The 71,557-nt window shown below is 44.7% G+C and overlaps 2 protein-coding genes and 1 pseudogene across 4 annotated transcripts; 2 read left to right on the forward strand and 1 right to left on the reverse strand.

Moving 5' to 3' along the window:
* Window positions 1-15,148: 15,148 nt before the first annotated feature.
* LOC107652291 (N-formyl peptide receptor 2-like) lies at window positions 15,149-18,026 on the forward strand (annotated as a pseudogene).
* On the reverse strand, window positions 16,143-59,037 carry LOC100028805 (serine/threonine-protein phosphatase 2A 65 kDa regulatory subunit A alpha isoform). 3 transcript variants are annotated; one of them, XM_056796966.1, is made up of 15 exons: window positions 58,401-58,826; window positions 53,578-53,668; window positions 50,270-50,370; window positions 48,281-48,513; window positions 46,226-46,373; window positions 45,530-45,685; window positions 35,217-35,331; window positions 35,017-35,087; window positions 34,285-34,419; window positions 33,630-33,803; window positions 32,186-32,246; window positions 30,943-31,097; window positions 30,626-30,768; window positions 30,085-30,176; window positions 16,143-19,060 (listed from the first exon to the last, which is right to left on the reverse strand). In XM_056796966.1, the coding sequence occupies exons 1-15, from the start codon at window positions 58,476-58,478 to the stop codon at window positions 19,041-19,043; spliced, it is 1,773 nt and encodes a 590-aa protein (XP_056652944.1). In that variant the 5' UTR covers window positions 58,479-58,826; the 3' UTR covers window positions 16,143-19,040. The 3 variants fall into 3 exon arrangements, with proteins under 3 accessions (XP_056652944.1, XP_056652945.1, XP_056652943.1); XM_056796967.1 differs by lacking the exon at window positions 16,143-19,060 and adding an exon at window positions 29,482-29,931 and having other exon boundaries at window positions 58,401-59,037; XM_056796965.1 differs by lacking the exon at window positions 16,143-19,060 and having other exon boundaries at window positions 29,482-30,176.
* On the forward strand, window positions 24,299-25,452 carry LOC100028775 (formyl peptide receptor 2-like). The gene has a single exon (XM_056796968.1). It carries the CDS (start codon window positions 24,566-24,568, stop codon window positions 25,385-25,387), a length of 822 nt encoding a protein of 273 aa, XP_056652946.1. The 5' UTR covers window positions 24,299-24,565; the 3' UTR covers window positions 25,388-25,452.
* Window positions 59,038-71,557: the final 12,520 nt, after the last annotated feature.

Genomic DNA, 71,557 nt, shown 5'->3' on the forward strand with positions numbered 1-71,557 from the left:
TTTCATTGTCTATAGTGCCTTTTATCAAGAGTTAATTTCCTTCCTTATTTCTTTTGACTAGATCAATTTTTACTTTTGCTTTGTCTGAGATTATGCTTGCCAATCCTGCTTTTTTTTTTAACTTTAGCTGAGTTATAGTAGATTCTACTACAGCCCCTTTCTTATACTCTGTGTGATTCTCCACTTTAAATGTATTTCTTGTAGATAGAATATTGTGGTATTCTGGTTTTTATTCCACTCTGCTATCTTTTCCTTTGGGTAAATTCATCCCATTCACATTCAGTTATGAGTATTAATTGTATGTTTCCCTCCATCTTATTTTCCCCCTGTTTAACTTTCTTTCTCTCTCCTTTTAATCTTTCCCTGTTTGCAGATTTTTTTTCAACCACTGCTTCCCTCAATTACCCCTCATTTTTGTCCATCCCCCTCCTTCACTTATTCCTGCTATCCTTCTATTTCCCTATAGGGCGAGAGTTCTATAGTTGACTAAATATGGGTGTTATTACCACTTAAAATTAATTCTGATGGGAGTTAAAGTTCAAGCATAGACTACCCTGCCCCATCTTTTTCTCCACTGCATTGACTTTTATGTCTCTTCATGAGAAATAGCTTACTGCTTTCTCTCTTTCCTTTTCTCTTCTCTCCATGTATTCCCCTTTTCTGTTCCCGTGTGTGTGTGTGTGTGTGTGTGTGTGTGTGTGTATTTTTTTTTATTTTGGGTGATATCAGCCCATCCTATACAGCTTTGTTCCTGTTTTCTATGTATATTCTTTTTTCATTGCTCTAATAAAGTCCATAAGTATCTTAAGTACTTTATATATCTTGCATATTTTAAGTATCTTTACTCTGTGTGTGTCACCCTGCCTCAAATGTGTTTCTTGTAAACAATATGTAGTAGAATTCTGGTTTTTAATCCATTCTGTTATCTGCTTCCATTTTATGAATGAGTCCATCCTATTCACATTCACAGTTTTGATTAACAACTGTGATTATGATTCACAGTTATGATTAACAACTCCATCCTATTTTCCCCCTTTGAGCCTGTTCTTTTTTCTTTCACTCTGTTCTTCCTCACTGTTTTGCTTTTTACCATCCCTCCCTTACTTCCCTTTTTCACCTATTATCACTCCCCTGCCCTTGTCTTATTCCCCTCTTACTTCTCTATAGGGTAAGGTAGAAATAACAACCAATGAGTATGGTTGTTATTCCCTCTCTGAGCCAATTACAATGGAAGTAAGGTTTAAGCATTGCCCATCACCACCCCTCCACTGAAATAACTTTTCATAATTCTTAAGAGAGATAATTTACCCCCATTCTATCTCTCTCTTCTCTTTTCTCTCATTGTAATCCTTTTTTTCATTCCCCCCTTTTTATTTGCATATCTTTTCATCCTAATCAACTTACTTCCATACTCTATGTCTACTTCTAACTGCTCTACTACTGATAAAAACTTTTTAAGAATTACCAATATACTCTTTCCAAATATTTTTATACATGTAGCATATTGAATATATAGGACTTAGTGAGTCCTTAAAATTTTCTTTTTCTTATTTACCTTTTTAGGCTTCTCTTGAGTTTTGTGTTTGGACACCAAATTTTCTGTTTATACTGGAATTCATCAGGAACACTTGGAAATCTATTTTATGAATGATCACTTCCCACCCCACCCCACCCCTGAAAGAATATACTTGGTTTTTCTGTATAGGTGATTCTGGGTTGTAAATCTGGCACTTTTGCATTCTGGAATATCATATTCCATGCTTTCCAATCCTGTAATATAGAGGTTGCAAAGTCCTGTGTAATCTTGACTGTAGTTCAATGGTATTTGAACTGTTTCTTTCTGACTACTTTCAGTATTTTCTCCTTGAATTGGAGACTCTTGAATTTAGCTTAATATTCCTAGGAGTTGTCATTTGAGGATTTATTTCTGGAGGCGATTTGTAGATTCTTTCAATTTCTATTTTACTCTCTTATGTAGAAAGCAAAGGAAGATTGCAAAAGAATTTTGCAAAATGAACTTCATTTGATTGACAGGGACATGTGACAGAATCACATGGCAACCTGGGTCAAGATTCTAAGGTCTCAACTGAAACAAACAAACAAACAAACAAACCACAGTCTCCTGGAGGAAGCTTTTGGAGATAGCTGGAATTTTCATCTTTTCTGCAAGGTTTTTGGCCCTTTGTAAGATACCAGCTTTACTGGAGAAAAAAAACTGTTTTTACTGGCTGCTGACAACTGGACAGAAGACCAAAGAAGAACCACTTCTCTGCTGGACCTACTTTGGACATTTCCTCTGGGATCTTGGCTCATTTACTGGATTCAGTTTGTGAAGTTCTGTTTGGGGAAAAACTTAACTTATTTCACCTAGATAATCTAGCCATTAGAAAATAATTAAGGAATTTAGGTTTGAGATAAGATTAAGAAATTTTCCTTCTCCCTTGTTACCCTCCTTCCTCTCCCTCTCCCATCAATAAATTTAAAAATATTTATATGTTTTTCCCTTCTCTCTTCCATAACAATACTACCATAACAGTTTGGCAGAGCCAGCTAGGTTATATTTGTTAATTATTGTTAATTCTATGTTTAAAGTATAACTTAAGTATAGTAAAGTGACCTAGAAAGTTCAGTTTAGCCAACATTCTAAAGCCTCTCTGAGCTGCCAGGAGCTGAGGGGGGAGGCCCAACAGAATTCTGTGGGCTAGGCTTGCCTAGGGGAGCCATTTTGACTGCACTACATGCTCCCAACAGCCATCTTGGAGTGGCCATTTGAGGAAAAAAAATTTTGGATTTTTAAATTTTTTAACAACGTGTTTATTATATGTATATTGGACATTGTAACAACACTCATACTGTACTTAATTATTCATTAATGGTTGATGTAAACATGTCATCACACGTGTTAAGCACAATGTTACTGTTAATATAGGAGTACATGGGGCAGCTGGATGGCTCAGTGGATTGAGACCTAGAGACCTAGAGACGGGAGATCCTAGGTTCAAATCTCGCCTCAGACACTTCCCAGCTCTGTGACCCTGGGCAAGTCACTTAACCACCATTGCCTAGCCCTTACCACTCTTTTGCCTTGGAGCCAATACACAGTATTGACTCCAAAGTGGAAGGAGTACCTGCTGTACATCCCTTATGGTATATTTGTTGGTTTCCCTACTATATGTCACCTTATATTGGAATTTGATTGCATGAAACCTATAATGGAAATTAAGTTGATTGATGTATTTGCCTATCTCATGCTCCTGTGTTTGTGTTTGGGAAATGCCTAAAGGTACTGATTGCATGGTTCAAGAAGGATTCTGATTTGAAGGTTATGGTAATCCATATGAGATAGCAACTTGATAATATGGAACCGTTTATAAACAATTTAATTATAAACCTGGGGTATGGAAACAATGCTGATAATAATAACAGCAATGCTATCAATATTAAACCATTAAACAGATTAGAGCAAGAAGAGGCAATTGGAAAAGTTAATCTATGTCCCCTTAGAGATCTACCAATAGTAACCAAGAATGGAGTACACAAAGTAAGAACACTTAAAAGATTTTCCCTAGAGGACCTCAAATCTATAAAGAGGAGAACTCCAAATTTTAGCGATGAACCCAATAAAGTTATTAAGGAGATGCGAAGGGAAATAGAACTTTATGACCTAGATTTTGATGATTTTGCACTCCTTATGAAAGAAGTACTTACAAAGAGAGAGAGAGGAATAAGTTCATTGAGGAGACTAGATCAAACCCTCTTTTGCAAACATGGCCAGAAAATTTAAAGCTTGATACAGCAGATGATGGGGTATATGAAGAACTTATTGAAGCAAGGGATGCTGAATTGGAAGTCATGGGGAGATATACAAAGAGGCCTAATGCTTGGTCCAAGTTTGAGGTTATTGAGGAAAAGGTATCAGAAGCACCTGTGGTTTAACTAGAGAGGATAATCAAGGCAGCTTAAACTCTCCTGGGAATGGATGCACTCAATGAAGGCACCATTGCCTACATTAAATGTATCTTTGTAAAGAATGCTGTGCCAAGGGTTAGGCAATTCTTTAAATCCAACTACCCAATTGGGAAGAAAGGTCACCTATTTAACTAATGACCCTAAAGACAAAAATGATGAAAGAGATTCCATTGTAGAAGATTTAAGCAGCCAAGATATAATAACAACTATAGGCCTAGTGAAAGAAGATCAGGTCCTAGGTGCTATTTCCTTTGTGACAGAATTGGTCACCTATTTAGAGGTTGCAAGTTCAGTAACCAAGTCAGAAGACAAATGAATAGGAATGGTGCTTTTAATAGACAATACAACAATAACTGGGTAACAATTATAATAACTATAATAACAACTGATGGAATAATAATAATAATCAAAACAGATATGTAAATCAATGTCAAAATACCTGCTGCCAAGGCCAACAAACATCAGATCTAGCTACTTTGCAATCATGGGTAAATTCTGGAGCTAGTCCAAAGAACAGCCAGGTAGTAAAGGATGATCAGAAAAAGGGTGTCTGTGCATTATGAAGCTATACCCAAGCTACATATGAAAATGAATCAAGAAATAACAAGTGTGTATAAATGAAAATGAGTTGAGGCTAAATAAATTTTAGTGTAATGAAAATAAGGTAGATGGTGATGCAAATGAATTAAATAATTTGAAAGATAATATAATTAGTGTAAATAATTGTACAGAGAAAGAACATTATAATATAAATTTAATAGAAATACTAATGAATATACAATAAGAGAAATTAATGAAGAATATAAACTGAATAATAATAATGAAATTGTAAATGAGAACAATGATACTAAGATGGAGAATTTAAGTACCAATGAGAGTAATAGAAAAGCTTATGATACAAAATCCTAGGAAAGTAATGTAATTCAAGCAGATATAAGTTTGGATGGACAGGAAATCACTGAGCTTTGTACTGATGTTACTGTGCTTGCACCAGTTCTTGAAACCTCCCAACCTCCAAATAGCACTGAGCCCTATGTTTCTGTAACTATAGAGGATCAGATATATGATCTTTTGGTGGATACTGGAGCCGGTAAATCAGTTTTGCAAAGTCTTCCTAAAGATTGTAAAGCTGTTGGTACTATGGAAGTGATTGGAGCTACTGGAAAACCAGAGAGTAGCAAAATTACAACCTAAGATGATAACTTTAGGTCCTTTATCTGTGGAGCATGCATTTCTTTGTATGCCAGAATGTCCAATGAACCTTCTTGGTAGGGATTTACTTTGTAAATTACAGGCAACGATTCAGTGTACTGACACTGGGGACACTGGGGAATAATCTCTGAAAGCTTTTCCATTGCTGTTCTTAGATTCAGTCAGTACAGAAAATGAGTTGGATTATATCTGTCCTATTCCTGGGGATATCCCTGAAGATTTATGGTCAAAGTTTTCCACAAATGTAGGTCTATTGAAATTAGCTACACCAGTAAGGGTGAGAACCAGGGAAGGACCAGTTCCTTGTGTTCCTCAATACCCTTTGATCTAGCAGATCTATCATTGAGTCCTTAATTCAACAAGGGATCATAATACACCTATACTTCCAATAAAAAAGCCAAAGCTAGATCAAAATGGCAAAATCGCCTACAGATTCATCCAAGATCTGAGAGCTATTAACAATCATGTAATAAAGACACATCCTATAGTACCAAGCCCGTCTGTTATAATCTCATCCATCCCAAGTAAAGCAAGATATTTCACCATGGTAGACTTATGTTCAGCATTTTTCTCGATACCAATTCACGAGGATTCTCAAAAGATCTTTGCTTTTGCATGGGAGAAAGTCCAAGTCAGTGGACTTGGACTCGTCTTCCATAAGGTTTCTGTGATCCCCCAAGTCAGTTCTCACAAATTTTGAATAGAAACCTTAAAACAATAACATTCAAGGAGAGTAAAATACTACATTTTGTTGATGATAACCTCCTAGCATCTCCATCTGCTAAAACATGTTTAAGGGATAGCAAGATTCTTTTGATTGAATTACATAAATGTGGACATAAAATCTCCAAGGCAAAACTTCAGTGGGTATTGCCTCACATTGAATATCTTGGCTTTTTGTTGTCAGAGGGTTCCAGAAGTATCACTCAGAAAAGAATAGCTTATATTCAGAAACTGAGTGCACCTAAGACCAAGAAGCAACTCAGAGCTGTTCTTGGAACAACTGGTTTCTGTAGACAATGGATACCTGGGTATAGTGAAATTACTTAATGTTTAATAGATCTTACCAGGAATACAGAACCAGAACCTCTGAAACTCAAACCTGAACATCTGCACACTTTAAGTAAGCTTAAGGAAGTGATTTTATTTGTACCACCCCTTGGAATTCCAAACTATACTAAACCTTTTCAATTGTTTGTGAATGAGACCAAAAGAATTGCATCTGGTGTACTGACACAGACTCTAGGACAAAGTTATCATCCAATTGGATGCTACAGTTGTCAGCTAGATTCAACTGCTGCTGGTACAGTTCCTTGCCTAAGGGAAGTAGCTGCTGCAGCTGTGTTAATACAAAAGTCATCAGATTTAGTTTTGGGGTATCCATTGACAGTATATTGTTTGCATCAAATAGAAGCATTAATGAGGAAATTTCATACTCAAGCTTATTCCGACCAATGAATATCTAAATATGAAATTATACTTCTAGGTGGTGAAAACATCAAGTTGAGGAGATATAATGTATTAAATGCAGTTACACTTCTTTCTGATTTGCCAAAGAATGGTGAACCATTACATAAATGTGTAGAAGTAGTAGATCTAGTAGATATGCCTAGGATAGATTTAAAAGATACTCCAATTGAAAATATAGACTTGGTTTTATTCACAGATGGTTCTTCATATTTGTAAACTGGAATTCTATGTACAGGTGCTGCAGTTGTCACAGAATTTGAGACACTGTGATATGGAGAATTACCTTCTAACCTTAGTGCTCAAGATGCAGAGTTGGTCGCTTTAAAGCAAGCATGTCTTCTGACTGATGATAAAAGTGAAAATATTTATACAGATTCCCTTTATGCTTTTTCCATGTGTCATGCTACAGAAAAGATCTGGAAACCACGAGGTTTTATTACTGCATAGCTCATGCAGAAATAATAACTGAGTTGTTGGATGCTATCCAGAAGCCTAAACAGCTAGTAAATAATCCATTGTAGAAGTCACACTTATGGTAGGGATCCAATTGCTAAAAGAAATCATAAAGCTGATGTAACTGTGAAATTTGCTGCTAAAAATGCTACAGTGTATATCATGAACTTATCAACTATAGAATCTGATGATCTAGAAAAGGCTTATGTAGACTCAGAAATACAAAAATGGAAGGAAAAGTTTGGAACAAGAAAAGAATATGGTATATGGTTAGCAGATACTGGAAAGCCGCTGTTACCAAAAGACCTGTATACCTATTTGTGTCAAGCCATTCACACAAAAGTTCATTTTGGTACTCAAGCTATAATTTACACAATAAAGAGACAATGGATTGCTACTGGAATAAGTACTGTAGCAAATAAGACATGCTCAAGCTGTTCTGTTCGCCAAAAATTTAATCAAGGGGCATTCAGACAGAAAGGTTTCAATGGTAAACCTTTAGCATATTGTCCATTTGAGAGTCTGCAGATTGATTACATCAGCATGCCAAAAGCTGGAAGATATAAATTTTGCTTGGTAATTGTTGACAGATTGACCAAATGGCCTGAAGCTTTTCCATCAAATACAAATACAGCTAGCTTTGTGGTGAAAGTGTTGATTAAGGAAACTACACCTAGATTTAGAGTACCACTAACCATACACTCTGATAAGGGATCACATTTCACCCAAGACATCCTGAAAAGAGTCTATGAGAATTTAGGAATAACACCAAAATATCATGCTCCTTATCACCCACAAAATTCAGGTCAGGTGGAGCACATAAATAGGAAACTCAAGACTATGGTGGGAAAGATCTGTGCTGAAACTCATCCAAATGGCCAGAGATTCTTCCCATAGCTTTGTTTAACCTACTTATGAGACCAAGAGCAGATTTACATATGTCATCCTATGAAATGCTCTTTGGACATGCTCCACTACAGGCAAAAATTTTTAAGACAGTCTATACATCTCTCTTAGGAAGAGGTTGTCAAATTGATTCTTACTTAAGTACTTTACAACAAAGACTAAAATAATTACATGATATGGGAGTATTAATTCAAACTGGTCCTTTGGATTATTCTCTTCATAATTACAAACCAGGAGATATGGTATGTGTCAAAAATTTTGCTAAAACATCAGCAACACAAGAGAGTTGGTTAGGGCCTTACACTGTTGTTTCTTCATCTTCAGTAAAAGTTTTGGGTAGAGATTCATGGTATCATTGTTCATATATAAAATTAGCACATGGTATTAATAATGAAAATGTACAAATCATAGAAGAAGAAAATGAAGAAGAGATTGAAGAAAGTTAGAATCAGCAGTCAAATTGAGTTTGCAATCAAAAAAATCAGTAAGGAGAGGACCATTCCTGCATAAAAGGATAGAAGTGGACAATGCAGATGAATAGGAGAATTCAGGAATTAATTGACATTTTAAAAGACTGAAAACTTATACATTTTAAAACTTTGGGAAACTTACAATGAAGAGGATTACAAGATAAATGGACTAATGAATTAATACTTTGGGGTAATGTATTATAGTACAAGATAATATAGCACTTATTCACACACAAACACAATATATTTACTACTATGGAATTGTAGAAGAATTCTTCAAGCAAGAGGAGAGGAGAGAAGAGAAGGAAAGATCCAAAGTAGTAGTAAGTATATATTGCATGCAACAGTAACATAACATTAACATAACAGTAACACTGACATTACACTAGCAAAACAACATGACATAACAAAAGTAACAACATAACAAAACAAACATGGTTAGGTTACATTGAATCACTACTTAAATGAGTGAAACAATGTGTAGTTAGGGTACTAACATTGTTATAATTAGCTATAGATAAGTTAGTTACTAACAAAATGTAGTTAGATACTTAGATTTAGTTTAAATATAGAAATGTAGTTAGAAGAATTTTGAACATAGGGATTAGTTAGGATTAAGTAGATAAGAAATGTAGATACTGACTTGCACTACATCATACATCACACAACACAAACAACATAAGATATCACATATTAAAACAAAATTATAAATAAATATGTAAATATATGTAAATAGGGTATGTAGTAGGATTGTAAATTAATTGTATTATAGTATATATGTAACATATATGTAAATGTGAAATGTATATATGTGCATATGTATAACATGCATGTATATAGTGTACGTGTATATATGTGTAAGTTGTGTACTTAGCTCACTTAGATCTATTGTTACATGTATTTGCATAAGTGAGTTTAATGTTTGTTTTGCTTTTCAGTGTAAAACTTATGCAATTTTGTGTTTTTTGTAATTTTCAAAAATTTTTCTGTAAGTTAGATGCTAATGTACTGCAATAGTAGTACAACGTTCTGTATTAGCTGATAAGAGTATTTTGAGTTTGATGTTTGCGCAGAAGTTATGTTCATCTTTTGTTTGATGTTATTTTGTGTGTTTTGCTTTTGCTTCTGTTTGACATTTATACTTGTTCATTATTTAATTCCTTTTCCTTTTTCCTTGTTAAATTCCCTAGAATTGGTTAGTATTAGTTAGATTAAGATAGTTGAGTTTAGGTTGTTTGTTATTTTGGGTAGATATCTTAGTTTAGGTAATTGGTAAGTATTTTAGGTTGTGCACAAATGCCAAAATAGTGTTTTCAATACGATTTATGCTTTGTGCAAAGGGGGGAATGTAGTAAGCAAAGGAAGATTGCAAAAGGATTTTGCAAAATGAACTTCATTTGATTGACAGGGACATGTGACAGAATCACATGGGAGCCTGGGTCAAGATTCTAAGGTCTCAACTGAAAAAAAAAAAAAACAGTCTCCTGGAGGGAGCTTTTGGAGATAGCTGGAATTTCCACATTTTCTACAAGGTTTCTGGCCCTTTGTAAGATACCAGCTTTACTGGGGAAAAAAAAAAAACTTTTTACAGGCTGCTGGCAACTGGACAGAAGACCAAAGAAAAACCACTTCTCTGCTGGACCTACTTTGGACATTTCTTCTGGGATCTTGGCTCATTTACTGGACTCAGTTTGTGAAGTTCTGTTTAGGGGAAAACTTAACTTATTTAACCTAGGTAAGTTAGCCATTAGAATATTATTAAGAAATTTAGGTTTGGGATAAGATTAAGAAATTTTCCTTCTCCCTTGTTACCCTCCTTCCTCTCCCTCTCCCATCAATAAATTTAAAAATATTTATATGTTGTTCCCTATTGTCTCTTCCCCATAACAACCACCATACCACCATAACACCATAACACTTATTCAAGAACAACCATACCACCATACCACCATAACACTTATTCAAGAACAACCGTACCACCATACCACCATAACACTTATTCAAGAACATCAGGGCAGTTTTCTTTAATAATTTCTTGTATTATAATGTCCAGGCTTTCTTTTTTTTTTTAATTTATAAAACCCTTACCTTCCGTCTTGGAGTCAGTACTGTGTATTGGCTCCAAGGCAGAAGAGTGGTAAGGGCGAGGCAATGGGGGTCAAGTGACTTGCCCAGGGTCACACAGCTGGGAAGTGTCTGAGGCTAGATTTGAACCTAGGACCTCCCATCTCTAGGCCTGGCTCTCAGTCCACTGAGCTACCCAGCTGCCCCCATACTTTCTTTTTTTAATCATGGTTTTCAGGTAGTCCAATAATTCTTAAATTGTCTCTCTTGGATATATTTTCCAGATCTGTTATTTTTTCAATGAAATATTTCATGTTTTCTTCTGTTGTTTTTATGTTTGTTTGTTTTTATTTTGTTGTGTTGTTTCTTGATGTCTTATTAAGACATTAGCTTTTAGTTGCCCAATTCGAATTTTTAAGAAATTATTTTCTTCCATGAACTTTTGAGTTTCCTTTTTCATTTAGCTCATTTCTTCTTGCATTATTTTCATTTCTCTTCCCCATTTCCCCTCTGTCTTTCTTAATTGATTTTTGAATCCAATTTTGAAATCCATTTTTGAGCTCTTCCAGAATCTAAGACCAATTCATATTTCTTCTTTAAAGCTTTGCATGTGTTTGCTTTGCTTTCATTGTTCCCTTCTGTGACAGTGCCTTGTTCTTTGTTGCCATAAACATTTTCTATGGTTAGATGTTTTTTCTTGTCTTTGTTTAGTTTCCCAGACCTTTTCTTGACTTTCACTTTTATTTTAAAGTAGGCTCTGTTCTCAGAGAGGATAGGGCACTCTCTTAGGCTTCAGTTCTTCCTTGATGCTACCCTTAACCTTATTTCTGGGTTTCTGCAAGTTTCAGTTTTCCCAAAGTGGTATGATGGCCTGTAGGTTGAAAGCTCTGAAAGCCACCCCCCACTGCTGATTCAATTACACACCCCCCCCCCACTGTTAATGGCTCAAAGTTTAGCCTCAGGCTTGGATAGGGGGTTTTCTTCACTCTGGCTTTGATCACATCAGGTACCTTGGAGACTACTTGCCCTGGCTCTGCCTTAAACTTTGGTAAGGTCTGGGTTCCCATATGCCAACACCCTGGGAACTGTCTTCACTGGGGATCCAGTGGCCTAGCTCTGCATTTACATTGACCCAGAATGCTGCACAGATTGCCTCACACTGGGATTCAGGTCCTTACTACAAGCTTTGGCTGGGGTTCTTGGCCTCACTCTAGGTTTATACAGATCAGGCACATAACACAGACTTCCTTGGGCTGGAATTCTGGACCTTTCTGCAAGTTTGCTTGGAACTTTATGGCATGTGTATTGGTTTGCACTGCTGTTGGCTTACACAGGGTCTCAGGGTCAGAACCTGGAATGGCAGATGTGTGGTAGTATGGCTCGCTGCTGGCTTGCTCCTTACTTTTTGTTGTAGCTTCCTTCTGGTTGTGCTCCCCTCTCATCCCAGTGAATCATATGTTCTCTACCTATCTTTCAAGTTATTCTCTGCATGAAAGTTGCTTCCCTCCACCTCCTTGTTGGTTCTTTCACTCCAGTATTCATTTTATGGTGTTATTTTAAGATTGGTTGGGAGGATTCTCCTAGTAGTTTCAAGTTTTCACTACTTCTTCTCCACCATCCTGGCTCTGCCTCTTCCAGATCAGACCTACCCTTTAAAAAGTTGTTCTCTTCTATTTTGTTTTGTTTTGTTTGCCTTCATTTCCATTTGGTCCATTTTATTCCTTTAGGGATATGAATTTTAGATTTACTCCACCCTGCTTAGTCTTTAGAATTTTTGCCAACAAGAATGTATACACCCCCACTTAAGGATTAAGTGTAGGGGAGGAAGGTCTATGACCCATGTGTGCTAGCAAGTGACAAATCAGAAATAATTGACTGACCCCCTGGGCCATCCAAAGCCAAGTTTAAGCCACCATTGGTACATGTAAGACACAGGAAGTGATGTAAAGAACTGCCTTTATATTTCTCATCACTTCTTGGGAAAGAGACTTGGCGGTGGAACTTGACTCTGGAGGATCTCAAGCATGAGACCTCAGATTGCTTCCCTTAGACTGTCATGTGGTGAGTGCAAGGCTTACTCCCCTTTCCTTGGCTTTTGGAGATACAAGCCTCTGGAGAGGCTAATCTCTTAGGACCTCTTTTCCCTTGGCTTTCTGGAAGCACCAGCCTCTTGAGAGGCCTCTCATCTTGGAAGAGGCCTCGTGGCTGGAAGCTGTGCTAGATTTAATCCTCTGCCTTCCCCTCCCCCCATTTGGCTGGGGCCTTTGAACTCCAGCCTGGTATCTCTCTCTCTTTTTCCTCTCTTTCTTCCTTAATATCTTCACTCTATTGTAAATAAAGCACCATAAAATTCCATTCTGACTTGAGTATTTCATTGAGATTTAGAATTTAAATGCCTGGCGACCAATTAAAAATATATTCAGTTCAACCATAACTTTTACCCCTAACAGGGATTTGTTTCCTTCAATGTATTTTATGCTTCCATTTCCTATGGGCTTGTTTTAGTTTTTAGGGAGTTGATTTCTTCAGTGAAAATTTCCCCCAACTGTTGAGTTTTTCTCTCAATTCTCTTATTATCTGATTCTTTAATTCTTTTCAAGTTCTTCCACAGGGTCTTTTAGGACCTAACATGCTTTCACACTTCCCTTTGGGGCTTCACATGTTTCCTTTTTGGCACTGTCCTCTTCTCAGTTTGCATTTTGATCTTCACTGTCACTAAGGAAACTTTTAAAAATCAGGTTTTTGAGTCAGCTGGGTAGCTCAGTGGATTGAGAACTAGGTTCAAATCTGACCTCAGATATGCCCTAGCTGTGTGACCCTGAGCAAGTCACTTAACCCCCACTGCATAGACCTTACCACTCTTCTGCCTGGGAACCAAAACATAGTATTAATTCTGAGATGGAAGGTAAAAGTTTTTTTAAAAATCAAGGTTTTTTTGCCTTTTGCTCATTTCTCTTGGGTTTCCTCCCCCCCCCCCCATCACTTTATTTATCTGCTAAGGTTCTTCTCTTCTCCTAGGGTAGAAGGAGTACTATTTTAAGCTTGAGGATACTTTTCTCTGGAACTTGGGGGTAGACCCAGCTGCCTTTGTTTCCCATGATGTGTCTGTTGAGGGGATGGCCCTGCTGCCTCCAGTATACCCCTGCTCTTGGCTCATCAGCCACACAATTCCTAGTACCTATATGGATTGGGCTGACTTGAGGTCATGGTGGTTTGTATCCCTGACACTTAACACTTAATACATATATGGTTATTGACTGACTAGTTCCTGATATGTAAGTCTGAGCACCAGCCAGACCCTAGCTGCTTCATTTGGCATCCCTGGTGGTCTTTGTTATTCATAATAAGGTAACTATCAACCCTCTAAAAGTCCCAAATGGAAGAAAAGAGACAAATAGATGACTACACCAGTCAGAAAAGTTTTTTTTTCACTTTGTATAACTTCTCCTGTCTTGTAAATAGAATATTGTGGGATTCTGGTTTTTAATCCATTCTGCTATCTTTTTCTCTTATATACAGCTGGCTTTTTCTTTCAACTATATGTAAACCCCCTGTCCTTGAAGGACAAATAGCCTGAGACTTTCCTACTCAGAGGGAGATGTGGATGTGGATGGCTAAGAGTCCTCTGAATCTTCAACCCTAAAGAGGCAGGAGGAGACTTCAAAGAAAAAGAGAGAGACAAGGTCACTGTAGAAAAACAGGTGAAAGGCAAGGTACAGTCTCCTGAATGTTGGGGAAGATAGTTCCCTCGAGTTTCAGAAATATAGTGTTCTCTGTCAGAGGAGGAGGTGATCAAGAAGATATTTGAGTCTCTGAAGAGATAGTTGCTGGGTAACTAGGGCTAGGCCTAGGACTAGGGTCCAAGATGGGTTAGGGATTGGGAAACCAATCCCAGAGCACCCTAGAAAGGTTGGCAACTTCATGGGGTTTTCTTCTCCCTCCTGACCAGGAGCAGAAGATGTCCAGCAGGATGGGAAACTGATTAGAGAAGAGAAAGTTTGTTAAGGAAACAGGAGGGACAAGGCTAGAGAGGGGCTTGAACCAGGTCCACAGACTAAGTTCTATGTTGGGAAAGAGGACAATGGAGCTTCTCAGATGCTGCTCCATGTCCTACCCTAACTCTTCCACCCACTACCTCAAACAGCACCAAAAATAGTAAATACCCAACATGGAGTTGGGCTTGGACTCTGACTCTAGTAAGCTACTTAATACCTAGGGGATTGGGGAGGAGATGAGCATTGAAATAGATTGGGCCTCAATAGTCCTCATGTTGTAGCATGAGGGGCTTAGATCAAATGATCCCTAAGCAGCTCTGGATCCTAAGACATCTTGGGATCTCTCAGTTGCACTGATCCTAGGGTCCTAGCACTTAAGGGAGGATTCTGGACAGAGAAAGTGACCAGATCCAAATGGGCAGACCAGGGAGAGCCTGGGGCTGGGTAACTGAAAGCCCTGAAGGAAATCCTTGGTCAATGCAAACCCAGTCAACAGGCATTGATGAAGGGCCTACTGTGTGCCAGGAACTGGAGATATAAAGAAAGACAAAAACCAACCCCTGCCCTCAAGCAGTGTAATGTTATTGGTATGTTCCAGGTATGAGGACGATGGAAACCTCCTCAGGGCTCTCTCCAAATCCTTCAGATACCTACTTCTGCCCAGAGTCTACACCATCTGCCATCCACCAGATCCTCTGGATCATCTCTTATCATCTACTGTTTAGCCTTTGTCCTGGGCATAACTGGAAGTGGGCTAGTGTTCTGGGTGGCAGGCTTCCAGATGACTTGCCCAGTCACCACTATCTTGTACCTCAAACTGGCCTCAGCAGACTTTACCTTCACTACCTTTCTGTCCTGCCTCATCATTAGTACTGCCCTTTAACTCCATTGGTCCTTTGGTTGGTTTCTCTAGAAACTCATTAGCTCCCTCTATGTCTTTAATATCTCTGCCAGTGTTTTCCCACTGGCACTCATCTCTCTTGACCACTAGACTTCTGTTCTCTGGCCAGTGTCTGCCAGGAATCAATGAACACCTGGGTGGGAAACCCTGGCTGCTGCAGGGGCCTAGACTTTTGCCCTAACCTTCTCTGTCCCAACTGTCATCTTCAAGACCACAAAAACAGCTAGGACCACCCATTGCTACTCTGACCTTGACCCTTGAATTGAGACAGGAGATGGTGAGGACTACTATGATGCCCTGGCTGAGAGCTACCTCTGATCCCCAGTGCTCAGCTGTTTCTTCCTCGGTTTTGTGACTCCACTAGTCTTCCTCAGTGTCTGCTATTGCCTTATAGTGGCCAGGCTCTGTAGTGGAATGAAGATAGTCAAGTTCAATAGGCCCTTTAGGGTCCTCACAGTCATGGTGGCTGCCTTCTTCCTCTGCTGGCTTCCTTGCCATATGGTTGGCATGACAGAGGTCTCTACCTACCACCATCCATACCACAAAGGTGTTTTGTCTTCCCTGAGCCCTCTTTCCTCTTCCCTGACATTTTTCAACAGTTACCTCTACACTTTGATCTATTTTATATGCCAAGACTTCAGGGAGGGACTGCTCAGATCTGTAGAGAAATATTCATTAATTAATTAAGAGTTCATTAGGAAATAGGGTTAATAAGCAAAATTTATTGATAGGTACATAAGAGAGATGAATGAGTTGGGGTTTCTTTAAATCTGAATGGAATCTCATAAGATGATTGATGTGAGAGAATTTTCCCAAGGAGCTTTGGGAAAGACAGTTGAGCCAACAACTCTCTTTGGGGCTGACCTGGTTCAAGGAAGGTTGTCCAAAGAGTGGCTCTGCAAGTTTGGAAAATCTTGGTGAATTCACATCCTGAAAAACCATCTTAACAGGTCAGAGGAGATTGTTGGGTGCAGTACCTGTGCTTGCCCCAGTAGGTGGCAGCAAAGTTTGACCTATTTGAGTGGAGAAGACAATGGAATTTCTGACCAGCTGGAAATAAATTCTGAGCAGCAAAAAAGATAACCCTGACTTAATCTTCTCTGTTTATAAGCTTATGTTTTATATTAGGATAGATAGCTAAGGATTTGGGGTTTTAGATAATTGGGAAGAGAGGATGGCCTCAACTTTGTCAAGGATGAAGCAGGTCCTCGCAGACCAGATTGGTTTGGGTGGTTATAGAAAGAAGTTTATTAGAATGGGGACCTTAAATAAACATAAGAAATACTTTTCTACTTGTCTTCCTTTTACTTTACCTTCCTGTTAATTGGCCTGGGCTGGAATTCTTTTAGACTGCCTTGAGAAGCCATGTTTCTCAACAGTCAAATACAACAGTCTGTACACTCAAGACACAGGTATTGGTAATACCCATACCGATATCAATAATTAATAAGGGTTTAAAACCCCTTACAACAGTTCCCTGCCAGCTCCTTTGGAGTGGACTCTGAATAAGGTGGTTGTTGTGCAATCATTTCAATTGAATCAGATTCTTTATGACCCCATTTAGGGTTTTCTTGGAAAAGAAAATAGAATGGTTTGCCATTTCCTTCCCAGGTTTATTTCACAGTTGAGGAAACTGAGGCACAGGATTTAGTGACTTGCCCAGTATTAAACAACTGAGTGAGGATTCTGCCCCAAAAGGAACACTCAAAGCACAGTCCCTTCTATTGATGAAGCTGAAACCCAGAGGACATCAAGGGCCCCATCTGTTCAGGCACTTTCACTTTCTGCCTTCAGGTCTCTGATCCATCTTCTGAAAGCCCTATAAGCTTAGAACATTCTTTGTTCCAAGGTCCTTCCCAGCTCTGGCATTCCATTATAGGCAGCTTGGGAGCACAGCAGATAAAGCACAGGACCCAGAGTCAGGAAGAACTGAGTTAAAATCCCACCTCAGATACTTGTCAGTTTAGGGACCATGGATAAGTCACTTAACCACTGTCTAGGACTCAGTTTACTCAACTGTAAAAGGGGAGTAATCATAGCAACTACCGCTTAGGGTTGTTGTGAAGATCAAATGAGACAATATTTCTGAAGTGCTTGGTACAGTGCCTGGCACATAGTAGGCACTTAATAAGTGCTTGATTCCTTCCTTCCATGTCCTACTTCTGACATTTTGTTTTGTGAACCTTCCCACTTCTGGCATTCTCTGTTTGGTCTCTCCCAGGTCTGGCATTCTGTGTTTTCTGAGTCATTCCTGCCTCTGAAAATCTGAGTTCGAATCTCCTTCTGGTGCTGAACACAGAAGGATGAGTCCTGTGTTGTTCAGGACCCCCAACCTCTGGCATTCCATGTTCTGTGTCTCTCAGTAGATGATAAACACATTGAGTGATCAAGGACAGAAAGTGATGACAGGTTAGATCCCAAGTGCAAAGCACACAAGCTGTCTGGCTGCCACCCTAAATCTTTTTTAGGAAGTTGCCTTCCTTTAATCCCCAGTTAAGCATCTCTGTCTCCTAAACCTGCCTTTAGACGCCCTGGCTTCGTCTTGTACAAGGTTGCTCCCGGTATGCCTTTGGGGCCCAGAAATGAACAAACCCACCATGAAATCATCAGGTTCCCCACCACAAACATTGGCCTCTGCTGCACGCTGAGTACTGCTTCCCTTTCCTTCCGGTCCTGTTTCTCCGGCCTTCCCAACAGAAGGCAGGGAAGGGGAGTGGGAGGGGAGGGTGACACACCTCTGCCGGGACTGTGAAGTGAATAGGGACTCACTCGAACACAAGAGTACCAGAGGCTCAGACTTAGAACACAGCCACAGGAGCAATGTGGGAGGGATGCTGGAAAAGTGGTGCCTATGTGGGTAGCCAGTGAAGGCACTGCAGCCTTCATAAAGGGTCTGTATCTTCACAGATATGCTAGCTAGAGACTAAAGAACACAGGGCCGGTACCTCCACTGCAGCGACATCTGGTGGCACACTCAAGTATTTCTTTCTCCTGAATCAGTTCCTTGAAGGACAATTAACCAGTGAGTGATGGTGCTACCTCCTAATAAGCTTAAGTAAGGTAGAAATGGAAATATCAGCATGTGTCACATATGGAGATACCTCTGAATTATCACAGCACTATAAAAATGGAATGACATACTTCTGCTAGTAGGATTTGCCCCTCAATGGCAGGTTTTTAGGGGAGGTTGGATGACCACTGGTAAGGTGTGTGGCCGGGGCTTGTCTAACACTGGAATTCTGCAATTCTTCCATAGTAGATGAATACAAAAATGAGCCGCTTTTTAAAGATTAGGATGTTAAATGCCAAAGATTAGAATGAGTTGGGAATGTGTTGAGGAACACCAAATTAAAACCAAATAAAAAAAGCTTTTTTTCATTGTAATAACAGAAGAAAAAGATTTTTCAAAGGACCAATACCAATGGTATACATAGATGTCAAATGGGCAGGGCAGAAAGAGATCTGGCTCCTACTCAGAGAACCCAAGTTCAACTCCTGCCTCAGAAACTTACCCATGGGCAAGTCATTTAATCTCTCCCGGCTTCAATTTCTTCATCTGTAATATGAAGGGGTTAGACTCAATGGCCACTCAAGTTCCTTCTAGCTCCAAGTCTCTGATCCTAATAAGTGAAGACAGAAAAAAGGCAGAGATGTCTATCTTTATTTGACTTCTGTATTCTCTGCCAGGAAGAATGTACTTTTAAAATGGAAAGAAAAGGGGGGGAATGATGAGAGAAATTCATAACCAAGATAAGAAGGAAGATAGTAAGAAAGCTCTAAGCTGCTTTAGATAAGTACAAGTCATTGGGCCCAGATGAACTCCATCCTTGGGGTCTGAAAGAATTAGCAAATAAGATTGATTGCCTTGCCACTGACAGTGATCTTAGAACCACTGTGGAGAATGGGAAAGGTTATTTCAGAACTGGAAGGAGCCAACTATCATCCCAATTTTTTGGGGGGAGATGAAATCAATTGATTTTCAGTTCTGAATTTCCTCCACACATCCATCCCGTCCCATTCTCATTGAGAAAACAAGAAATTCTCCATCATATATGTGAAGTCATGCAAAACATGTATCCATACTGGCCAAAAAAAAAAAGACAAGAAAAATAAAGCAGAGAATAATATTCTTCAGTCTGCATTTAAGAGTTCATCAGGTCTCTCTCTCTGGAGGTGGATGACATTTTTCATCATGAGTTCTTTGGAAATGTCATGGGTCATTGTATTGATCTGAGTAACTAAGTCTGCCTCTTTTATTTCAGTTGAAGCCTAATAGATTCTGTTCCAGCCTTCTTTTAACTCTGAATGTGCCTTTCTGGTTGGATTCTGGTTTTTAATCCATTCTGCTACACATTTCCATTTTATTGGTGAGTCCATTCCATTCACATTCATAGTTATGATTGCTAACTGTGTATTTCCCTCTAGACTAATCTCTTCTGTTTAATCTCATCTTCTCATCTTTTTTTTAACTGTCATCAAAAGTTTGTTTTGCTTCTGAATAATGCCTCTTTTAATTTACTCCACCTATTATCATTCCTCCTTTCACTTATTACCTTTCCCTTTTGTTTGTGTCTTGAGCTTCCCTATCATTAAGGAACATTTTCATGGTCAGGTTCTTTTTTGTTATTGTTGTTTGCTCATTTTTCCAAGATATTTCTTGACTTTGGACTTTGTTAGCAGTGGGTTCTGCTTATTGCTAGGTGGGGGGGTTTCTATACCAAGCTTCAAGCTGGTTCACTCTTCTGATTTCACAACTAGTTCTGGAGGCTTATAAGTCTTAGGTTCTGTCAAGGTGGTGTGATATAGTAAGATGTGTGGTCACTGCTTTCTTGGTCTGCACCCTGGTCCTTACCCAAGTATAGCCCCTATTCCCTTGAGACCACAAGGATTCCTCTCTGCCCTGGAACTGCAACCCTGAACTAAGTAGTTGGCAATGCAGTTGCCAAATGGCATAGCCTCTATACCCTTATGATCTCTTTCTGACCAGGTGCTGAATCTCTTTACCATCTCTGGGTGGTGAGGGCTTCCTCATTATTGCTAATGGCTATTTCCAAAGCCCATAGCTGCCTCACAGTGCTTCTAGTCAGCCTATACCCCAGTATAACAGACTTCTCCTTCTGTTCTCCTAAATTGTCCTAGGAGGGAAAAATGTTTCACTTTAGCCTTTTGTTGCTTATAACACTTTAGAATTTGATTTGATGCATTATTTTAGTTACTAAGAGAAGAATATTGGAAGAATTCAGTGAGAATTCCCTTTCTACTCCACCATCTTGGCTCTACCTCATCATTTTTCAAAAAAAAGGAAGAGAAGAAAGTTCTTAAAGTCTCAAAGAGTGAATCCAATGTCAATAACACATTAAAAATACACAGAATGGGTTCAAATCTGGTTTCAAACCCTTCCTAGCTGTAGGAGCAAGTCCTGAGCAAGTCACTAATCCCCAGTTGCCTAGCCATTATCATTCTTCTGCTGTGGAATTAATACTTAGTATTTATTCTAAGAAAGTAAGGGTTTTTTTTTCCCAAAAAAACACACAGAGTATCCAAAGAGTTTCAGAAGGGGAAACAAAAATGTGATAATTTTGTTACTTCATCATTAAATTTAATACATACTTGAAAACTGTATATAGCAGAAGTTTACATATTCACATACAGTTACATGTTTTTTCTCTTATTAAAATATTTTATTATATATTCTCATTTATTTGTATAGTTATTTATATGCATATATGGGTATTTGTGTATATATATGTATATATATACACATGTGTGTGTATCTGATATATGTAGATACTATATAAGGTGGCTAGCTGGAATGTGGTATGCATAGATATAGATATAGATATAGACTAATATAGATATAGACCTTGATCAGTGATGGTGAACCTATGGCATGCATGCCAAAAAGGGCACACAGAATCTTCTCTGTGGGCATGCCTGGAATCACCAGCCAGAGTTCATTACTAGAAAGCCAGAGGGGCTCAAGGTGGAGCTCTTCCCTCCCCTTCCATGTGCCTGAAGACATTCCTCACTTCCTTCTGCCCAGCAACCCAGGAGAAGCACTTCCTCCCTCCTGGTCTGGGATAAGGTGCTGGGGGGAGAAGGGGGATAGGGCTTACATCCTGTGTGAAAGTGTGACACCGACAGCAGCCTGTTGAGTTTGTTGTGAAGGTGATTCCTGTGGTGGGGTTGGAGAGGAGCTAAGTTTGAGGGGAGCAGAGTTCACAGTATGGCACATAGCTGGAGAGGAGCAGAGCCCTGGGGCTACTCTCCTCCCCCTCTCATCATCTACCTTTCTACCCAGAAGCCCAAAGAAAGTTTGTCCTCCCTCCCCTGTCTAAGATAAAGGGGGTGCTGGGGGATGGGGTCTGGTACTCTGTCTCTAAAAGGTTTGTCATCACTGACCTAAAATAATTTGTGATCCAATCAATCTTTCCAAGGGAGAATATGATTATCTACCTTTTGAAGAGATAAGAGGCCTATGGATATATACTCATTCCATAATTTTTAAACTGTTCTACCTATCTGGCCCTGCTGTTCTCTCCTAAGGATTTAAAAATTGCTTCTCATTGAATCTCTTTTCCTTCTCTACTTTGTGGTGGTGATGGTGCAAGAGAAGTAACACTATGTTTAGAGTCTTTCTCCCACCCATTCCTCCCCTTCTTGCCTTTGTTTCTGGACAAAGTAGCCATTCTACTCTTCCCTTTCTCTTCTAAACTCACTGTAATCAAGCATTTACCCTCAGTATTCAACAGATAATGCTCTCTCCATAATTACCTAGGATTACATAATCTCCAGATTGAATGGCCTTTTCTCAAACTTTATCTTCCTTGGAAAGCCAGCTATCATGGGAGAGATAAGGTTTAGATCAACATCTCACACTCTACACCAAGATAAATTCAGAATGGGTGAATGACTTAAATATAAAGGAAACTATAAGTAAATTAGGTGAACATAGAATAGTATACCTGTCAGATCTATGGGAAAGGAAAGATTTTAAGACCAAGAAATAGATAGGGAATATTACAAAATGTAAAATGAATAATTTTGATTACATTAAATTAAAAAGGTTTTATGCAAACAAAGCCAATGCAACCAAAGTTAGATGGGAAGCCACAGATTGGGGAAAAATCGTTATGACTAAAACCTCTAACAAAGGTCTAATTACTCAAATTTATAAGGCACTAAACCAATTGTACAAATCATGTCATTCCCCAATTGACAAATAGGCAAGGGACATGAACAGGCAATTTTCAGATAAAGAAATCAAAACTATCAATAAGCACATGAAAAAGTGTTCTAAATCTCTTATAACTAGAGAAATGCAAATCAAAATTACTCTGAGGTGTCACCTGACACCTAGCAGATTGGCTAATAAGACAGAAAAAGAAAGCAATAAATGTTAGAGGGGATGTGGCAAAATTGGGACATTACTGCATTGCTGATAGAGTTGTGAATTGATCCAACCATTCTGGAAGGCAATTTGGAATTGTGCTCAAAGGACTTTAAATGACTGCCTGTCCTTTGATCCAGCCATACCATTGCTGGGTTTATACCCAAAGAGATAATAAGGAAAAAGACCTGTACAAGAATATTCATAGCTGCGCTCTCTGTGGTGGCAAAAAATTGGAAAATGAGGGGATGCCCTTCAATTGGGGAATGGCTGAAGAAATTGTGGTATATGTTGGTGATGGAATACTATTGTGCTCAAAAGAATAATGAACCGGAGGGATTCCATGTGAACTGAAGCTACCTCCAGGAATTGATGCAGAGTAAAAGGAGCAGAACCAGGAGAACATGGTACACAGAGACTAATAAACTGTGGCACAAATGAATGCAGTGGACTACTCTCAAAGCTGGGAGGGACCTGAGAACACAGAATATCCCATGTCAGTGCTCAGAAAAACCTTAAAACCATGTCAAGGATGAGAGGGACCTTGAGACAATCACTGTCAGAGCTGTAGTTGGAACCTGCTGAATGTCAGGCCTGGAAAGGGCTCTAAAACTTAAGAGCATGGAAAGTCAGAGCTGGGAGGACACTTAGAACATGGAATGTCAGAGCTGAGAATCCACTTTGAGCAAATTATGTCAGAGCAGGGAAGGACTCTAGAACTTAGTGTCAGTACTTCAACAGGGGCCAGAAAATGGAATAATAGAGCTAGAAGGGCCCATGGAACATAAAATGTCAAGAGCTGAGAGGCCCATTAGAACTCCCATGGAGAGCTAGGAGACCTTTAGAAAATAAAATTCGAGAGGAGGGAAATAAAGCTCTACTTTGGAATTTGGGGTCCAGAGGACATGCCCCTGGCAAGAGAGAGAACACTGTAACTTGGGGGTGGGGGGGAGTAGGTCACTGACTCAACACTCCTGTGGGAGAGAAGCAGGGGGCAGACAGACAGGATACAGCCCAGAAGGAGTCATTCCCCCACACTACCATCTTGTGGCTCCAGCTTTAACTGGCCACCTTGTTTTGTTTCCCCCTTGAAGTATCCACACAATTCCAGGCTCTAGTCAATGTTGTATCACTCATCCTTGGCATGGCCTGAAGGGGAGGGGCTGGAGAAAATCAAACAGAGAATATCAGGGCTGGGAAGGACCCTGGAGATCATCTGAACCAACTCCTAGCCCTTATCTGTAGCATGAGGGGGTTGGACCAAGTGATCCTAACCATCTCTGGATCACAGGACATCTTGGGATCTCTCAGTTGAGATCACAGAACTAAAGACCTTGGTAACCATCCATTTCAGCAAACTCATTTCACACTTGGGAAAACTGAGAGCACAACTCAGGATTCCCTGAGGTAAATACAGCAGGCTTTATAAAGAAGAGTCATGTGGGAACTCTGACCCTAAGAACACTGATTCTAGGGTCCCAGCACCTATGTATGAGAGGAGGGTTCTGGGCAGGGTCAGTCCTGGGGAAAATGCCCAGAATCAAATGACCAGACCAGGGAGAGCACAGGGCTAGGTGGCTAGAAGCCCTAAAGGAAATCTTTGGTCAATCCAAACCAAGTCAACAGGCATTGATGAAGGACCTACTGTGTGCCAGGGCAAAGAAAGACAAAACCAGTCCCTGCCCTCAAGCAGCTTCCAATCTAATGTTATTGGTGTGTTCCAGGTCTAAGGATAATGGAGAACTCCTTGGGGCTCCTTCCAAATGCTTCAGACATCCTCTTCCCTGAGGAGCCTTCACCATCTATCATTCACCAAACCTTCTGGACCATCGCTCTCATCATCGACTGTTTAGTCTTTCTGCTGGGCATAACTGGCAATGGGCTGGTGATCTGGGTGACAGGCTTCCGGATGACTCGCATAGTCACCACTGTCTTGTTCCTCAACTTGGCCTCAGCTGACTTCGCCTTTATTGCCTTCCTGCCCTTCATCATCATCACTACAGCCCTGCAACCCCATTGGCCCTTTGGTTGGTTCCTCTGCAAACTCATTAGCTCCCTGCCTGTCTTTAATATGTCTGCCAGTGTCTTCCTGCTGACACTCATCTCTCTTGACCGCTGTGTCTCTGTCCTCTGGCCAGTGTGGGCCAGGAATCACCACACACCTGCCCGGGCAGCCATGGCTGCTGTAGGGGCCTGGATTTTTGCCCTGGCTATCTCTTTCCCAACAGTCATCTTCCAGACTACAGACACAGAGGATGGGAAAACCTTTTGCTACTCTGACTTGGACCCCTGGAATGAGACAGGAGCTGATGAAGCCCTGTATGATGCCCTGGCTGAGAGCCGCCTCTGGTCCCTGGTGCTCAGCCGATTCTTCCTTGGTTTTGTCATCCCTCTAGTCATCATCAGTGTCTGCTATGGCCTTATAGCAGCCAGGCTCTGCAGTGGAATGAAGATGGTCAAGTCCAGTAGGCCCTTCAAGGTCCTCACAGCTGTGGTGACTGCCTTCTTCCTCTGCTGGCTCCCTTATCATGTGATGTCTATGAGGGACATCACATGATGTCCAGGGAGATGTTCAGGGAGAGACTCCTCAGAACCCTGCCAGCTGCCCTGGAGCGGGCTCTCAGTGAGGAATCTGGCCCAACGGGCATCACAGGGAACTGCTCCAACTCTGCCCCTGCAGCCACTGATGTGGAAAGCCAGGGGTTATGAGGAGGCTCCTTATCTTCTGTGATCCTTCTTCAGGTCTGGTTTCCTCTCCCTTCATACAGGCTGTGGTCTCTATGCCACCTTCTAAAATCCTTTTTGGCTCTAACATTCTGTTTTTAGTTCCCCCACTCTAGCACCTGCACTCAGTGTTCTAAGGCCCCTTCTGCGGATGGCAGTCTATGCTTTAGGCCAGCTGGTACTTTTAGGCTCTCACCTTTTCTAGGCTGTGTTCTAAGGCCTCACCACTCTACCTGCTTAACAAACTATGCCATAGAAAACCAGCCATCTAAAAGCCTTCCTAGATGAGACACAGGTCCAGATCCCCAATGGGTCTAGCCATCCTCAGCTCATAGTCCTTCTCCGGTCCCCTGGGAGGGATAGCACTCTCATGCTCCCTCCCTGGAGGCCATCACCCTCATTCACTTACCTCTTCAAACCCTCTCAGGTTTTGAAACCTCTTCTCATGACCTCTCCCTCTTTCATCAAGTTCCTTCCCTTGGTTCCTTTGGGCTGGCAGAAATTGCTCCACCCTTCAAATCAGTCCAGAGAACACTGCAAATGGCCTTGGGCAATGGTTGTTCCTCCCTCTCAGGGCTCAGCTTCTACAACCTTCCCCACAGCCTTAAGGTGGGAGTGGGAGGCCCTCTGCCAGGGACTGGGAAGTAAGAAGGGGAAGGGAAAGAGCCTGGAGCCAAGAACAAAGAGATCTGGGATCAATTCCTAGTCCCTTCCCCCAGGAGACCTCAGGCAAGGAATTCCTTCTTTGTATCTCAGTTTACCCCCCTGTCAATTGAGGGAGAGCTGGCACTCACTGATTCTCCAGGCACTCTTTCCAACCTTATTTTGTTACCATTTTCTTCTGGCTATGGGATGCCCAAGTGAAGCTGGCAGACTCCCTCCTTCAGAAATCTGGCCTCTAGATTGGCAAGTGGAGTCCCAGCCCACACGTGGCTCCTGGGCCCAGCCACTTCCCCTCTCAATGCATAGAGGATCATAGTATCTCCAACTGCATAGAGATGATCATAGTATCCATGGGAGTGCACGAGGCAGAAAAGAGAGCTCAGGGGGAAAAGAGAAGAGCACCTAGGACAGACTTGAACCACGACCTCCATGGTGGCCCAGATGAAGAAGCAGCAAGAGAGGAATCAGATAGGTAAGAGAACCTGGAGAGAAATGTCCCAAAAGGCAAGAGGATTCAGGAGCAGAAGCCTTTCTCCTTCACAGAAAAGCTGCTAAATCCTTGTCTAGGTGATTAGTAAGTGCAGCAGGAAGGAATCTGGAGAGAGGTTCAATCCCTGGAGGAGGGTGGGAGATGCACTCCTCCTTGCTCAAGTGAAAGAAGCAGCAAACTTTCAAAGTCATCTGACTGAAGAAACTGCCACCGCTGCCACCCCAGGCTTCAGCCACCACCACGCTGACAACCAGGCAAGACCCTGCCTTGAACCAACAAAGTTCATCACTTGCCCAAGGCTCAGATGATGGTTGGCATTTCTCGGCAATAAGTCTTTCTGGATTTAAGATCTGGACTCTGGAGTTTTAGACCTAATGCCTCTAAGGCACACTGAACGCCTGGCTACAGCAGAGGGGAAACCTCACTTTCATATGCCCTGGGAAGCCAGTCTGAGGCTCACTTGACTGGGATATTTGCCTGGTGGTGGTGGAGGTGGTCTGGAACCAAACCCACAATACCTCCAAGGTCTGCCTGTTTCTCATTGGAGCCTCCCAGCACTCCTGCCATGAAATGGGCCATATGGATATCAGGTAGGGGACAGCCTTTGCTTCACCCTACATCGATGAAGGGGTCCCCTCAGGCACAGACCCAGAACACATTCACCTCCAGCTCCAGCTTCCCATCCAGTCGCCCACCCAGTCATCTCACCCTTAGCTTTCCACCACATGCCAACCCAGCCCTGCTCACCACTCCCCAGAATGGATTCTTCTCCTCCTATTAGAACGCAAGGTCCTCAAGTGTCTTTGTATTATTGCTATCCCTGTTGCTTAACTTCATGTCTGCTGTGGGCTCTGAGTGAGGTGGTTGTTCTTCATTTGTGTCTGACTCTTGGAGACCTCATTTGGGGTTTTCTTGGCAAGGATACTGGTGTGGTTTGCCATTTCCCTTTGCAGCTCATTTTACAGATGAGGAAACTGAGGCAGTCACATGACTTGTCAAGTCACACAGCTAGTAAAGTTTTTGAGGTCGAATCTGAACTCAGGTCTTCCTGATTCTAGGCCCAGTGCTCTATCCACTGTGCCACCTATAGTTATCATTTCAAAAGATGTTTTTTTAAAGTTATCACTTCCTAAAAGCCTTATGTACATGCATGTACATACGCACATGCACACACGTGCACACACAGGATTTGAAATTGATGAACAAATTCTGAATTCGCCACCAGGTGTCACTCTACTCAAATGTTTTCTTTTGCTCTGTCGTAGATTAACAACTTTCTAGTTGACTAGAAAGAACTTTCTAACTGTCCTAGAGACCAGTTGGCCTTCCCCAACCTTAAAATGGTGTCGTGTGGCTTTTTCCTCTGGTCCAATTTCCACTCTGGTCTCAGAGATGAAGTCTCATTCAAATATTAGAACTTAAATACACCCTATTCCTTATGGATGCTTTAACCTTTTTATCTTTTTCCTTAGGACCCACGGATTCAGGCTGTTGCTATATTGCAATAGTTTTCTTAATTTCATTTGCATTGCTGTCTTTTGCTTTTATATCACCTCTACTTTCCCATCTCCTTCTCCTAGGGCACCTTTATGGCAAAGAATAAAAGAAGCGATAGCGTGTGAGAAGGAGTTTACCAAAAATCATTGACACATCAACCAAGTGTAGCAAGCATTGCACCCAGTGTTCCTTCTACAGCTCTTCATTGTCCCAGAGCTCCTCTGGAGAAATTGGCAGTCCTTATATCTCATGCATTCCATTTTTGGCTCAGTGAGGGCTCCTTCCATTGGCAGTGTTGCTATCGTTGTGAATGCTGCTTTCTTGGCTCTGCTGACTTCCTTTTGCATCAGTGCTTGCAAGTCTCCCTATGCATCTCTGTATTCTTCGGGTCATCATTTCTTATAGGACATTAATGCCCTATTCTATGCCCATACCACCATCTGCTCAGCCCTTCCCCCAAGCAATGAGCATCTACTTTGTTTCCTGTTCTTTGCTTCTATTAACATTTTGGTGTCTTGTCTACAGGACCTTTGCTTTGTCCATTGATTGCCTTGAGAATGTGCCAACCATGGGACCTCTGGCCCAAAGGCGAGCTCTATTTTAGTCACTCTGTTCTAACGTACTTCTGATTGCTTTCCAGAGTGTTTACACCAATTCATAGCCCCACCTTAGTAATCAGTTTTTAATAATAGGGGTTTTTTACTGAACCCAGGTTTTACTGGGTCACAGGGGACGCCCAGATGAGATGTTCTCTGCAACTTGTAGTCACAGAGAGGTTAAATGTCTGAGTCACATAATCAATATATGCCTGAGGCAGGACTTGAACACAGCTCTTCTCAGCTTTACAACTGATTTTCTATTCACTATACTAGTGATTCTCATGGATTCCTGAGAGTCTCCAAGACCTTTTCAGGGGGTTCATTAAATCAGATCTTTTTTCAAAATGATACTAAGATGTTATTTGCCTATTAAATATTTCCCCTTTCCAATCACATACAGATTTTCTTTACATATGCCAATCAAACAATAGTTGGAATGCAGAAGAAGATAGGAGATTCCAGTTGTCTTTCATTAAGCCAGACATTAAAGAGATTTGCAAAAATATATCAAACACTGCCATTCTTCTCAGTAACTTTTTTGTTCCCAAAAAGTTATTTTGGAAAAACAGTTAAGGGGCTAGGGCTTGGTCATCTAATAGCCTCTGAGATAAGTAGGGAAACGAAAGGGGAACGTCCTTTACCCCAACCCCCAATTCCCCCCAGGGCTGGAGACACAGATCCAGGTATTTCCATCCATTTATTTCTCCGTGAAAAGAAAAAAGGAACAAAATTAAAACCACACAGTTGACACGATAAATCACCCAATTCGGGGCTAATGGGGGAGCAGGAAGAGGAAAGGGTATGGAGAAGGGGGTCCCTATTGCAGGATCAGGGACCAGGGACCTGGGTGACTCCCATCCTGCCCTGTTGCTCCTGCCCAGTGGGCAGGCAGGCAGGCTGGCCACTCCTGTAGGCCACTCTGTCCATCCCCCCAGGGCCCCTAGCCTGGTGCAGCCCTCCATCCCTGGGAGAGCAGGGAGGAAGGATGGGAGCCGTGCTGGAGAGAGGGAGGGAGCCAGGGGGTCAGACCATGCACTGGGAGTCAGAGCCAACGATGCCCCACCCCACCCAGGGAGGGGGGCAAAAACACCAGCTCTCTCCTCTTCCATTATCAGGCCAGAGACAAAACTGGATAAGACAAGAGAGGAGAAAGAGAGGGACTATTTAGCGAGTCTGAAGTCTAGCCTCAGCTGCCCCAGGCCCCACCCCACCCATAGCCCTGCAGCCTCAGAACTCTGCTCTCACCCCCAACCCCCAACCCCCCCTCTCCCAGAGGCGTACCACTGAGTGCCTCCTGAGCAAAGTACTTGACATCAACATCTTGGTCCTGGGTCAGCTTCTCCAAGATGGGCTTCACCTCACTCTGGAGCGTGCTGGGGAAAGGGAGAAAGAGGATAAGGAGAGAGCCTGCCTCATTGAGCTCAGGGACTAGGAGAGGTGAGGCTTGACACTGAGAGATGGTCTCAGGGAGCCATAGGGAGCCATAGAGGACACAACAGAGTCAGAGGTCTCTGGAACTGGAGGGGTAGAGGCACATACAGAGGTCAGAGGTCAAAGGGTTGCAGGAAACATACATGGAAGCCAGAGATCTTAGAACTAGAGGTATGGAGCAGATCAGCGCTGAGGAGAAAAGAGTATGAAAAGATCAGTAGTCTCCAAATCCAAGGGGAAGGGAGGGATGGGAGAAGCTAGGCAGATCTATGCTGGTCATCAGTCTCCATGGCTGGTGTCAGGGAAGAAGTCAATTCTGATGAAAGGCAAAGGCGGGGGAGGGAGGGGGGTTGGCTTCTTCTCACCTCCCCAAGGTCCCTGGCTTCCTCACCTGTTGTCCAGGATAGGCCCAATCTTCTGCAGGGACTTGGCCACATTAAAGCGGACATTAGCCACAGGGTCGCCTGCCATGCGCAAGACTGTGGGTAGCATGTGTTTGGTGGTGATGTCTTGCCCACAGACTTCAGATAACACCTGAGGAGAAAGCAGGCCCTTGTCTCCTGTGCCTGGCCACGTGGCAGGCCTCCCCTACTGACCGTGCACACAGCCTCTGCTCTCCCAGGAGTTGAGCCAGGCCCCATAACCCCCAGCTCCCTCCCACAAAGGGTCTCTCTTTGTCCTTTTCAACGTGAGGGCAAGGGCTCTCACATTGATACAGAAGAGCGTGGTCATCCGATGTAGATAGTTGGGGTCTCCAGACATGGCCAGGACCTTGGGGATGATAGTGACATGGGCCCAGTCCTTCCCAAACTTCTCCACCAGCTTCTTGAGATTGCTGGTGGCTGCCTCACGGATGGCATATACTGAAAGGAGAGGAGGAGGAAGATAACGTGGGTTTATGCTCAAAGCAGAGAGAACCCAAAGCCCAAAGAAAGATCCAAAAAAACAAAGAATTTCAAAAGGTCATGAAGGCAAAGAATGTCAAACTCTGACAGAAACCAAGGCATTCACAAGGATCCCTGCAGGCAGAGATTCACTTAGAAAACCAGGTATCAACAGTATATATCCTACTGAATTTTTATTTAGTTAAATATTTCCAAAATACATGTTAATCTAGTTAGGCCGCACTTGGAGTGTTGCAGGCCATGATGCAGGTCCATGCCCAACACCCCTATTTTATAGATGAGGAAGCTAAATCCCTGAAGAGGGGAGTGTGACTTGTCAAAGTTCACATGGGGAACCTCCACACACTGGCTCCCTGGCTCCCAGCAACCTTCTCACCAACCTTATCCTCCATCTCCCTAACTTTCCAATTCTGTCACATAACCAAACAACTCTGCCTCTGCTGCCACAAAATGTCCAAATCATCAAATTCAAAAATACCCTTCCTGGGCCATTGCTGCCTCTCCCATTAGACAAGCTTATGTGTACCCCTAGCACTTAAATAACACTAAATAAATGCCTTTTCCCTTCCCTCCTCCCTCTCTCCTTTCCTCCCTCCCTCCTTCCCTTCCCTTCCTACCACAAAGCTAAGATTTGAACCCAGATCTCCTCACTCCAAATTTAACAAGGTTTCAACAACACTATACAACATAGAAGCAGAAGTATATTCACTGGCAGAGAATGGAGGGAGGGGTGCAGGTTCGTGGAGTTGTCTCTTCCTGTAGGGTAATTCTGTCCCCCAGCCCCTAAGCCAACTAGAGAGTGTCCACTGGAGAGAGGTCGTACTCCCTTCATTCAAGGCAGTCAGCAGAGGGCTCAGCACCTTGGAGAGTTCTTCTAATCTACTGCAGCCTCTCCTCCTGTGCCCTAGCCCAGCTCCTACAAAGCAGCACCAGTGACATCAAGCTGTGGTACAGCATTTTGGGTCTGAGTCTGAAGGGAAAGGAGAGTCCTGCCCTGCATTCCCTTAGCCCACCCCAGGCGATCTCACCTCCCCAGCCCCACTCACCGTGATCCACTAGCCAGGCCATGCACAAGGAGTTGAGTTTCTCATCAAAGAACTCCACCCCCTGAAGGTGAAAGGAAAAGGAAAAGGATTCAGAGAAGACCCATATCTTGGTCCTGGGAAAGGACATGCTGGGGACTAGGAGCTGTCAGAAATCAACCCAAGTGCTGGACAGAGTCCTCACCATCTCAACCTTGCAGTCAAGTGCCAAAAAGCAAGGAAGACAGGCTTGAGGTGCTCCCAGAACAGGGCAAGATGGGGCCTTGGGCACCAACCAGCATTGTCTAGTGGGACAGGTATGATTTCAGGCCTGGCTTTGAATGCCAGCCCTCTTCTTCACAGAGGACTATGGGTGTGGAACACTACGTACAACGTCAGACTTGGATTTTTCTGAACATCCTCTTTGTTATTCTTTGTTTTAAGGATAGTTTTCTGGGAACCAGACAGAAAAGTTTGTGGGGAAATAAAGATAATATAGAAACAAAATAGCAATACACTTTGTTTAAAAAGGAAAGAAGTGGCCTTGACCAAGTTGCCTAAACTTCTGTGGACACAGTTCCTCATCTGTAACATGAGGCAGGTGGGACAAAAGGGCCTCAAGGCTCCCTCCCAATTCTAAAGTTAATGACTCTCTACTTGACCCAAGCCTCTGACCTCATCTCCACTTTAAACTGAGATGCCGGGTGGCCACAGCACTTGACAAAGTCACCCACCTTGATGGGGGCAAAGCCCAGAAAAGACCCATAGGCTTGTGTTTATTAAGGGATGTCCTGCTGCCCAGCTTCATGTTCACTTCAGGCAGAAGCAGGGATCACCTGCCAGCCTCTGCCCATGTCCCAAAGCCAAAGCTAGGGCCAGGGTCACTCCCAACCCCTCCCTCAAGGTCATGTCCACCAGCCCTGAGAGACGTGGTGGCCCTGAAATTCCACCAACCATCCAGACCTTTTGTGCACTTCTACATGTCCTTACATGGGAGTTGTAAGGAAATGTGCTCAGGTGGCTTCCTACAGTGCCCCTCACCCACCCCCAACCCCAGAAGAGCATCAGAGGCCTGGAAGAGAGCTCAAAGATTATCTTGACATTACACATTCAGGAAACCAAGGCCCCTGGGGACAATGACATGGCAAGATCACCACCAGCAAGTAGAAGAGCCCCCTCCAAAGTACTGGGGCTCCACTCCTTGGCCACTAATCCACCTTGAGGAGTCTAAGCAATCTGTCCTACTTCCTCTTCCTCCTTCCCATCAGCGAGGGGAGCCCACACAATGCCAGGCCCCATGGGGCAGGGCCATGGGCCCCAACACCAGGCTAGTTTCTATGGGTGCTGGCTCATGTCTCTGCCCTCAGACAGGAGGGTCCCAGATGCCCTCTAGGATGTCTCATTCTCCGCTATCTCCCTTTAGGAGCCTTAACCAGAGCAGAGAGTGACCTGCCCCCATCATACTCACCAGCTGTCCAGCCAGCAGAGGCATATACTCAATGATGGCCAGCCGGACCCGCCATTTAGCATCCTCTGCCAGCTCTACTATGGCGGGGAGCAGGGACTGGGACAGCTGCCGGATTCCAATGACTTCATTCACACAGTCCAGGTTGGAGATAATGTTGAGCCGTACCTCAGGGCACTAAGGGGAGACGAGTGCATGAGAAGGGATGGGATCAAGGACCACCAGGCAACCCCTATTGTGGCCATTTCCAAATACCTCAAGACGCGTGCACGCATGTGTGTGAAATCAGGAAAATTCAAGGAAAATCAGTGGGACAGAAGACAGCGGCATGTAACCCCACCCAGCCCTGAACACCCTCTAAGACACCACCTCCGACAAGGGCAGAGCCGGCCTGTTTATGCAGATTTGAGACCAGTTGTCATCACTTCCAGAACCAGCCCCATCTTGGGCACTCACTCTCCTGTGAATATGCTCCAGCTCCTCAGTGCCCATCAATGCTTCTCCCAGAGCACTCACAAGTGGACCCAAGGCTCCAGATGGGATGTGAGCTGGGCAACAGGCAGCAGGTTCCCTCACTCTGGACCCTTCATCATGAGATCCATGAGCCTGCAATCTCCTCACATTCCTCCAAGCCCAGTATCTAGTCCCTGGCACTCACCTCATCCTTCAGCTGGGCCAGGAAGAGGGGAAGGAGGTGCTCAATGGTGTTGTCTTTGCCTAGAATGGGCGAAAGACCCATAATGACTGAGGCCAGGGCTGACTTCACATGCTGGTTGGCATCCGACACCAGCTCCTGCAGATGGGGAAGAAAGGCAGAAACATGGGTCAAAACATATACACTCTTTGGTTCCCAATAGCCTCTTGGCCTCATTGCCTCCGATACCCATGAAGCCCTGGGACAAGATCCATGCTCACACCTCCCCAGCCTTGTGGAATGCTGAGCACCTCAAGCACAGCCAGAAGTCACAGGTCCTGTTCTACTACTCAGAGTTAATCACCAAGGTGGCTTCCCATGATGTCTTTGGGACGAGTTTCCAAATAACAAGTGGGTGAGGCTATGCTGTCACTAATGCTAGTTCCCAGGATGATAAGAGGGGACTACAATGATCTGGTCACCAGGTTGGAGAATACGAGTTAGAAAGGAACTCAAGAGGGCATCTGGCCAGACCCTTAGCCTACAGATGAGAAAATGAGGCTCAGACCTGTCAGATGACTTGCCCAAGGTCACCCAGATGGCAATTGGGCTCAGTTTCTACATCTGCAACTTGAGATCACAGAAGAGGACCTAAGAAACCATGTCCAAGTCCTCAGACAGAGACTGGGGCCCATCGAGATGAGATGGCTTGAGAGAGAAGGCTTCTATAAGCCCCAGAGATGATGGAATACCCACCTTGATACACGGCAAGATCTGAGTCATGATCACATTCTCTCGGCAGTCTGAAGAAAGGTTCTCACAGAACTCTATGGGCGGAGAAAGGAATCATTCAAGAAGCCTGAGCAACATCTGTCACCATGGCCCACCCCTCCCTACAGATATAGTCCACAACCTTCCTCCCTCTCCCTGCCAAGGCCCCAGTCCCAAGCACCAACCTTTGACTTTGTGAGAGGCTGCTGCCCTCACCTCGGCCTCACAATCTTTCATGAGGTTCTGAAAGGCGGGAACCAAATCTGTCTTGGTAATCTCTGGGCCAACTGCCTTCTGGAGCTGCCAAGGCAACAAAGGGAGGCATGTAAGAGTGAGAAGATAATGGAAGGCTCTGATTCTGACCCCTCCATTCTGATCAGTCTTCAAGATCCCATCAGATCTAGTCTGAAGGGATCTAGAACCCAAGGCTAATGAGATAAGGCTAATGGAGTCTGGTCTTTGGTACTAGTGACCCAGTGGATCTTTCTATTCCTCCACACCTTTGAGAAAAAGTTACTACACAATGAAAATTCTGTGATTCAGGACCTAATAAAAGATACTCCAGTAAATACAGAAGAGATGCATGACTCACTAATGTGTGGCTCTGGCCAAACTCCATCCCCTCGCTCCCAGGGAATCATCATCTCCTCTTCAAAGCAATGGTAACGCCTGGGTCATGAACCTCCCTCACAGGGTCACGGGGCAGAAAATTCTCTCTCCACCAAAAAGTAGTGGAGATGAACTCACAATGAAGATGCTGTTCTCCCAACTACCCTCTGAGCTAGAGAGGGCAACAGTCACTGGGGTCCCTTTCTACAGATGAAGTAGCTGAGGCACTGGCCAGGTTGAACAGTGAGAACAAGATCTCACACTAGTAGGTCTCTTCACCCAAGACAGAGACCATAGTATTCTCACCCTGGGAACAGGCATCAAAGCATTACTACCATAACTCTGCAAAAGAAGCGCCAATATGGTTATTCTCAAATGCCCTGTGATCTCTCAGACAAAAACTCGCCTTCCCTGACCCACTACTCCTTTCTTTAAAAAAAAAAAACTTACCTTCTTAGAATTGATACTGTGTGTAGATTGGTTCCAAGGCAGAAGAGTGAGTGGTAAGGACTAGGCAATGGGGGATAAGGGACTTAGGGAACACAGCTAGGAAGTGTCTGAGGTCAGACTTGAACCCAGGACCTCCTGGCTCTAGGCCTGGCTCTCAATCAACTAAGCCACCTAGCTGCCTCCTGCCCCCCTTCACCCCTGAACTCCTAACCTCTACCCTTCCTCCTTTCAATGGATTTCCTCGTCTCTAGCAGAATGGAAGCTCCTTGAAGGTAAGTGCTTTACAATGCTTTTTCATTCCTTCTAATAATAGCAAATCACTCTGCTAGACCACGACATAGGTTTTTCAAGTTACTCTCCAGCTATCCATGTCCTTCCTTTCTAAGCTTCAGTGCCTAAAAACAAACACAGGCCTCTAGGCTATAAAACCAGGCTTCCTCAATGCAGCTTTCGATCACATTAGCTCCTTTAAATGCTGCTGTAATACACAAACCCCAAGATCATTTTGAGATGAACTGCTGCTAATAAGCCACACTTCTCATATACTGTTCTCCATGAATCTAATGAACCTCCTGCTACAGGATTCAGTAACTCCCTAGGGCCTCTGAGATAACATACAAATGGCTCAGTTTGACATCTAAAGTCTTTGACTAGGGGGGCAACTAGGTGGCTCAGTGGATAGAAAGCTAGGCCTGGAAACAAGTTCTGGGTTCAAATCTGGCCTCAGACACTTCCTAGCTGTGTGACCTTAAACTCAACTGTGTAGCCCTTACCACTCTTCTGTCTAGACAGAAGGTAAGGGTTTAAAGAAGAAAGTCTTTTAACTACCTGTCTCTAACTTCTTATGCTCTATTCCACATTACACCCTTTTATGTACTCATATTCCAGCCCAAAAGAACTCCTGTTCCCTAAACCGAGCCTCTTCCATCTCTCAGCTCCATGCATAGGCTACACCCCTTTCCTGGAATGAACTCCTTACTTCTTCTTCTTCGATATCTCATGCTCCACTGAGAAGCAACTAGGGCCAACTCCTGGGATTCAAAGTTTTTCCCAGTCCTCCAGTTCTTAATGTTCTTTCCCTCTTCAAATGGCCATTGAGTCATTTTGCTCTGTATGTTACAGCCTCCAGTAAAATGTATTCTCTAACAAGGATTCGGGGGACTTGTAGACCCCCAGGACCTACCTGGCATGGGGCCTTACACAACCTGATGAACTGATTTAAATGCTCTTCTGATATGTGTGAGGTGAATAGTTTTGAATCGTAGTTCTGGAGCCAGAAGAGACCTTTGAAGGCCTACCTGAGTAGAGGCAGCAGCCTCTAGAGTGCCAAGTTACCCCCAGGTCCACTGACTCTACCTCTCCTTCCGTTTGGTCTAAGGATGATTCAGGACTATTGCCGGGTAGCCCCTTTAGTTCAGGGGCACCTTGAACTATTACTATGTTCTTCCTGATACCCCTGCCTCTGCTCCCTGTACTGCCTTTGGGTCTCTTCAAAAACTGAACAAGGCGACCTATCATGTGGATGTGGCATCAGCTTTGTTCCACCTGGCTCCAGAGTGGGAAACCCCAATGGGTGAGAGTGTGAGGTGCTGATTTAAGTTAGATCCAAGGAAGACCTTCCTAATAATTAGAAGTATCCAAAAGTAGAAAAAGCTCTTGCCAGAAGGGAACAATTCCCTTCCCTGAAGATTCCCATGCAGTTAGGTACAGGGTAGAATACAGGGGGTTTCTGAGGTCCCTGCTGACTGGGAGCCCTATTCATTACCCATTGTTTTCCCCAGCAGATATCCAAGAACTTTGCGTGTGACCTGAGGTCTAGCAAGGCTAATGCAGAGAAGCTCTTGGCCCAGAAGGTTGGCCAAATGGTGGTACATCTTAGGGGCAGCATTACTGGACGTCACATCCAAAGTCCAAATGATGAAGTGAAACGAGCACAAGGTTGGAGTATCCTCTGCCATTTACTAGCTAGGTGACATCTGGCCTGTCACTTGACCTATCTCAGCCTCACTCCTAGAGCTCATTAACTATCTACTGTGTTTTGAAAGTTACTAGTTATCGATGGAAAGAGTGACCATGCTGACACAATTACAGCTTCTCCAGCTAATGCAGTATTTAAAGACCACGTAGTCCCCCAGAGGCCCCCCAAAACCCTTAGCAGGTCGCTGTAGCTCTATCCTCAGAGAAGTGGCATGGGGAAAGCCCAGGAGCTAGCTCCATAGCTCACTACTGAGGCTGCAGCCTACAAACTGGCTCTCAGGATTGGACTACCTTGTGTCAAACAGCACAAGGTACTAGAGGCCAAAGGAGGACCTGAACCCAGTGTTTGGACTGCAACCTACAATACAGCCCAAGCTGGCTCTCAGCATTGTGCTACCTAGTGTCCGAAGGCACAGGCACTGTAAGGAGGCCAGAGATTAATCTTGCTGCCTTGAGACAGTTTGGATTATTCAATCAGAGCTGGCTAGAAGTGGAAGTCTACCTCAGGAAGTCGGTTTCCTCTGCTTAGCGTTCAAAATTCTTCTTGGTCTCATTCAGCTCTATCTTTACAGGCCCATTCCACATTATTCCACTTGAAGTAATCTACAGTTTAGCCATATTTGCCTACTTGCTGTTCCTCTCACACATTATGACTCATCTCTGTGCTTCTCATGGCTACAAGTGCCTCATGCTAAAACACACTCACCCTCATGGGAAACTCAGCTTCTTGCAGGGCACTCCCTCCAATGAGAGACTTTCTGATTTCCCGCTGCTAATTCCCTCCTCACCCCAGGTAAAATGAAAGAGTCTATTCTGCATCTACGTCAACAAGTATGTTTGCCATGGTAAGCTTCTTGAAGGCAGGCATGGCGTTTTGCTTACATCTTTGCATTCCCTGGTGCTGGGCACAGGAAAAAGACTTGAGGTTTTACCAGAGGTCTTCCATACACAGGAAACATGGTTAATCTTCAGCCATCATAAAAATGTTGCCAGGTAGCCATTTTTTCTCCAGGGATTCTAGGAGGGCATTCCCGGCACAGGTTGGAAATCAGGGTCTGTTAACTGCTTCTGAACTCTGAGATTCTGTGATTGGGTCTTCTAACCTCCCATAAAGACAGAGCAGCCAATAAGGGTAGTAGTGTATGATAAGAAGGTATTTCTAAATCTCTTAGTTACATTTCTGAAATGGCACTTTTACTAAGATTCAACTCTAAGAGTCTCAGATGTCTAGAGTCCCGAAGTAACAAGAAGGCAAGGTTGTGCCAGCCATAGCAGACACCTGGCAAGAGAAGGAGAGGAATGGAGAATCAAAACAGACCAAGACTGAACCTATGGGACCCAGACAGCCTTTGCTTGGAGGGGACCACACAGCTCCCTCCAGGAGGTGAATTTTCCTGGGGAATTCTTGTTGGGAGAACAAATGTTGATAATTTAAACTACGACTTATCCTAATTCCTGCAGGTGAAACCTTCTGTGCTAATCTGAGGAAAGACTACTGAGGGAACTATTCCTCAGTCCAGGATTTGGCAACTTCTCAGAACTGGCTCCAATCCCCATTCTGGTGGGCAGAGACGCATGCCACGCCCAATTCTCATAAATGGGGGAGAGGTTATTCCCACAGTGACATGTGTTTTTCCTTCCACTGCTCTCTGTACTGCCTTTTGAGGCCAAACAGAATGAGACTAACACCACAGTCACAACACAGGAGGCCTTTTTCAGTATTTAACAAAAGTATCTTTGTGTCTAAAGTGGTAGAGGTCCCTCAGTACAGTATAGAACTTGTTAGAATGTAATCATATCAATGTATTTCTAAAATACTTTAAGATTTTCCTCACCACAGCCCTATGAGGGGGCTGAAACAATCATCCCAATTTTACAAAACAAGAATCGGAAGCTCAAGGAGGTCAATTGATTTGCCCAGGCTCACCAAACTACTGAAAGGCCCTGTGGCATAGTGGATAAAGAGATGCTTTTACTAAGTAAAAGCTGTGAATTCAAGCCCCTGTCCCTCCAATGGCAATGTCCCTTGGACAAAGTGGTTGCATGATACTGGGCAAGGCACTTAGCCTCTCAGTGCCTAGGCCAGAGATGTCAAACAAAGGCCCAGATGATAGCTAGGTGGCACCATGGATAGAATGCCAGTCTAAAGTCAGAAAGACCTGGTTCAAATCTGGCCTTAGACATTTCCTAGCTACGTGATCCTGGACAAGTCAACTAACTGCATTTGCCTAACCCTTACCCCTCTACATTAGTCATTACCAGAACAGAAAGTAAGGGTCTTAAAAAAAAAAAAGACTATAATTAGAAAATATTGAACAAAATCAATAAAACTAACAAAGCATGGCTCATATCACAATTTAAAATTAGGTCCATATCTGGACTCCAAAGATCCTTATGCATTGCTAGATGGGCTTAACAATGCTACTCTAGCTAACCCCAAACTGCAAAGAAGGCATTCCCTTTCCTGCCTCAGTGGAAGGAGCCTCTTCACCAATATCAACAGAAATCATAAATCCAGTCCTCATCCTCCACTCTTCTCCTGCACATAGCTAGGAGGAGTCAGGGCACCAAATTTCAAGTTCTAGGGCCCTGCCATTATGGTTCATCACCTCTCAGAGGCTGTGGGACTGAAAGTGAGATGAAGAGTGAAGTGAAGTGAAGCTGAGACCCTTCCTTTCTGCCCAGTACACCAACATGTCTAGGGCTGAATGACTGTCCATGGGTAGGTCCTTACATTATTGAATCATCTCAGTACATGTTGTAGCCTGCAAACTTTCCTGCTTGGCAAGGACACGGATGAGCTAGCAGTCACTCGGAGGAGGGTGTGGAACCAAGGAAAAGTAGCATGGTCACTTGACCCCAGCAATCACTAAACCACGCATGCCCTCTGACCAGGCAATATCAGCACGAGGTCCATGACCCAGTGAGCTCAAAGAAAGCAGAAAAGGCCCTATGGGTACAAATGTATCCACAAAGCTGCTCTTTTTGTGGTGGCAAAGAACTAGAAGCTAAAGGAGTGCTCATCTACTGGGAATAGCTAAACAAGTACTGGTGGGTGAATGTGCCGGAATACTATCACACTCTAAGAAATGATGATGGTGATGGTTTCAGAGAAATCTGTTTCAACACCCTCTTCAGGGGGGAATGTCTTATTATTATTCTAAATTGCAGTTTAAATTCTTTTTGAGAGTAATTTTAGGATAAGAAACTTACTACCTCTCTGAATCCAGAAAGTGAACTGTTTGGAGAAGGTGCCATGAAGATGCCTGCACAGACCACACACTGCACCAGAAGATCCAGAGTGAACTTTGGGATGTGGTGATTTGAACTGTGTGGGGTTGAATGCATTTGTTTTATATGTATACTCTTATGCCGAAGGGGACTGCCCCCTAACTGGCTTTTTGTCAATGCACCTAGCAATCATTGGTTTTGTTCTTTTTCCCTTTTATCCCCAAATTACTGCAATTTAAAAGTTGATTATGTTAAATGATCAAATTGAGGAGACTAGTCCCCAAAAATGATCACCAGGGGGGAATGTGTAATTGGAAATGTTACCCTAAAAAACCACATTTCCCCGAGAGCCCACTAACTTCCTGTCGTTACGTACTTCCTATAGACAAGGGATATTAGCCAGTAGATTGACAGGCCTCAACCTCTTTGGCACCCTTAAGCATGGGGGTTTTAAATAGGCTACTTAGCCATAGGCACATGGTTTTTTATTTTGTATCCCTTTTATTCCTTTATTTCTAATGATCACTAATAAATCTCCTAAAATATATTATTATTGAAGTCTAATCTTAATTTTTACAAATGTCATTGATATCTTGATGTATTTTTATTTAGTTTGTTAAATATTTCCCAATGACACCTGGGTGTTTGACATCTTTTGTCTGGAGTTTTGCATTCAAGGCCAGATTATTGGTATGATTGAGGCATCCAGATCAAGATTGTGACAGGCCAGAAGATAATGGCCAGGGGAAGTCTTGCAGGAGGGCACAGGAAGGTTTGGGCTGAAAAAAAAAACAAGACTTGGGGAAAGGCTGCCATGTGGAAGATGGGTAAAAAACATTCAGTCACAGAGGACAGAACAAAAACTAGATGGACGTTACCAAGAGGTCACCTGAGGCCACTCCTAAATGCTCCAAGTTACCCACCAAGAAGACCAGCCACTTTGGAGGTGGGTATAGCTTCAAGAAGAGAGGACCAGGACTCACCAGTTACCCTATAGGCCAGATTCTGGTTCAAAGACAGAGGGGACGAACAAGACAGCCCCTGTGGTCCCTCCCAACTCAGGTTTTCCAATTCAGTCTTCTGGCAGCACCCCCACATATACACACCAGAAAGGGTCACTGAGGCCTGAGGCCACATAAAAATCAAAATGGAAGGGAATACTAGTATTACTGACACCAAGGAGAAGGCTATTTATTTTTCCTATTTTCCTTAGAACTAGCAAATGTTAGCTAATTCCCTGGATGAAGAAGGAAAAATAGGACAATGTGAAAGAGAAGGGACAGTAAGAGAAGGTGATCCTTGAAGCACTGAGAATAGGTCCACTAAGTTATTTTCCCAAGAGCTCTTGGGGGTACCAAGTGCAGGGGGAGCATCTGTGCAGGTTACACAAGCTGTATGCTAATCACTCCTCCTGGCCCCATAAGAAGTGTTCTCATGTGGAAAACCAATCTCCCTCTAATTCCTACTGTCCTTCTAGTTCAGAGCCAAATAGAAGAAACTGAATCTTTTTTCTCAATGAAGACTCAGAAGCTATCTGAAGACAGATTAAGCCTGAAACCCCCTATCAAATCTTCTCTAATCTAAAAACTCCTAATACCGGCAACACAATCAGTGAATCCCTTAACAAGCATTTATTAAGCACTTACTGGGGAACAAAACCAAAGAAAGCAAAGACCCTGTCCTCAAGGAGTTTCCATTCTAATAACTGAATTATTTGCTACACAGTCAATGGAAAGTCATCTGAGAGGGCACCTAGATGACACAGTAGCTAGAACATTGGGCCTGGAGTCAGAAGACTTAAGTTCAAATCCAATCTCAGACACTAGCTATGTGATCCTGAACAATCCCCCTGACCCCCTTGGTCTCAGTTTCCTCATCTGTAAAATGGGTTGGAGAAGGAAATGGCAGATTGCTCCAGTATCTCTACCCAGAAAACACCAAGTGGAGTCACCAAGAGTCAGACAAGACTAAAACACCTGAATAAGAACAAAACTCTGAGGGGACAGCCAGCACAAGTAGCTGAAGGGGCACAGGAAAAGACTTCTGTGGAAGGTGAGCCTGAGATGGAGTCTAGAAGGAAACAGAGAAGTCTAAGAGACAAGGCTGAGGTGAGAGATTAGACCATCACAAGCAGGCCTGGGGGAGAGCCAGGGCAGAGAGAAGGTGAAGAGGCAAGATGAAACATCGAGATCAAGGCATACGATGCTTTTGTTACCAAAGAGAAGCCTTCACAGTGAGTCTGGGATATATCAGGGAGCAGCAGAGTTCACTGAAGAGTAAATGGGGAGAAGAATCCTCTGGCAGCTGAATGAAGGATAGGCAGATCAGTCTGGAGGCCAGAAGGCCAATCAGGACGCAAAAGGTGAGCAGGGCCCTGGCTCTGCGAGCAGAGAAATGGGGTACATGAAACATACCATGGGGGCAGACATGAGATTTGGCAGAGATAGACCTGACTATGTGGGGTCACTCTCCCTGGCTGACGAGGTGACTAGAACAGTGGTGCCCCTAACACTAACAGGGGTGTTAAGAAGAAGGGAGGATTTTAGGGGAAAGATAAACAAGTTCTGTTTTGAACATGCTGAGTTTGAGATGCTTGTGGGACATCAGGGGGTCCAAAAGGCAACAGCTGATGAAGGACTATAGTGCAGGAGGGACACTGGGGCTGGGTATACAGATCTGAGAATCATCCACATGGAGAGAATAACTGAATCCAAAGTATTTTATAAGATCGCCAAGTGAGCTAAGTGATATAGTTTGAAAAGAAGTTGTTCCAAGACATAGCATTGGGGGTCACCCACAGTTAGTGGACACGACGTGAATAAAAGAACTAGCAACAAAAACTGAGAATCAGATAGATAAGGAGAACCAGAAGAGCAATGTTATTAAAACCCACAACGAGGGAGAAATACCCAAGAGACAAAAGGTTTTCAGCAATGTCAAAGGTTGCAGAGTCCAGAAGGATAGGGACTGGCAAAGAAAAGGTTACTAGGAACTTTAGGGTGGACAGTTTGGGTTTGTTTTGAGCTCCCTCTTCATCCTATGCAACCTTTTCTGAACACACTGAACCTTGCACAGTTACTCTTAAAATGTGCTTTGAAGGGGTACATGCTCCTCCAGATAGACTCCTTTAATAAGAAGAATCATCATTTCCCTTATTCAGGATCTAAGGTTCTTATTAAGCCCAAAATTATTCCTGACCCCCCAGGCTTCTTTCAAATGAAAAAGCTCCCTGAAATGGGAAGGGGAATGGGATTGTGATGAAATCCTTCTATAGTTAAGAGTTGGGAGGATTAAGGTGGCACAGCACTACAGAATAGTCTCTAGAGTCAGTAGACCTGAATTCAGATCAAGTCATTTGACTTTCCTGACCCATGGTCATGGCTGAGAAACAGATCTTTATGAAAGAAGTGGTAGCAACAGAAATAAGATCTGGTGGCAGCAGCCAAGCTACATGGTCTGTTTCCTCATTTGTAAATGGCATAGTTGGACTAGATCCACAGGGGTCCCCATCAGGCTGGATCTGTGATCTTTTGACCAAGGTAACAATGGCCATATTTCCATAGGGCTTTATAACATATAAAGCCTGAGTCTCACCACCCACCCAGGAGACAGGCGGTTGGATTGTGGTTTCCCTCCAGGACTCTGCCACGTATTAGCCAATTGGTCTTCAGCAACTTTCCTCATCTATAAAATGGGAATAACAAAGCCTAGGCTATTTATTGCAGTCTTAATGAGGTGAAAGCACTTAAAATGTTTGAGAAATGTAAGCTGTTCTAATTAACAAGGAGAAAGACAAATCCTTCCCTGGCTGACTCATGGGCAGGGCAGAGAAGGGCAGAGCTTCAAGGATATGAAAAGGCTGCCACAGCCTCTTCTCCAAGGAGGGGAAGAAAGCCAGGCTCTACTGGATCCCAGAGGGCAGCACATGGCCTAACTGGGAGCAAAGGGAACATGCTTCACTCAGAACTGGGAAACAGAAAGGGACAGCAGCACTATGGCAGCACTCTCCCAAGGGCCAGCCAGGGTCTCCGGGACCGACTGAGCTCAATTCTTTAGCTCTTCAGGCAAGAATCTTAGATGTGCCCTGTGTTATCTTCTGCAAAGCAAAGTCACACTTCCCCAAAGTGCAGGCAACTGACCCTCGTAGCAAGCTATCAATCCTGGAGCAGGAAGAGAGACATTTCAGAGCTTGTCACCCCGAGAAGTTCATTTCCAAGTGACCCCAACCTACCTCTGTGAACTTGTCAGCCACCATGTAGCGAACCCGCCAGGACTTGTCTTCAGCTGCTTGGCGAAGAGTGGGCATAACCAAAGCCTCCAGATCCTCTTGGGGCAGCAGCTGGGCAATATTGACACAGGCCTCCACTGCCAATAGCCGCACCGAGTCCTGAGGAATAGGGAGAGAGGGAGCTTTCAAGGGAAGGTTACTGACTGTGGTGTGCGCCTCAATTATGGACTCGGGGAAGCTCTTAGCTGGGACAGATGTCAGAGATCATCTCATTAATTATCTAGGCTCAGCTTGACACAAGATCACCAGTGATGACCTAATCATATCACAAGGCAACTCATCCTTGTAGGAAGCCAAACTCTGAAACTTCCCCTTACCAGTCCTAAATGTGACCTCTAAATCCAAGCAAAACAATACTAAGCTCTCTTCTTCATGACGGTTATTTACACATAAATAAAATGTTTAATGACATCCTTCAGAAGTCTCTCAATATCCTTAGTTCCATTCGGCTACTCTCATATGACATAAATAAGGGGAGGTGGGGGAGAAGGTCCATCTGCCCTCCCCGCCCCTGGGGTCTGGGTAAAAGAAAGAATAATGTTCCCAGAAACCCCAAGTTTCCATCACCTCCAGCCCACTTCCCACTCCCCAAGGCTGCCCCCACAGTTAGGCAAGAGGACCAAAGCAAAGGATCCCTACCTGCTCGTCAGAGGCCAGGTTGGAGAACATGGGGATGATTTCACTTTTGACATTGTCCAGCTCAAGAACCTTGGCAAACTCTCCCAGCTTGGAGGCCGCAGCTCGTCGGACCATAGGGGTGTCATCAGAGCACAAGTTCCGGAAGTACCTATAGGGAGAGTAGAGAAAGATAGCTGAGAAAGAAAGAAAGATGTCCGCATCTCCAGAAAGACTTCCAGTTTTCCTCTTCAAGACTAGGCAACTCTGGACAGTTTAGGAGGGCTGGCATTTGCAAATCAGAATTACTGGAAAGCAAATGTCCCAAATCCAAAAAGAATCCTTTCGTGCCTACAGGTATATAAACATTTTCAGCTTTAACAGGTATTTTTAGTGCTCTTCTAAGGCTACCTTGATTCTGCTTGGTACATCCCTATGTGTGTTGGGTCCCCAGTTAGAATGCAGGCTCTGGGGGCAGAGACTATCTCATTGTGTAAGCTCCTGCCTGAGAAGGGATGATTTCATTCTTTCTCCTTGAATGCCAAATGCCCAGTGCCCAGTGTTTGCCACACAGTAAGTGCTGAATCAACACTCACTTGATTGACTGATTGCAGATTTTCAAACAAGTTACAATGCTACAGCTCTTCTGACATTTTTGAGCTTCTTCACCATGATTCTTTTTTGAATTTCTACAGTTATTAGCCCAGATCACAGTGCTACGCCCTGCTTAAGATCAAGTAAGTTTTAATTGAAGCACAACCTGCCAGCTCTTAAGCATATGCTCAAGCCCATTCCAGTGCTGCCTTTGCAGCCTATCCTCGGGTCTGGGCCTGACTGCTTAAGTTTCAGGAAAGACCTCCAGACGGATTGGGACAAGCACTGCTTGTGCTAGAGCCTGTGAGCCATCCAGGAACGGAGGCACCTTCCTCAGCATGCCAGGTCTCATCTTTTCCCCAGCACTGAGCATGAAAAGGCACTCTGCACACAGGAGGTAACCAATGTTTGCTGAAATCAGGGAGGGGTGGCTTCCAGCCCAGCCAAAGAAAGCACTCCTGTGTCTATCTGCCGGGGGTTCCTGAAGGAGCTCTCCTTGGTGCTGTTTCACAGGTTATAGAACAAGACAGAGAGAGGGCAGAGCCAAGTCAAAGCTAACTTCAGGAGTCCCCTACCTACTGCATGTCCCAGGTGAAATGGGTTTAAAACGCTTCACAGTCTCACTTACACACTGATGGCAAACTGCTATCCTTTCAACATACACCCGGGAGGGCCACACGAGGTATGCTGGCCAGCCCAGAAGGGGTCTGGTGCGGCCAGTCCCCTTTGGCCATAGATTACCCACATTACTTTAGCCAAGTAAGTGGCCTTCTCCTGACCCGATGTTGACAAGCAGTTCCACTGGGTTATATAGATATTATCACTCAAAGCCTATTTCCATATTATTCATTTTTGTAATAAAACCCCCAATCATATAGCCAACAATCAAGTGAGACATCCTATGTTTTCTTCTGCATTTCTCCTCCCATAGTTCTTTCTCTCCATGTGGAGAGCTTCCTTTCTCATAAGCTCTCAGAGTTGTCCTGGATCACTGCATTGCTCGTAGCAGCACACTGACCCAATTTGTAATGGATAAAATGAAGGGGCTGGAGCAGGTGATTTCTAAGGACCATTCCCACTCTGAAATCTGATTCACTGCTACAAGAGGAACCAAGTTAAACTAAGTACGCGACAGATAGTCTAAGAGCATTGGATATTTGGCAGGAAAGACAGGCACAAGCTGGTCTGGGGAGAGGGACACCTGGGGTAGAGCATCTCAGGACAGCAAAAAGAAGAGAAGACACATGTAAGCCTTGTGACATGGCCTCAGTTTCCTCCCCTGTACATGAAATAATAACAATGTTTGGACTACCTCCCTCAAAGGACTGCTGTGAGCAAAGCCCTAGAGAAGGTGAATTATGTGCAGTGTGGGATGTCAGGGGTTAGAGTAAGAGAAGAGAGAGAAAGAGCATCAGGGCTGGTGGGGCAGAGGAGAGGGAAAGGGAGAGGAGCTAAAGCCAATGTCCAAAAGAAAGTCGCACTCACTGCCGCAGCTCTGCCTTGACAGCACTGGAGACCCGGGGATAGCAGACGGAGAAGAGCCCACAAGCTGAGGTGCGGGAAGTGAACCAGTCGCCGCCCGCCAGCCGCTTCACCAGGGGCACGAAGTGGGCCTCCAGATCCGAGGGCGAGTGCTCGTGGGAGATAATCCGGAGGGAATCCACAGCCTTGTCCCGAACAACTGTCTCCTCTACCGTGGCCAGGGACTCCAGCGGGGGCTGTGGCAGGGGATGGCAGTGCTGCATCAGCTCCTCCATCCATCCCTCTACTGACACCCTCCTCCCATCCTTCAAGGGTCAGCTCAAAAGCTACAGCCCCCAGGGAATGTCCTCTTCCCTAGGCCGCCCTCTCTTGCTCTCCCAGCCCAAAGGGAGCTCTCCTTTCCTGAGCACCCCGTTGTAGGTTAGAGCTCTCATCCCATTCGGCCTCTTATCACAGTCACCTGTATCCCCATCTTATCCCACCCCTGCCTGGCCTGGGAGCTCCATTTAGGGCAGGGACTGGTGAGCACAGTACACTTAAAAGAGCAGGCTCTGGAGTCAGAGGACCTGAATTCAGGTCCTGGTTCTCCTATCTACTACCTGGGTAACTGAGCAAGTCCCTTCTGCTCTAAGGGCTCAGTTCCCTCACCTGTCAAATGAAAGGTTGGGCTAAATGATTTCTAAGGTTCCTCCCAGCTTGGAATCCTACGGCCTCCCACGGAAGCAGCAGGGAGCACACTGGCCTGGGAGCCAAAAGTTCCAGGGCTCCCATTGCTCCCTTTACTCATCTTTACTCCCCTGGAAAATGACTAGATTTACCTAGATCAAGGATTCTCACTCTTTTCATGGGTCACGGCCTCCTATAACAGTCTACTGAAGTCTATGCCACCCCCTTCTAAGAAGAATTTTCAATAATTAAAGGAAATGCTACATTTCAGGTAGAAGTTAGTGAAAAATGAAGATGTGATCATTTGTCATCCAAGAGCATGAACTCCTTGAAATCTCTCCACAGACCCCAAGGTTTAGGATCCCTGATCTAGGCCGTCTCTGCCTGGCCTCACAGTGTGGCCTTTCCATTATGGCTAGTCCATTCATTCCCCTTCTTTAGGCCTCAATTTCCTATCTGTGACATGAGGAACTCAAACTAAACAGTCCAAGTTTTCTTCTCAAATTTGACTCACTGATAAGTTTCAGCAAACCCTCTTACATCTAGGCATCAGCTGATATAGAGCTAAGATGGCACGGTGTCTGCCCTCACACAAGTATATTCTGGCCAGGTCCCTTCACCCTTCAGGCCTGTCTCCCCATCTATAAAATGGGGATAATAGCTCCCATTCTCTACTCCCCCTGGTCTGCAGGAAGCATGTGCTCTAAACCAAGAAGCACCATGTGAATAGGACCCAAGGTTCTTAGCAATCTAGTGGCACTCTCCACCACAAGGGTCAGGGCTAAAAGGGCTCCAAGGAGCCTCTGAGAGATTCTTCCAGGTGAGCACAGGGTCTTGTCTGCCTCTAAATCCCATCAGGGACTGCTGTGAGGTCTCAGAAAGAGGCTCTGGGATTAGGATTATGACACCATCTGGCCCACGAATGGGGTCTCAATTCTAAAACCTCTCACAGCTTGCTGCCTGGCACCCTTAGGTCCCCATCAAACTCAACACAAGAGAGATCTCTGGTGTGAAGGCAGACATGAGCAGTCCAAAGCTTGCCTCTGACTTATGTCTTAAGGGACCCTGGGCCAGTGCCTCAGGTATAATGAGGGGGTAGGCCTAGCTGGGTCCTTCCAAGTCTAAGGCCTCACCTGTCCCCAGAAGCCTGTCTGGTCCATTCTTTGCCTCCAGCCACCCCATGATTGTAAGTGCCCTGAAGGCAGGACAGTGTCCTCTTTTCCCTGGTCATGGTGCCCACTAGGAGGTGCCTGGTAATCATCTGCTAAACTGGCTGTCCCAGAGCCTCAGGTAGGGTCTTCCACTCCCAGTCCACCTCAGACTCACCAGCAGGCAGTGGACATACTCGGGCCCACCCACCAAGGTGGTGAAAGTCCCCAGCTGCTCAGCCAATGCCAGGAGCACTTCATCTTCATCATAGATAGTGTCTGTGGGACAGAGACAAAATCATCATCCTCCTTCCCATATGAGGACCCCCTAGGAACCCTGGGGGTTCCAGGAAGCCACCATTCTCCCAGGCCCACAGCCCAGGGGTTCTCTCTGACCCAGCCATCACTCTGAGATGCCTGCTCTCAATCCCCAGTCTCTTCTTCCCACCCACCTATTCCTTTCTCCACCCCTTCAATTCAGCATTCCAACAGCTCCATAGAAATTGTGCACTCTGGGGAATCGTTTAAGTAAATGATCTCAAAACCCTCAGCTCTGACATCCCAAGTTCTATACACCTGAACTCTAAGATTCTCTAGTCACCTTCTTCCTAATCACCAAATCCAACAGGCCTTTTCTTAATCCTCCTCCTCCTTGACTTAAGGTATTTGACACTGGTGCCCAGCCCTTCCTCAACTTATGCGTCCTTACCTCCTCTACTACTCCCCTATTCGGGTTCTCCTCCTTCCTTTCAACACAAGCCTCTGCCTACACCTGAACTGCATCTCCCCATGGTAAGTCCTTAACCCCTTGCTGTTGTCCACATTCCCTCCTCTGTGCAGGTTCAATTATTACATCTATAGTGCTAACTTCAAAATCCTGGCCTTTCCCCTAAGCCCCAGGGCCTGTGGCTCCCACTGCATCTCAATGTAAAAGAGATGATCCCTAAAAGGCCTTCCTAGCTGAGACATGCTATAGAAATATAATCAAATCAGAGAAGAAAGGTGTGATCTCAGAGGCCAGCAGGTGCAACGATTCCCAACCTTGTACAGGAATTTCCTCCACAATACCCATGACAAATGGTCATCTAGTTTCTGTTGGAAGACCTCCACGGATGAGCAACTCACTACTTTTCAAGAGAGGGTATTCCACCACTAGATAGCTGTACACAGGAGACACTTTTTCTTCTGCTTCTCCATAACAACTGTCCCCCAATTACATATATACTCAAGCAGGAATTCATTATTCCTCCCTCCCTCTGGCCCAAAGAAAAGCTGCCTCCCCTTCCCAGGCTTCCTGATTCTGGCAGAGGCACTCCAAACCCCCAGGCTTCACAACTTGAGTTCATCAACTCATCAGGCCCCTTTGGCACCCCGGTATCACTCCTGCACAACTCACTTAAAACATCACTTAAAAGACAAGTATTTATTGATTCAGACTGATTTCCTGAGATCAGAACTAAGACTGATGGGCCACAGATACAGGGAGACAAATTTCAATACAATAGGAAACATTTTCTAACAATCAATACCGTCTAAACTGGAACAGACTCTGCCTTAAAGAAGTTCCCTATGACAAGGTATTTAAACAAAGGCATCACACAGAACCACAGAATTTCAAGATTAGAAGGAACCTTATTAAGTCAAATATTCAAGAACTTTTTGCCCAGAAGAGAAGGAGGGAGAGTACTCCCCTCCAACTGAGGATAAGATAAGGCTCTAAGACTTAATGCCTCTTCCAATTCTCTTTGCACAACTCTCAAGTCTGATCACATCCTTCCTTTGGTCACCTCCAGGGGCCCTTCCAATTTTCTTACCATGATTCTCAATTCCAATCCCATCCCTCACCTGGTTAAGAGCTTTCCAACGTTTCCCTAGCACTGATGGGGTGGCAAAAAATGAAGTCTAAGTCAGAAAACTGGAGCCTTGCAAAAGGGGGTACCTTGTGAACCTGAAACCCTAGCACAAACCCCAGGGTGGCACAAGAGACCCTCCCCAGGCAGAGGAGCCCACCTAACTCCCACAACTCTCTGACATCTACTCCCATTAATCTTAAAGCCCCTCACTATTTTCCACATCTCTGTTCAAGCAACTGCTCCAACTAGAACACCCTTTCCACCCCTGAGTCTGTCTTTTAAGGCCCAAGGAAGGCTGCCGGTAGGCAGTGGCCTCCCTTCTCAAACATCTTATAGCACTTCCGCTTTCTAAGTTCAGGTCTGCCCACTGGAGCCATACAGAGTGAGCCTATTTCCTCCTCCCTGTTGAGCCCTTGAAATATTTAAATAAATATTTAATGATAGTTCCCCAACCCCACCTCTTTCAGGCTAAAATTCACAGTTCCTTCAACTCTACTCCATTTAGCCTAATCTGCAGCCTTCCCAAGCTCTTCCACTTATTTGCTGGAAGTCCTCCCAAAAATATGGGACCTGCTCTGAACAAACCATCTAAATTGAGCCTGAGTAGGAAAGGGGACAGAAGGTCTCAGCAAGGGCCCAGAGGTACTCTGTGCTCTCCAGGGTTTTTCTAGCAAAGGTCAGATCCTTCTAAGCTGTAAAGGCTTCAAGTATAGCCCCAGCAAGGGACCACATTCCTCTCTTCATGCACACAGAAGCCTAGCTAAGTGCCCAGATGCACACCCACAGAAAAGTGGCCACCAAGTAACGATGCCATTTTCAGTCACAGTAGCTCCAAGATGGTTTTCTAAGATGTGAAGAATGGTCGATCTGTATCACCAGAAAGGACACCCATATGGACTAAATCAGGAAGCCTCTCAAGAGGTGCTGAAGCAAGACCATCTGCTGAGTCCTATAGCTAACTGACACAGAGTTTGCACACTATTAAGACTCTAGGGCTACTTCACAGGAATTGTTGCCCCACCACTTCCCTCCCATTCTGGGCCTGAGCAACCGACCCCAAGGGATAAGGCTTCAGATTCATCCACTGAAGGCATCTTGTTAGGCCTAAAAATCTGAGGAGCTTCTAATTTTGCCATCCAATTAATCCCCACAATGCCATCGACAAACCTGAAAAGGAAATAATACCAATGCCTTCATCCACATCAGGGTCCAAGAAGAGAGCCCCAAGCCCATCAACTGAGGCCTCCTTCCATGCTGACTAATCAAACACTCTTTTGGTTCAGTCAGTCAAGCCCTCCCAGCTCACACCATCACCCATCCGGAGACAAAGGCTTCTCAGAAAGCCAGATACATTTGTCCTGCTTTTCACTGATCTCCTAGTCCAGAGAAAGACTGTATATTTTCCCCTAAAAGAGGCTCTTCCTTTTACCTCTTCTATTTCTTTCAATGATGAGAGAACTAAGAAAGCTTGGCACTCTGAAGTGGCCCCAGTCCTAGAAGAGGGAAGAAGTCCCACTATCCCCTTCCAAAACAGCCACCTCACCATTTATCAGTGGGTTACTTTCCCCTGTTGACCTTTGCCTCAGCACCCCCCATTCCCACAAGGTCACAGCTTCTCATGTAGGATCCCTACCTGTAAGGAATGGAAGGAGTTCACTCCGAGTCCTCTCCACACCAAGGGCCAGAGCAATGGTGGACAGCTTCTTGATACTGTTGAGCCGGAGCTACAGGAGAAAATGAGAGGGTTAGTGACCAAGGACTTCCAGAAGCCTGGGCTGCTCAGCAACCTGGCCAATACCCACAAGTTTTTTTCTATCTGCAAAGGGTGTTTGGAGGGGAATTTGAGGAGGGTTCAAGAAACATTTGTCAAGAGAAAGACAGAAGGATACCTAATCTCCAGTTCCAATCTATAATACAAAGAGTACAAGGTTGGAATTCAGGGGACTGGGGAGTCTAAACTTTCAATGTTCAGTGGTTAAAAGGACCTCCTAACTCTCACATTCCATGTCCTAATAGGTCCCTCCCAGCTCTTACATTCCATGCCCTAGGGCCCCTTTGAGGTTCTGGATTCTTTGGGCTCTCTTGGTCCTGTCTCCCTGGGTTCTACTTCTAGTTTTTATTCTTCCTGCTCACCCACTGATCTGCCCTAGGAAATGCCCTGAAATCACTCAAGCTGCTTTTCTCACTGGTCCCAACTTCCCCTGCCTCTCCAAACACTGAAATCCAAACCAGTCTTTGAGGTCCGGATCAAGCGCAGATAGGAAGAGGGACCTAAATTCCCTGGCATGCTGAGCTCTCTCACTCCTTCCTTACAGGTCCTACAGGCCTTAATTCTTGGGGCCAAGCATTGTTTCTTGCACAGAGCAAGTAGTTAATAAATGTTTAGTTATTTTGAACCACTCAAATTATACATGGCAGCCTAGTAGCCTTTACTTAGGGTAAGTGCTCTAGCTTCAAAAGTCCAGGATCCAAAACTTATGAGCTCTGTGACCCTGGGAAAGTTGATTCCCCTCTCTGAGACTCTGTCCACTTCTGTAAAATGACCACATTAATACTTGGTCTACCTGGGTCATGGGGCTATTGAAGGATTTTAACTGACATTAAAACACCCAAGAAATGTGAATTACAGAATCCAGAGAGCTACAAAAATGTCAAATGTAATCTTAAATAAAAATACTGTGTAATGAGTCAATACATGTCTACAATCTCCTCCTAGACTAGATCCTCCCTATGGGCAGGGCAACAGACTATACTGTGGAGCTCAGCTCCATGACCAGATCTGCTAAATGATTTAACTCTTGCTAAGAAGGGAGGAAGGAGAATGAAAGGAGTTAGGAAGGTGGCACATATTTCCACTTATAACATGGGAAAGAGATCAGAAAGGCAGGGAAGAAAGTCAGATAGTTTCTAAGGCCTCTCTTCTAGAACTATTTCCATGTCACTTGAGGCAATTCAGTTGCCTTAGTTTCCTTAACTGTAAAACAGAACAAGCAAATTATGCATTAGGGAAATTAATCTAGTAGCCCAAGAAGGATGGATTAGAGAGGGGAAGAGAAGCAGGAAGACCTGTTAAGAGGCCTTGACAGGTAAGGCAAAATTCTATCAGTGACCTTCTTTGTGCAATAAGCTACATTTCATCCTTTCCCATGGCAGGAGATTAAGAAACCTATTGCCTAGGAGACACCACTTCCAGGAAGTCTTAAATGGGAATTAACTCTCCCACGTGTGATTCATTTCTCCAGATGAGCATACAGTCTCTGAGGACAAGACTGTTACTTAGCTCTGACTCAGAAGCACAAAGGTTAAGCTGCATAGGATTGGAGGAAGGGCCCTTAGAAGAAAGTAGATCAGAGCTGAGAAGGCCTTCACAAACTACCCACAATCCCCTGACCATGCAGATGGGAAACCAATGAATAAATGAATAACTGGCTTCTAGCCTATTTCCCTTCCAGATCCCTCCCCCATCTCCACCTCAGCACCATAGTAACAATGCCCTCTCACACAGACAGAGAGCTTTAAGGTTTACAAAATGCTTTCAAAATTCATCCCAATTCAACTCAGCAAATGTTCTCTGATACCCAAATCAAGCAAGAGCCCATGAGGCAGACTAAGACCAGGTGATGGTGGCAGAGGATAGGCTGTCTACAGAAGAAGTGAGTTGATCACTTTATACATAGAGGAATAAAATTGGATAAGCTGGAAGGGCAGGAAATGTAGCCTGGCTGAGGAGGGCCTTTAATAACAAGCAGAAGAGGGGGCAGCTGGGTGGCTCAAGGGATTGAGAACCAGGAGGTCCTGGGTTCAAATGTGACCTCAGACACTTCCTATCTGTGTGACCCTGGGCAAGTCACAACCCCCACTGCCTAGCCTTTACTACTCTTCTGCTCTGGAACTAATACTTAATATTGCTTCTAAGAGAGAAGGGAAGGGTTTAAAAAAAGAAAAAACAAGCAGAAGAGTTTGAACCTTGGTCTTTGGACAGTCAGAAGTCACAGAAAACTTTGGCATTCGGGAGCAACAAGAAAAAAGCCTCTGCATTCATCAGGAAGAGGAAGGCTTTCCTTGTCCTATCTGGAGCTTGCTTGGTAAATATTTGTTTAGATATTGTCTCCTCCAGCAGAATGCAAACTCCATGAGGGCAGGGACTGTCTTTGCCTCCTTTTGTAGCCCCAAGTCTTGAGCACAGTGCTTGGCACATCAGTAGGCATTTAATTATGTCTCCTGATTGAGTACAGCTGAAGAGCTGGAAAGGGCTTTAGTGACCATCAAGTCCACCCACTTCTCTTAATGGGGAGAAAATTGAAGTAGGCAGAAGTTAAGTGTCACAGTTAAGTCAGAAGTTAAGTGATCCAGAGTCACACAGCTAGGAAGTAGTTGAAAGAAGTTCTGGACCCAGATCTACCTGCCTTTACAACTAGTATGTTATCTACTAAACTGTTTCTCAAGACCATTAAGACTTGGACTCTAGGAGGGCAGCTGGGTATCTCAGTAGATTGAGAGCCAGGAAGTCCTAGGTTCAAATCTGGCCTCAGGCACTTCCCAGCTGTGTGACCCTGGGTAAGTCACTTGACCCCCATTGCCTAGGCCTTATTTGCTCTTCTGCCTAAGAACCAATACACAGTATTGATTCCAAGATGGAAGGTAAGGGGTAAAAAAAAAGTCACAAGGGAAAAATAATTAAAAACTGGGATTTAGTACCAAGACCTCTAATTCCAAAACCCATACTTTTATACTACTAAACTACATGCCTCTATCATGAGACTGCAAAGAATAAACAAGATTCTATACCTCTGTGAGAGAGCTAGGGAAGGTTACTAAGCAGGTAAAGAATAGGATCATGGCTGGGCTTTAGTGAAAAGCACTGGAAATTAGAGTTTGAAGACTTGGATGCAAGTTATATACTGCCACTTAGGAGCTAATGGTATGACCTTGGCCAAGGCCCTTTACCTTTCTGGGTTATCCTGGGTATTTTCTAAAGTCACTTCTAGTTATAACATTCTGTGAGATGAACTGGTGGCCTGGGCTGATGAGGTGGAGGGGGAGTATCTATCAGCAGGTCCTCCTGACAGATCTTCTTGTTTCTACTCTTCCCAGATTAATCTTCCTGACACTGATTCATCATGGCACTCTCAAACTCAAAAGCCTTCAATGACTTCTTAAATCCTGTTATTTAAGAGCCTTCCTCCCAGGCCCCATCTACTCTTCTAGCTTATCCCCTATAAGCCTCCTTGATACACCTCTCCATCCCCTGTAGATTCTCTATTCTACTCTCCCACCTTTATAACCTCTGCCTGGAATGACCTGCTTCCCCTTCTTCACTTGCTAAATTACTACCCATCAAGTCAATACCACCTGCTCCTGGAGGCCATCCCTGGCAGCTTCCACCCCCACACGCATATTTTGTCCTTCCTCATGCTCTTCTTTCCTCAAAGGTCCCACATAGCACTTGCCCATGTGTATTATATAGTGTATTAGTTGTGTCCTTTTTGTTCACACCCTCGGGTATGAGCACCCATAAGGATGGGGGGGGGGGGGGGGAGCCCTGCAATCTCAGCACTGAAAACCCTAAGGGGAAGTTATTTTAGGGATTCGTTTTATCCCCATTGTACAGGCAGGGAAACTGAGACCCAGAAAGGGGCCGTGACTTTCCCAAGGTCAGATGGTGACGAGTCAGGGTCAGAAAGAGAGCCTCGACTGTTACATTCCAGGACCCAAGATTCCCATATTCCACCTAACCAAGAACCAAAGGAGGGCGTGGAGGGGCTGGGAGCCCACACTGGGCCTCAAGGCCTCGACCAGCGGACCCTCCTCAGCGCTTGGCTTAAGCACCGCCCCCTAGAGGGTATTTTTCTCTGTTCAGAGAGGGTCATTACCCCGAGCAGAGGTAAGAGAAGAGAATTAAGGAGAAATAGGGCACCGGAAAAAGCACCAAGTGCTGGACCCCCTCGAGAGGCCCAGCCGCAGCTGGGGATTTAATCCCTAAACCACCTATCAAGAACCTCCGCGGAGCTAAGTCCCGCCCCTTGCAGGGGCCGCTCCCCGGCATTAACCCACCGGGGTCCCCGCTTTCCGTCGCGTTCCAGAGCCAATCAGCAAGCAACTTGCTCGCCGCAAGCCAATCAAGAAGCCCTCTGCACGCAGTGAGAACCAAGAATGCCGACCAATCAGGAGGCGCTGGAGGCAGCGGGGGGACAACCCCCCCCATGCCCGCGCCGCCGCCCCCTGTCAGACCCACTTAGCCCGGGGTCCCCAGGCCCGGCGCCCCCTGCCCAGTGGCGCTGCTGTCCAATCAGGGATGCGGTCTCAGCGGACCATGGCAGCGCGAGACAAATGACGCACGAGCTGATTGGTCCGCTTTCCCCGACTCCCCCAGCCCTCAGATCCCAAGAACACCGAGCCGGCCGCCCGCGCCGCCCGCAGCCCCGGGACCCCTCGACTCCAGCCCCCGTTCCGGACCTGGACATCCTCGTTACGGAGCTCGTCGATGAGCACTGCGATAGGGTAGAGCGAGTCGTCGCCGTCGGCCGCCGCCATCTTAGCTCCGTCCCGCTCCCGTCAGGCTTCGGCAGCCGAGCCGAGCTGAGGGAAGGGAAGGGAAGGGAAGGGAGTGGGGCGGGGAGGGGAGGCGAAGGGGCAGAGCCAAAAGAAGACGGGGGGTCTCCCGGGCGACTTTGCAGGGGTTTCTGGAAGTCCATTGGCCAGTCCGCACAAGGCACTGCGCGCCCATTGGTCTAGGTGAACAGGGCCCCGCCCCTTCTCCTCTATTGGCCAAAGAAGAACGAGGCCTTCTCTTCTAGCTGGCCCGCTTCCCGTTGAGAGGCGGAGGAAAAAGGGGAGGGCTACCGCAACTTAGCATCCTAGCAACCGAAACACACCCGCCCGTTTCTAATCGATACCCGAAACTTCATTGGTCGTCAACTCTAGCGACAGACCGACTGAAGCACTTTCTGCCAATGGGAGGTGACGAATGGTGACGGCACTCCGCCGTGCTCTAAGTGTGGTGCGATGACGTCATCGGTAGGAACTGAGAATGCGCGCTCTAGCCCCACTTCTCTCCTCACCCAGCCTTGGTGCAGGACCACGGCGTGGGCGTGTCTGACTTCCCCCCGGAAGTTGACGTCAGACTGGGAAGGGCGTTTAGAGATCCCGTAGTCCTACTAACCCCCTTTAACCACTAGGAAAACTGAGACTCAGTCCGAACCGTGCTTCATTATGTTATAGATTTTTCGGGTTTGAAAGGCAGCGTGGTGTGGTGCACAGATCTCTGCGTTTGGGTTCGAATACCAGCTCTGCCTTGGTCAGAGCCATATCTTGGCCTCAGTTTCCCCTTCTGTAAAATAAGAACCGGAGAGCCCTAAAGGTTCCTCTCGGCTCTGGCCAGCAGTCAGGTGCAGCGAACTTTTATTGGATGCTTACTATATGCCAAGGCTGCCAAGAAAGTGTGGGTTCGGACCCTGGTCTCGAGGAGCTTACGATCTAGTAGAAAAGGCAGCATGAGTCGAGACAGTGACCTGAGGCAGGAGGAGGAGGAGGCCCTCCAACTGGCAGAGCCTGGACCAGGAGGAAACCCTCAAGTCCTTGGTGTTGCTGATTCATCCTCTGCCTCACTCGCTTGTCCACGGGAGTCCCAATGCCCTCGGGGCTCTTTTTGTCTGTCAGAGCCTCAGAATTCTGGTATACAGATTGCTTTCCACTTGAGGTTCTTAAGGACCCCTTCTCTGATTATAAGAGATGTAGAACACTTTTTCATGTGCTTATTAATAAAAAAGTGTTCTACATCTCTTATAATCAGAGAGATGCAAATCAAAACAACTCTGAGGTATCACCTCACACCTAGCAGATTGGCTAACATGATAGCAAAGGAAAGTAATGAATGCTGGAGGGGATGTGGCAAAGTAGGGACATTAATTCATTGCTGGTGGAGTTGTGAACTGATCCAACCATTCTGGAGGGTAATTTGGAACTATGCCCAAAGGGCGATAAAAGACTGTCTGCCCTTTGATCCAGCCATAGCACTGCTGGGCTTGTACCCCAAAGAGATAATAAGGAAAAAGACTTGTACAAGAATATTCATAGCTGTGCTCTTTGTGGTGGCCAAAAATTGGAAAACGAGGGGATGCCCTTCAATTGGGGAATGGCTGAACAAATTGTGGTATATGTTGGTGATGGAATACTATTGTGCTCAAAGGAATAATAAAGTGGAGGAATTCCATGGAGACTGGAATGACCTCCAGGAAGTGATGCAAAACGAAAGGAGCAGAACCAGGAAAACATTGTACACAGAGACTGATACATTGTGGTACAATCGAAGGTAATGGACTTCTCCATTAGGGTCAATGCAATGTCCCTGAACAATCTGCAGGGATCTAAAAAACACTATCCACAAGCAGAGGATAAACTGTGGGAGTAAAAACACCGATGACAAGCAACTGCTTGACTACAGGGGTGGAGGGGATATGACTGAGGAGAGACTCTAAATGAACACTCTAATGCAAATACCAACAACATGGAAATGGGTTTGAGTCAAGAACACATGTGATACCCAGTGAAATCGCACGTGGGCTATGGGAGAGGTGGTGGGAGGGGGGGGAGGAAAGAAAAGAAAATGATCTTTTTTTCCAATGAATAATGTTTGGAAATGACCAAATAAAAATTAAAAAGAAAATTAAAAAAAAAGGACCCCTTCCCCACATATGTCGTTACTATCCCCACCTTATAGAATAGGAAGTGTGCACAAAAATACTTGTGCGTGAAAGAGATTTAAGTGGAAAAGTCGATGCACAGAGACAGTCCCACTCTCTCTGCGTTGGAAGCCTGGGTCCATTGGCATGAAAAATTATAACGTCTGGAGACTTCCTCAGTTGCATTGGATGGCTGTGTTGTCCTTTGTGCTCTAACACTCCCTGAGCACTCCACAGTGCTTTGCTGCGTCGCCCTCTCAGCCGTTGAAACTTCTAATTGGTTTCTTCCGCCTGTTCCACCAAAGCAGTCTTCACATGCTGGGTGAGCAAAGCCCTGGTTCACCAGGGATCTATGACCTGATGGCTACCCTCACAAGGTTTAGCCGGCCTGTCGAAGCCGTTGCCCCGGGGTGTGGCTGCTGCTGCATGCTAGCAGCTACTGGGAGTCACAAGTGAGAGCTGGGTATCAGGTGGAGGTCAGAGGCTGGAGAGCTGCCCTAGGAGGGCATAACAAGCCCTCTATACCAGAGATACTTTCCCTTCCTGAGCACCCCATACACCCCAAAGCCACATGAGGGTACACCATAGATGAAACTACACAAAGACAATAGTCATTCTCAGTCACCGAGACACTACCACTATAGAGTAGGAAAACTGAGGCCCAGAGGTGTTCACTGACTTGTCTAAGGTCACTCCACTAGTGTCTACAGCCAGATTCCCACACGGGGCTTCCTGAGGCCAAGTATCTTGGGTCACCTCCTTTCCCTAGCTGCCTCTGATCCCATGTATTTCCTTTGATGGATTCCTAGATGGGGGTGGGTGGGGTGGGTGGAGGGGACCAAGAAGTTCTCTGGTCAGAGGAGCCTATATTGAGGAGCTGGAGGGACTTAGGGTGGGGATAGGGAGTGGGGTGCTTCTAGCTCAGCCCCTTTCTTTTATAGATAAGAAAAAAGGCTGGATGATTCTTCCATGGGCACCCACCCAGGGAGTCAATGAAAACACCAGAACTGACCCCAAGCCCAGTGGGCATTACTGGGAAAAACTGGCCCCTGAGCAGACCTTGAAAGAGAAAAACATGTTTAGTGGGTGGAGGAAGGAGAGAACCTAGGCCTCTATCAGAGTGGAGACAGAAAGCCCAACTGACATTAGACCAACAGGTAGTAAGTACTTGGACTGTGGGAGGCCCCTAGTGCCAGGTTTGGGAACTTGATTTCTTCTCACGGAGTTTTTGACCCACAATTACTAGTAGATCTGTATCCCAAAGAGATCATAGATAGGAGGGAAGAACCTACCTGCTCAAAACTATTGCTAGCAGCTCTTTTTGTGATGGCAAAGAACTGGAGCCTGAAGGGATGTCCAGCCATTGGGGAATGGCTGAGCAAGTTGTGGTACATACTTCGAATAGAATCTGATTGTGCCATGAGAGGCGGCACACAAAATGATCACAAAAAACCCTGGAAAGACATCTATGAAGTGACACAAAGTGAAGTGAGCAGAACCTGGAGAAAGTTACACAGTAACAATAACATATGCTGATTGAGTGTGAATGACTTATCAGCACTGCAAAGATCCAGGATACCACCAAGAGATTCAAGACATAAAAGGCTTTCTACTGCCATAAAAGGGGCAGACTGAAACATGCTATTCTTCACTTTATTTCCTCCATGAATTTTTCTCTAGCACAAGCAACATGACAAACAGGGAAATATGTATTATATGATAATATATGTACCACCTAGATTATATTACCCACCTTTGTGGGGAGGGGAAAAGGGCAGAAAGAAGAGAAAACATAGATTGCAAAATATCAGAAAATGAATATTTAAAATTGTATTGACGTGTCTGGAAAAAAGTGAAAATTTATTATAATTTTTAAAATGTGCTTATAGACAATCTTTTTTTTTTAACCCATGCCTTTTGTCTTAGAATTGATTGTATTGGTTCCAAGGCAGAAGAGGAGTAAGGGCTAAGCAATGGGGGTTAAGTGACTTGTCCAGGTTCACATAGCTAGGAGTGTCTGAGGTTGGATTTGAACCCAGGACCTCCATCTCCAAGCCTGGCTCTATATCCACTGATCCACTTAGCTGCCCCATAGATAATCCTCTAAAACAACTCCCAGCTTTAGCATCCTTTGTTTAAGGGTCCTTCCAGCCTGACATTCTGGATTCTAAGGTCTAAGCTCTGACATTCCATGATTCTATATGGTAGTCTTCTTCTTTACTCACACTAAGCTCACCCAGACTGTCCAACCATCTCTCCTTATCCTCCCAACCTGTTATTCCCTCCATCTGCTCTTGTTCTCTTCAATATCTCTCTCTCTCCTAACTCTCATCCCTCAGCCTACAAAAAGTCTTCCCCAACCTAAAAACTTTTCCACTTGTGTCCAACTACTGTCTCCTGTCGGTCATAGCCAGAATATTAGAAACACTCCTCTATACCCCACTCCCTCCATTTCCTTATTGTCTTATCAATCAACAAACATTTTTTATCATTCATCTTGGAATCAATACTGTGTATTGGTGGTAAGGGTTAGGCAATGGGGGTTAAGTGACTTGCCCAGGGTCACACAGCTAGCCAGTATCTGAATCCAAATTTGAACCTAGGACCTCCCGTCTCTAGGCCTGATCAACAAACATTTATTAAGCCCCTGCAGAGTATTAGATCCTTTGCTAGCCACTAGGGATTCAAGGACAAAAATCCAATGTTCCCTGTTCTCTCAGAGCTCAAGCTTGATGCCAGCAACCTGGTAGTTCAAGTTTCTTATTGGAACAAAATGAGGCACTTACAAATCACTAACTGTCAACCAAAGAAGGTTTCCTTTGCCATAACACAGAAAGGCTAGGTTACAAGATTAGATTGGCTTCCCTGGACTCAACTCCTTTCATCTGCATGTGGAAATACATCTGGTCATCAAGGCTGGGCTATGGTAACTTCTGTGGTCTTCAGAAATCTACCCATTCACTCCACTTGACTAAGACTTTTAATACCCTTAGGTGATCAGGAAGCAGCATAGAGAAGCAGGAGCCAAATAGGCCCCAGGGATCACTTGGTTGCCATTTAGGGAAAACTAATCCTTGTTTCTAGGAAACAAGGGAAGCAGGAGGTGTTCACACAAGTATAGACAGAATAAGGAATCCCCTTGTCTCTGCACCCTTGGAATCTGGCTTCTGCCTAATCCACTTAAAATGCTCTTCCCAAAATCACCTGTGATCTCCTATTTACCAGAACCAATCCCTTTTCTCAGCTCTTCTCCTCCTTCTTGACCACTTTGCTGCTGGTTGTCTGTCTCCTTTCTCTAGAGACCATTCCGTAGGAGAGTGATGGCAAACCTTTTAGAGACCATAGAGACTGAGTACCCAAACTGTCACCCTCATGCAACATGTGAGCCCCACCTTACTCTAGACAGGGAAAGGAGAAAGTGCTCCCATTAGGCTACTGGACAGAGGAGCAGGTGATGAGAGAAATGTACTCAGGTACAGTGGAGGGGGGGTGGGAAGCAGCCCCCTCTGGCACGCTCCAGCATGTGTGCCATAGGTTTACCAACACAGCCCTGGGACTTTGCCCAGAATATGTCTTTAATGAGTATATGTCCAGATTAAGTTCTTTCCTCATCTCTTCTGATGATGCTCTCCCACAGTTCTGCCCACATAAACATTCCTCCTCTTCTCCTTAGCTGGCTCACCATCAGCCTCAAACTGTGTATGGGGATTCCCCACAGGTCTGTCCTTGGAACTCATTTCTCTACACTCACTACTTTTTCAGACATTCCTGTGATTTCCATTATCTCCTGTATGTATCTGCCTGAGTACAGTGCCTGGCACAACATGGTAGGCTCTTGGTAAATATCTATTGACGATGACTGCCAAACTGCCTCTTCAGCCCTCCATCCTCTGTCTCTGTTGCTGCTGTGATGGTGACCTGGTGTGTATATGCCCAGACCCCTTCAACTTGCTCATCTGATGCAACTGTCCCATGTGGATGAACCTGAGAAATGAGGATCCTTCTGAGAGAGAATAGTGGTGACATTATGAGAGGGGGCCTGTGTTCCCTGGGAAGCAGATCATGCCTGCACATTCTGTGACTGGTTCCTGCTGGCTAACACCACACAGGGCTAGAAAGAGCCTTCTTCAGACCCACTGGCATCACTAGAAGGCAGGCCCCAAAGTGCTCCCACCATCTCCATTTGCTTTGTCGCCATCTAAAGGAGTGTGGCAGTCGTAGGACACCAGGCCTTTTTCTTTGTTCTTTTCTGAGGTTTAGGGAGTAGAGTCTCCAACTTGGTCTGGAGAGCAAGCCATAGCAATATGGCGGTCAAGATCCAGACCAGCACTGATGTTCCAAGATGCAAAGCAAGATCTTTGAGAGTGAATGATGGGAGAGTTCATCCAGTAATCTGGACAGGATCTTGGTGCATCCAAAGCTCTATAGGAAGTGAGATAAGTTTGGAGGTATGATCGCCTCACAGGCATTGGGGGAAATGTTGGTACTGTCTCGGGGTTGTAAACAAAGGTAGCTGACCTAGAGGGTTCTCAGTCCTATCTGTTTAGTGGGAGAGCTAGTGCAGCTCCACTGATAAAGTGGGCCATTGGCCATCCCGATAGAGCCAGAGAGGCTGAGGGACCGTGAGGTATTTTATAGCAACTAACAAGATAGCAGAGCAAAATTCCCGGCTACATAGACTAGAAAATGAAAGCCTCTGATCTCAGTCTGCTCTCACCAGCCCTTGGACCTCCCCTTCTAGAACCAACCCCTAATTAGCCACAAACAAGTTTGTGATCAGGGTCACCAGGCAAAGAGAAAACAGTTCCTCCCTGCACGTGGGAGTCATCTGCAAGAGATGGGAGTTGTCCTCAGGTGACAGGATTCCTCTGGGAGTCACTCATAAGAGTTTAGGTGAAGCCTGATCTTCCCCACAAAGGAAGTGCTGAGGGAAGCTGCAAGAATGGAGATACAAGTGATAAGATCAAAATCATGGCCCAAGTGAGCTGGGCTCCCTGAGCAAAACTTACAAAGGAGAGCATTCAATCTAGGCTGACTAAACCTTAATATTAGAATTTAAATCCATTTTCAGTTTTACAGTACTTACTTTCTAACTGTGTTTTTTTCCCTAGAAAAGTTCCCTTTGCAAAAGCCAATTTCTGTTAAATTGTTCAACAGAATGTGGGGGAATGCTAGTCACTGGCCCCCTAACAACAGAGGAGAGAACACAGTTGGTGGAGAGTCAAGCTCCTTTTTCTGACTTAAGTATTTCTCTTGATGACATTACCAGGCACTCAGGCTCTCCTCATCCTAAGCTGGAGTGTAGCAAGCCAGAAGTTGTTATATGAATAGTAACATGGTCCCTCCACCTCTTGTGCTCGTCGTTCAGTCGTTCAGCCATAGCTGACTCTTCAGGACCCCGGGGACCCCAGCACACCAGGCCCTTCCATCCTTCACTGTCCCTCAAAGTCCATCCAAGCTCATGTTCATCACTTCCATGGCACAGTCTATCCATTTCAGCCTTTTGTCTTCCATCTTTCCTAACATCAGAGTTTTCCCAGTTTTCCAGGGAGTGTCACGTCGTCTTCTCATTCTGTGGCCCAAGTAGTAAAGCTTCAGCTTCAGTATTTGACCTTCCAGCAAATAGTCTGAAGCAAGTTCTTCAAGTACTGACTGATTTGATCTGTGTTGTCCAAGGGCCCCTCAAAAGTCTGATCCAGCACCACCATTCGAAAGCATCACGTTATGGCACTCGGCTTTCCCCCTACCATCTGTTGCTATGGGCATACAGACCTTCCTCCACAAGGTACTGTCTCTGCTTATTTCTGTGCTGTCCCGATTGCCACAGCGTTCCTTGCATCTTTTCATTTCTTGGCCGCAGTCGCCATCTGCAGTGATCTTTGACCCCAAGACTATAAAACCTAACACTGTTTCCATTTCTTCTGCCTCTATTTGCCAAGCAGTAATGAGACCAATTGCCATGATCTTAGGTTACTTGTTTGTTTTTAATATTAAGTTTCAATCCAGTTTTGGTACACTCCTCTTTCAGAGTGGCATCATCTACATAGCTGAGATAGTTCATATTCCTTGTAGCAACATTAATTATAGCTTTTGATTGAATTGGCATTTCCCAAGATGTGCTTTGCATATGAATTAATTAAATAAGGTAGCAACAAAGGGCCTTGTCACATTCCTTTTCTGATCCTTCGACCAATTAGTTCTTCCACATTCAGTTCTAACTATTGCTCCTATGTTTGCATGTAATAATAATTTTTTTCCAAATTATAAATACAAACACTTTTTAAATATTCTTTTTTGTTTTTATTCCAAACACCCTCCCTCTCTCCTTTCTCTGTCCTCTTCCTGAGAGAACAAGGCATTTGTTACAGATTATACACGTGTGATCGTATAAAACATATTTCCATATATCTGTTGCTTCTTGATCCACATAGAGGTATTTCAAGAGACAAGTAAAATGATCTGGCACTCCCATCTCTTTGAGGATTTGTCTAATTTTGTGGTGATCCACACAGACAAAGGCTTTAGTGTAGTTAATGAAGCAGAAGTAGATGTTTTTTAAGGAACTCCCTTGCCTTTTCTATAATCCAGCAAATGGTGGCAATTTGGTCTCTAATTCTTCTTACCTCTTTGAAAAGCAGCCTACACGTATGCTGACTCTCGATTCACATAGTACTAGAGCCTAGCTTGTAGCTCTTAAGAATAACCTTGCTGGAGTGTGAAATGACCACAATTGTTTGATAATTTGAACATTTTTTGGCATTGCTCTTTTTCAGGATTGGGACATAAACCAATCTTTTCCAATCCAGGAGCCACTGTTGAGTTTTCCAAATTTGCTGGCCTAATGAGTGTGGCACTTAAACAGCATCATCTTTTAGGCTTTTCAGTAGTTTCGCTGGAATTCTGTCACCTCCACTAGCCTTATTGTTAGCAATGCTTCTTAAGGCCCACTTGACTTCATTCTCTAGGACATCTGCCTCTGGATCAGTAACCACACCATTACTGTTATCAGGGATGTTAAGATCTTTCTTGTGGATCTCTTCTGAATAGCCTTGCCACGTCTTAATCTTTTCTATATCTGTTAAGTCTCTCCCAGTTTTGATGTTTATTGTGCCGATATTTACATGAGCTTGTGGCTCCTAGTAGCTGCTAGCATGCGGCAGCGGCCACACCCCGGGAACCGGCTTTGACAGGCCGGCTAAACCTTGTGAGGGTAGCCATCGGGTTGTCGTGGACTCCTGGTGAACTAGGGCTTTGCTCACCCAGCATGTGAAGACTGTTTTCGACGGAACAGGCAGAAGAAACCAACAAGAAGGTTCAACAGCTGAGATGGCGACACAGCAAGGCACTGTGGAGTGCTTAGGGCGTGTTGGAGCACAAAAGACAACACGGCCAACCAATGCAGCTGAGGAAGTCTCTGGGTGTAACGACTTTTCGTGCCAATGGACCCAGGCTTCCCACGCCGAGAGAGTGGGACTGTCTCTCTGCATAGACTTTTCCACTTAAATCTTCATGCACAAGTGTCTTTGCGCACAAAAACGCACAAACACAATTGTCATCCTCAGTTACCCAGAGACTACTACCATACCATTTACATGAGTCATTCCCTTGGTATTTCTACTTTTCCTGAAAAGGTCTCTTATCTTTCCTGTTGTGTTGTTTTCTTCTGTTTCTGTGCATTACTTACTTAAGAAAACTTTCTTCTCTCTCCTTGCTATTCCCTAGAATTCAAAGACTCTCCAGGGATGTATATTCACCCCAAGGATCAGACAGTCGAACCCAGGTATGTTGATTGTTAGCCCTAGTATCCAGGTATCTTCTTAACCTCCAAAGACAAAGACTTTGAGGATGCCTCCAAATCCCCCTCTTTATGAACCCCTTGGATTCCCACCCTGACTACTCCCACCTTCCAAGGACAACTAAGTTTGTACTGAATCGCCATCTCCTAATTTACCCACCTATGATATGTGAAACTGAGAAACAAGCATTATGAAGCACTTACTGATTAATGATTCTCAGTACTCTAGATCAGAGCTATCAAACATGGAAGCTACATTCAGGTAGGATAACACTCCCCAATATGGACAAACAAAATTAAAATGTAATTAGGAAGGGGCAGCTCAGTGGAGTAGCTAGGCCTGGAAGTAGGAGATCCTGGGTTCAAATCTGGCCTCAGATGCTTCCTAGCTGGGTGACCCTGGGCAAGTCACTTAACTCCCATTTTCCAGCCCTTACTGCTCTTCTGCCTTGGAATACAGTATCCATTCTGACAGAAGGCAAGTGTTAAACAAACAAGCAAACAAAAGAATGAAATGAGATATTCCTAGACTCTATAACCTTTAACAAAGGAAGTCAACCCAAACATAGCATAGAAAGAATAGCCAGCTAAGATACAGTGTTAATGCAGTTGGAAGTGACTCCTTACATCTCTAGTCAAAGGCAACATTTGGTGGCTACATTATGCACCCAATGTGTGTGAAGACACAAGGAAAAGCAGAAATATGGCTCCATACACAGACTCTCTCTTTCCCTCCCTCCCACTCTCTCTGACTCTCTGTCTCTCTCTCTGTCTCACCCTCTCCCTCTCTCTCTCTCTCTCTCTCTCTGTCTCTCTCTCTGTCTTTCTCTCTGTCTCTCTCTCTGTCTTTCTCTCTGTCTCTCTCTCTGTCTTTCTCTCTGTCTCTGTCTCTCTCTGTCTCTGTCTCTCTCTCTCTCTCTCTCTCTGTCTCTCTGTCTCTCTGTCTCTCTGTCTCTCTGTCTCTCTCTCTCTCTCTCTCTCTCTCTCTCTCTCTCTCTCTCCCAGAATGTAGTAGAACATCATCAGTTTAACACCTAAAGCTCCACATGAGCTGGGCCAGACCCTAGTATCTGGGGAGACCAGGAAAGACCTCTTGTAAAAGGGGGCCCCATTGCTAGTGACTTCCTCCCTGAGAGGGCCTTGCATCTACCTTGCCCATCTCCGGTATGTATGTATTTGCATGTTGCCTCCCTCATGATAATGCCATCCCCTTGAGGCAGAGCCATATTTCTGCTTTTCTTTGTGTCCTCATACACTTTGGGTGCATAGTGAGCACCCAATAAATACTTGTTGACTGACTGACTGACTGATTGTTCCAATTACAGCTCTGCAGTTGTCCAACCAGATTATGGGTCCAAGGCAAAGCGGGGATGTGCTGGGTGAGCTTAGCGAGGGCCTTTCCCTCACTGGAGCTTATTTTCACCATGTTCACAAGGACAGGGTTGGACCGCAGAGTAGCTTATAAGGTCTTAGCCATGGAGCTGTGACTAAGTGCAAGAGGGGCATATCAGAAAGCATGCTGGGCCTGAAGTCAGAGAGCTCAGATTCTGATCCCAGCTCTCCTACTGACTAGCTGGATGGCTTTGGCCAAGGCCTCTCTGGGCTTCCCTTGGCTTCTTTGTCATTTTGGAGAGTCTCTACCCTCTGTCTTAGTATCAATTCTAAGATAGAAGAATGGCAAGTGACATGCTCAGGGCCACACAGCTAGGAAGTGTCTGAGGCCACATTTGAACCCAGACTCTCTCAGCTCCAGGCCTGGAGCCCTATCCACTTGGCTCCCTAACCATGCCACTCCTGTTTTTTTAACCCTTATCTTCCCTCTTGGAATTAATACTGTGAATTTGTTCCAAGGCAGAAGAGCAGTAAGAGCTAGCAATAGGGGTTAAGGGATTGGCCCAGGGTCACACAGCTAGGAAGCATCTGAGGCCACATTTGAACCCAGGATCAGTGGCTCTCAATCCACTAAGCCACCTACCTGCCTCCTGTGCCACTCCTTTTTAAAACTGGGGGCTTGGACTAGATCATCCTAAGGTTCCTTCCATCCCCTCCATCCCCAGACCTTGATATCCTTTGACCAATGACAGGCAGTTCTTTATAGATGCTTTGAGATCTTGTGGCCTGAGGAACACAGATTCACAGAGGGGATGTTAGAATCTTAGACCTCAGCTAAAGAAGGGGGACCTGGGGGCAGGTGGGTGGCTCAGTGGATTGAGAACCAGGCCTAGAGATGAGATGTCCTGGGTTCAAATCTAGCCTCAGACACTTCCCAACTGGGTGACCCTGGACGAGTCACTTGACCCCCATTGCCTAGCCCTAACCACTCTTCTGCCTTGGAGCCAATGAAGAGTCTTGATTCCAAGATGAAAGGTGAGGGTTTTTCAAGGAGGGGGAAATAATAAATATTTGCTAAATGACTGCGTGAGTAAGCATGCAAGCCTCCCACAAAGGGCCAGGAAACTCCACGTGCTGCTTCCCCTGCCCTGACGTTGACGACTTTCTCTGGTCCTGACCCAGATTTGGAAGATGAGGAGGACCAAACCAAGGACTCCTAACATAAACACCCATAAGGTGGAGGGCACTGCTGAGTTTCTGCCAAAGGCAAGCACCTGGAGGATTGCAGGTCTGCCCCAAAGCCCTGCCCCTTCTTAGGGCCCTTGGAGGAGCAGGAAAGAGAAGGGGCCATCCTGCCTTCAGACAGTAGCAGGTCACCCTTGGCCCTTCACGTGGTAGACTTGGAATTGAGACAGCTGGAGCTCCCCGGAGCTGAAACTGGGTTGAGCAGTCTGTCTTGAGACCACAACTGCCCTGTGGGGCTCTTCCTCCTTCCAATCTGTGATCTTGGGCAGGTCACTCATTTCCCTGGGCCTCAGTTTCCCCTCCCTGTAAAATGAGAGGGCTGGACTTCATGTCCGAGTTCCTTGAGTCAGAAGAGAGGAAGCTGGTCTAGTCAAGTCAAGGAGCATTTATTAAGCACCTACAAGGTGCCAAGCAATGTGCTAAATGCTAAAAGGGATGCAAAACAATAGGGAAGACAATCCCTGCTCCCAGGCTGCTCACAGTCTTAGGGAGGAGACTGCCTGCAAACCCCCAGTGACAAGCACAAGATAACCTGAAGATGGTCCATAGAGGGAAGACAC

This window comes from Monodelphis domestica, chromosome 4 (genome assembly GCF_027887165.1).
Source record: "Monodelphis domestica isolate mMonDom1 chromosome 4, mMonDom1.pri, whole genome shotgun sequence".
NCBI classification, from domain to species: Eukaryota; Metazoa; Chordata; class Mammalia; order Didelphimorphia; family Didelphidae; genus Monodelphis; species Monodelphis domestica.

Coding starts and splice junctions, on each gene's coding strand:
- LOC100028805 (XM_056796965.1), bottom strand. CDS start 58,478: ATGGCGGCGGCCGACGGCGACGACTCGCTCTACCCTATCGCAGTGCTC. Junction 45,686..46,225: donor ACCTGGCCTCTGACGAGCAG/GTAGGGATCCTT, acceptor CCTATTCCTCAG/GACTCGGTGCGGCTATTGGC. Junction 30,769..30,942: donor CCACGCTCTTCTGTATCAAT/GTGAGAGCCCTT, acceptor CTTTCTCCTCAG/GTGTTATCTGAAGTCTGTGG.
- LOC100028775 (XM_056796968.1), top strand. CDS start 24,566: ATGGAGAACTCCTTGGGGCTCCTTCCAAATGCTTCAGACATCCTCTTC.